General features: G+C 42.2%; 4 protein-coding genes and 1 pseudogene across 16 annotated transcripts in view; 2 read left to right on the plus strand and 3 right to left on the minus strand.

Moving 5' to 3' along the window:
• The first annotated feature begins 3314 nt into the window (after window positions 1-3314).
• On the plus strand, window positions 3315-24510 carry LOC139563601 (ensconsin-like). Of its 6 annotated transcripts, none has more exons than XM_071382416.1 (17): window positions 3315-3921; window positions 5925-6047; window positions 6699-6773; window positions 7217-7375; window positions 7602-7765; window positions 11068-11170; window positions 11644-11763; window positions 12755-13410; window positions 17130-17263; window positions 17483-17781; window positions 18018-18168; window positions 18627-18786; window positions 18927-19031; window positions 19379-19432; window positions 19760-19907; window positions 23335-23387; window positions 23670-24510. In XM_071382416.1, exons 1-16 carry the CDS (start codon window positions 3786-3788, stop codon window positions 23343-23345), a joined length of 2598 nt encoding a protein of 865 aa, XP_071238517.1. In that variant the 5' UTR covers window positions 3315-3785; the 3' UTR covers window positions 23346-23387; window positions 23670-24510. The 6 variants fall into 6 exon arrangements, with proteins under 6 accessions (XP_071238517.1, XP_071238511.1, XP_071238512.1 ...); XM_071382412.1 differs by having other exon boundaries at window positions 3316-3921; window positions 19760-19962; XM_071382410.1 differs by having other exon boundaries at window positions 19760-19962; window positions 23335-24510.
• Window positions 24511-24586: 76 nt separating this feature from the next.
• Window positions 24587-34442, minus strand: LOC139563607 (uncharacterized). The gene is made up of 13 exons (XM_071382438.1): window positions 34029-34442; window positions 33186-33305; window positions 33000-33119; window positions 32086-32208; window positions 31624-31706; window positions 31277-31402; window positions 30939-30984; window positions 30692-30825; window positions 30357-30485; window positions 29919-30033; window positions 29705-29839; window positions 27602-27727; window positions 24587-27370 (listed from the first exon to the last, which is right to left on the minus strand). The coding sequence occupies exons 1-13, from the start codon at window positions 34246-34248 to the stop codon at window positions 27249-27251; spliced, it is 1599 nt and encodes a 532-aa protein (XP_071238539.1). The 5' UTR covers window positions 34249-34442; the 3' UTR covers window positions 24587-27248.
• Window positions 34388-43398, plus strand: LOC139563505 (uncharacterized; annotated as a pseudogene).
• Window positions 43399-49956: 6558 nt separating this feature from the next.
• Window positions 49957-61980, minus strand: LOC139563609 (MFS-type transporter SLC18B1-like). Its single transcript, XM_071382441.1, has 14 exons — window positions 61510-61980; window positions 61061-61203; window positions 57204-57299; window positions 55288-55361; window positions 54921-55068; window positions 54411-54567; window positions 54034-54170; window positions 53735-53836; window positions 51327-51418; window positions 51140-51235; window positions 50921-50995; window positions 50722-50815; window positions 50299-50348; window positions 49957-50160 (listed from the first exon to the last, which is right to left on the minus strand). The coding sequence occupies exons 1-14, from the start codon at window positions 61550-61552 to the stop codon at window positions 50103-50105; spliced, it is 1365 nt and encodes a 454-aa protein (XP_071238542.1). The 5' UTR covers window positions 61553-61980; the 3' UTR covers window positions 49957-50102.
• Window positions 61981-62139: 159 nt separating this feature from the next.
• Window positions 62140-71403, minus strand: part of tulp4b (TUB like protein 4b) — a 20023-nt gene continuing 10759 nt past the window's right edge. For 2 of the 8 annotated variants that reach the window (XM_071382392.1, XM_071382391.1), the window contains exons 6-16: window positions 70943-71123; window positions 70545-70652; window positions 70219-70382; window positions 69664-69888; window positions 69157-69412; window positions 68857-69002; window positions 68471-68620; window positions 68150-68243; window positions 67842-67985; window positions 64054-67706; window positions 62140-63825 (exon numbers count right to left, since the gene is read on the minus strand). In XM_071382392.1, the coding sequence (XP_071238493.1) occupies window positions 63685-63825; window positions 64054-67706; window positions 67842-67985; window positions 68150-68243; window positions 68471-68620; window positions 68857-69002; window positions 69157-69412; window positions 69664-69888; window positions 70219-70382; window positions 70545-70652; window positions 70943-71123 (5262 nt within the window). In that variant the 3' untranslated portion in view covers window positions 62140-63684. The remainder of the gene's footprint in view (window positions 63826-64053; window positions 67707-67841; window positions 67986-68149; window positions 68244-68470; window positions 68621-68856; window positions 69003-69156; window positions 69413-69663; window positions 69889-70218; window positions 70383-70544; window positions 70653-70942; window positions 71124-71403) is intronic. The other 6 variants (XM_071382397.1, XM_071382394.1, XM_071382393.1 and 3 more) reach the window with 6 other exon arrangements.

Consider the following 71403-nt stretch of genomic DNA (forward strand, 5'->3'; position numbering starts at 1 on the left):
AACATTCCCTGGATGTAAGGAGGCTGAAAGCTAAGTTACTGTCCTAGAAGATGAAAGCTAAGTTACTGTCCTAGAAGATGAAAGCTAAGTTACTGTCCTAGAAGATGAAAGCTAAGTTACTGTCCTAGAAGATGAAAGCTAAGTTACTCTCCTAGAAGATGAAAGCTAAGTTACTCTCCTAGGAGATGAAAGCTAAGTTACTGTCCTAGAAGATGAAAGCTAAGTTACTGTCCTAGAAGATGAAAGCTAAGTTACTGTCCTAGAAGATGAAAGCTAAGTTCCTGTCCTAGAAGATGAAAGCTGAAGATGAAAGCTAAGCTACTGTCCTAGAAGATGAAAGCTAAGCTACTGTCCTAGAAGATGAAAGCTAAGCTACTGTCCTAGAGGCTCAAAGCTAAGCTACTGTCCTAGAAGATGAAAGCTAAGTTACTCTCCTAGAAGATGAAAGCTAAGTTACTCTCCTAGGAGATGAAAGCTAAGTTACTCCCCTAGAAGATGAAAGCTAAGTTACTCTCCTAGGAGATGAAAGCTAAGTTACTGTCCTAGAAGATGAAAGCTAAGTTACTGTACTAGAAGATGAAAGCTAAGTTACTGTCCTAGAAGATGAAAGCTGAAGATAAAAGCTAAGCTACTGTCCTAGAAGATGAAAGCTAAGCTACTGTCCTAGAAGATGAAAGCTAAGCTACTGTCCTAGAGGCTCAAAGCTAACCTACTGTCCTTTTATGGATTTTGTCTTGTTGCTATTTTGTGCTATGTTGCTCTGTCTGCATGCTATGTCTTGCTTGTCCAATGATGCTCTGCGTGTACTCACTGCTCATTGATTGTCTTTATTGTAATTGTTTTTAATAACCTGCCCTGGGACTGCGGTTGAAAATTAGCCGGCTGGCTAAAACTGTCACTTTTACTGAAATGTTGATTAATGTGCACTGTCCCTGTAAAAATAAAATAAACTCAAACTCACTCAATAAGATGAAAGCAAAGCTACTATCCTAGAGGCTCAAAGCTAAGACATTATAGGCGAAATGCTAAGCTACTGTCCTAGAGGCTAAATGCTAAGCTACTGTCCTAGAGGCTGAACACTAAGCTAATGTAAACTCACCATATTCCGTACAAATGTGCACAACTGCGACATTCAAACGAGGCTGCAAAGAAAACTAATGGGACTGTAGCGACTGTGTTGACTTCAAAATCTGGGGTGTGAACTACGTTTCTATTCAAGCATTGATCAACATGGTAATGGCTCTATAGTATTGGAGAAAAGTTGAAAAAACGGACCCTCCGTTACATCGTGACGTGTCATGCCGTAACGTACAGCACACATAAAGCAACTATTTCTGTCTTACAAACTCTCTCCACCAGGTGTAGCACTTCTCTCATCGTTTAAAACAAGAAATGGACAGTGACGGGGGTAAGGGGGGATACCTAGTCATTTTTTGCGTCATCACTGTAAGCGATCATGACTCTCAAAGCCGCTGTTTACTTCTGAAGATCACTTTAACACCGCCCTAAAAACCCGATTGAAATTCGACACAAACCTTCAAATAGGTATGTAATGACACATTATATAGGAGATAAGGTGATAAGTTGGACAGATCGAGTGAAAAGTTTTCCCACACATCTCCTCTCCTTCTCACTACCACGCATTAGTTTGGCTTCCCCACCCGCCATTTTTAAAAAGACCAGACGGAGCTCATTGCCTTCTTGAATTATGCAGAAAGGGCTGCTTGGAGGTGTAAGGAATTGTAATAGATACTGGTAACTTGTTTTAACAACTTCTCAACACTAGCTATACTTGACACAACATGCACCCATCCCCCACTATACCCCCACACTTCGTACCCTTATAATAACCACAGACCCACACACACTCCCCTCCCCCATGAACAGGCCCCTGTTAAAACAAACGCACATGCATTCTGCTCGAGGTGGAGACTCTAAGACAAAGAACTGTGTTAAGAGCCAATGGAACATCGACATCAGGCCCGGACAGGACTACCCACGACCCAGATCGACCAATCGGAAGGCCAGACTACAAGATCAACCTACTTTACTTGTTGCATAAATAATCAGCACAAATTGTTTAGAGGTCTCTTTTCCGACGATTCCATACGAGTCAGACAGAAGGGTCCGTGCTGCACGATTACTAAGATATTTTTACCTGTGAATAAACTGCCTTATTATACAAATATCCACCTCGTCCTATGTCTCAACTTGATCTCCTGTCTCCAGTAAACGTTTTATCAACAGAGGTCATGTCATTAATTTTGTTGGAAAGGGGAGAAATTGTGCTTTACAATGGTATTGACATTACAGTTGATCTGGAAGTATTACGTTTTTGGGGCGCAAAAAATAAGGTCAATTGTACGGACCAAGGCGATGTACAAAAGTGAGTGAGTTTACGTTACTGTCCTAGAGGCTAAATGCTAAGCTACTTTCCTAGCGGCTAAATGCTAAGCTACTGTCCTAGATGCTGACTCGCTGGCTGCCAGTCATCTCACTCACTATTCTTCTCTAGAATTGCTGTGTTTGAGGCTAGCCCATCACTAGCCAATAAGGAAAGACCTCCATCTAGTGGCTGATGATGTCGGTGACTCACCGAGATTAAAGTGAAGCATTGTGGGATTGCAGGGTATAAATATCCCTCCATCCCTTGTGTCAGATTCATACCGAAGACAGGGTGAGTTAATGTCCACCATGTCATTCTGTTGTATAGGCTACGTCCCAAATGGGACCCTATTACCTATGCAATGCACTACTTTTGACCAGAGCCCTACGGGTGAGCCCAGAGACCTACAGTGCACTGTATAGGGAATAGGATGCCCCGAAGGCATACAGTACAGTGGTGCACCACTGTTGTCCCGGCAACCATTCACAGAACAAGGCCAGACAGATTAATTTGCCTGCCAGTGACTGTCTTTGCCTCCCTCTTTCCCTCCGTCCCCTAATTCTCCTGCACTGAGTATTTCTTATTCATTTAGCTGGCTCTGGTTCAGTCCCAAAAGGCACCCTAGTCCCTGTATAGTGCACGCACTAGTGTTGATCAGAGTCCTATAGGCCCTGGTCAAAAGTAGTGCACTACATAGGGAATTGGGTGCCATTTGGGACTCAGACTGGCTGCTTGCATTCAGCAGTGTGTAGTGTGGTGGTGGGTGGGTTGAATTAAAGTGACACAACTGCAGTACGTGCCAGTCAGTAGCTAAAGAGAGCAGAGCAGCACTCCAGGGTCTGTGAGCTGTGAGAGACATTTAAAAGGGAAGTAACCGTTTCAGTAGAGCAACGAGCCACAGAGAGAGAGAGAGAGAGAGAGAGAGAGAGAGAGAGAGAGAGGAGGATAGAGCTTCTCACCATGCTGTAGAGCATCCATGTCTCTAATCTAGTTTATAAAGGATCCTGATAGGAACTGGGAGAGAGAAATGTGTTTTATATTCTCACAGATTTAACTCAGTGTGTTATTTTGGATTATGCATATCTGTGTTTTCCACTGCACTGGATCTGGATGCAGGATCTAGCCAGCCCAGAACTGCAGCAAGTCAGCTGGTTTTATCCATTTACCCCATATGGCTTTTTCCTCCCTTTTTCTCTTCTATTTGTTTGAATAGCGAAGATGAGCAAGAGGCAGTCGGTCAGCTGCACAGTGAGCACAGGGGAGCAGGAGGACACACAGAACAGTACAGGCATTTTGAAATAGAAATATAAAAGGAGGAGAGGAAGAGGAGGAGGAAGAGGAGAGTCTGTGTTGTGTGGCAGAGTTGTGGTGTGTTCCCTGCTCAGTGCCTAGCAGTAACATGGCTGTGATACAGAAGAAGGAACCCAGGGAGACCCCCAGCAAGAAGACAGCACCCCAAGAAGACAGAAAGGGTCTTTCTACCAGAGATACTCTAGACAAGCAGAAAAAGGAGAGCAGAGCCGGGAGACGGGGAGGTGGGTACTGTAGCGTTGATATGGCTGTTTTTTTACTGCAGGGGGGTACAGGGTGGTGGGTAACTGTAGCTTTGCTATGGTGAGGATGATAGCTTCGCTGTGGGCTGTTCACTGTGTTTATAGAATGACATGGAGGTCATTGACATGAGGTTGGTATTGTAGCTTTGCTTTTCCGTTTACTGTGTTTATATACAGGACAGGCTGTCTGAAGCAGAATCAGTCAGAATCAGCCTCTCTCTTCCAGTTTATCATCAGTGAGGATATGTTCCATCATGTATCTAGGCCACATAATAAAGTAATTATCTTATTTTAGATTTATTATCTGGCATTTATTCCTGACATGTACCAATGGATCAGATGATCTGATATTGCCTCATATCTGTAGATAGACGTTCATCCTATTAGCTACTGCCATTTTGTTTTGTAAACAGTGAGGTAATGAAGTAGCTTATTGAATCACCCTCTATCTCTGCTGTGGTAAACATCAACACGTATCATAGGCCTGATTCAGTAGGATGCATTGATGCCCATTATTATAACACCCACTACTATAACACCCATTATTATAATATCCATTATTATACTATCCATTATTATAATATCCATTATTATACTATCCATTATTATAACACCCACTATTATAACACCCATTATTATAATATCCATTATTATAATATCCATTATTATACTATTCAGTATTATAATATCCATTATTACATCACCCATTATTATAATATCCAGTATTATGACATCCATTATAATAATATCCATTATTATAACACCCATTATTATAATATCCATTATTATACTATCCATTATTATACTATCCATTAATATAATATCCATTATTATACTATCCATTATTATACTATCCATTATTATAATATCCATTATTATACTATCCATTATTATACTATCCATTATTATAACATCCATTATTATACTATCCATTAATATAACACCCATTATTATAACATCCATCATTATAATATCCATTATTATACTACCCATTATAATAATATCCATCATTATACTATCCATTATTATATCCATTATTATATCACCCATTATCACAACATCCATTATTATAATATCCATTATTATACCATGGAGTGTGAAGGAAGATAATTTTTGTGTGTCTCTCTCATGCACAAGAAAGATACTTTCTTATGTACGTCTCTTGCACCAACATGTTGAGAAGGCACTACTTATCACCGGTCTGTTATCGTAAATACTCCTTTGTACCAAATATCACTATTGATCACCCTCTTGTGAAGTATGTCTTTGTTCTTATCCTCTTCAGTCTTTATTTGTTTGTTTAATCTCCATGAGGTCAGGCGATGGCATTTGTTTATCCCTGCAAGGCACAACAGGATCAGGCACATTATAATCAAATTATCATTTGGTGTGTGCTTATATTTGTCCTGTTTCACACATGTACTAATGTGTACTATACACGTGTGAAATGGAAATGTTTTTGTTGTTGTTGCATATCCCAAGTCCCCCTGAGACACCCTCAGAGAGTGGGGTCACGGCCAGGGTCAGCCATTATCAATAGCAACCCTGGAGCAATTAAGGTTAAGTGCTTTGCTCAAGGGCACATCCATAGATTTTTTCACCTTGTCGGCTCAGGGATTCGAACTAGCACAACTGGCCCAACGCTCTAACCGCTAGGCTACCTGCCACTCTTTTATTAACAGCTTAAACCTGTCATGGTTTAAGGCCTGTACTAAGTACAACCAGTAGATTTTCTAGAAACTGGAATGATATGACCTATCTGGAATTAAACATCTTATACTAAGATTCTAAGACATATTTTTCTAAGGTAGTGTCTCAGACTTTGCTAGCAGGTATAAACCATAATGATGCTGTTATAATGTAAAACCTGTTATGAACTGGAAGACCACCTCATAATGATCCTGACTAAATAATTCATTTTGAGTCAGCTGAATGTCAGAGAGGCCTGAACATGATGTTCTCTTTTATTCTTTCTTTGGTATCAGAAAAAGGCAATGAAGACATAAAGCCCAATAAATCAGAGAAGAGGAGAGCAGTCATCTGTGTCCCTGCCTCCATCAAATCAGCTGTGATCAGTAACAACACAACCAGTCCTGTAAACGCAGCAGGTCTTACACCAGTGCTCTCCCTCCCCCTCTCTCTATCTCTACACTCTTAGAAAACAATTGTTCCATAAGGGTTCCAGGTAGAACCCTTTTGGGTTCCATGTAGAACCCTCTGTGGAAAGGATTCTAGATGGAATCCAAAAGGGTTCTACCTGGAACCATAAAGGGTTCTTCAATGTGTTCTCCTATGGGGACAGCTGAAGAACCCTTTTAGTTTCTAGATAGCACCTTTTTTTCTAAGAGTGTTTTTCTATCTCTATCTCGCTCTCTCTGTGCCTGGAGTATTGCTTGTTCTTTGTGTGTCAGTCGTCATGAGTTCTCTTCCTCTGAAGCTCACCACTGTTATCAAAACATGAATTTCACGCTGTTATTGAAGGACAATTTGAGTATAAGCTGTCATTGCATCTTCATACAAACCTTTCCAATGTTATTTATTGTCTTATCTCTTTATTGAAACGTTAAAAAAAATTTCCCTCAATTGTTAACCTACTGTTATTCTGTCCAGAAGAATATAATTGTGTCTATGGAGCAGCTAGCTACAGTCAACCCATCTTAAATCCACTCATCATTACTGATGTTGATCACTGATGTCACCAACCCATACTCTATGCACCGTGACGTAGAGTGAATGTCACATCTTTTCTAATATTCCAGGGCCACAGGCGCTGAAGGTTGATGACAGGCTGAGACTAGCGAAGGAGCGGAGGGAGGAGCATGAGAATCAGCTTGGTATGTGTAGCCACACATGATGACGACGGTACATGTAAAACACCTATGAGACCACTCAATTGTCAGTCACTTATTTTAGTCATTCCTTTCAGGTATTTTCCTAGCCTGGTCCCAGATCATTCCTCTCAGGTATTTTCCTAGCCTGGTCCTAGATCATTCCTCTCAGGTATTTTCCTAGCCTGGTCCCAGATCATTCCTCTCAGGTATTTTCCTAGCCTGGTGCCAGATCATTCCTTTCAGGTATTTTCCTAGCCTGGTCCCAGATCATTCCTTTCAGGTATTTTCCTAGTCTGGTCCCAGATCTATTTGTGCTGTCTTCTTCTTGCCAGCTCCCATGGTCACTGTCATGCTAAATTAGTTTATTAGTAGTTATCTACACAGCACAAAGATCTGGTACCAGGGTAGTATTTTGGTGGCTAGTAAGTCCCACAATGTGTTTGCAGTGTCCAGAGAGCTGGGCTGGTTGGCTCGAGTGGAGCGGGCCAGGCGCCTTTATGAGCAGCAGCTGGAGGTGAGGAAGAGGAGGCTACAGGAGCAGAGAGAGAAGGAGGAGAAGCGAAGGACAGCTCTTGAGCGGAGGGAGGAGCTTAAGAAACAGCTTGGTATGTAGCCACCACCCATGATGATGGTGGACCTCAACCTGAGGTACCCCTTGGGGGTACCTGGCCTATACCCAGGTGGTAATTCGGAAGACTCATAAGAACATAGGCATAATGATTTAAAAAAAAAATGATTTAGGGCTCTGTAACGAAAGGAGGTTGAGAACCACTGACCGATGATTTAGTAAAATAAATAAACTAAACTAAACTCCACTAAATGTGTATGTAGTGTCCAGAGAGCTGGGCCGGTTGGCTCGAGAGGAGCGGGCCAGGCGTCTCCATGAACAGCACCTGGAGGAGAGGAAGAGGAGGCTGCAGGAGCAGAGAGAGAAGGAGGAGAAGAGGCGCACTGCTGTGGAGGAGAAGAGGAGGCAGAGGATGAAGGAGGAGACAGTGAGTTGTTGTGTCTGAGGGGTCAGATGGAGCAGTAGTTACTTCTGATTAGGTGTCTATTGTGGGCATCAGTGTTGCTTTACAGCTTTTTCCAGAAAATAAAATGTACTAGTTTAAGTTGAGGGTCGTTAGTACAGGTGGATGGATGGTTTCTGTAGGAGCAAGGACTGGATGGAGGCGGATAACTATTTAGCAGCTTTATTGAACAAGCCACATTGAACATCATCAGCTACCGGAACTAGAACTGTCTGTTAGTGATGGGTTGTTCGCGAACGAGTCGGCTCTAAGAGCCGGCTCTTGTAGGTGAATGTTGGGAGCCGGCTCGCATATCAGAAGAGACTCATCTATTTATACAAATATAAAAAAATTAACATATGAATAATCAAAAGATTTAAATAAATAGAATTAACTAATTCAAAGAACGAAAAAATATTAATAATATAGGCCTAAATGCTCAAGCGCACACATTAGTTCTGACTGTCTGCTCAGACTAACAGCCTCACCTGTTGTTCCTGTCAATCAGACACGCAGTGTCCGAGCCAACTCACTCACACACTTAGCAGCCGAGGAGAGAAAGGAAGGACAGCTGTGAAAACAAGCTGAAAAACATCTGAAAAATTAGTCGGAAGCACAGCAGCATTTGGATGCATTTTAACAATGCAGACAATTTTAGAGCACAGTGTAGAATTTGCCAAGACAAAATCTCATATAAAGCCAGTTCTACGCACAACCTACACCGGCAGATGCGAACTGTGCACCCAACTGTGAAACTTGCTGCAGCGGAGCATCGAGAAACTAGTGGGCCTGCTAGTGATAGTGGTGGAGCCAGCATCTCGTATCCACTCAGTCAAGAAGGCGACCCACAGCAACCACAGTCTTCTATGGACCAGTTTATGCCAAAGTCTATGTCTGTAGCAAAACAAGGCCAAATTGATATTGCATTGGCTAAAATGATTGCCACAGATTTCCAGCCATTTTTGATCATGGAGGACAGAGGTTTAAGAAATTATAGCAATAGTCTAAATTCAATGTACACAATTCCAAGCAGGAAAACCCTTTTAAAATCACTTATTCCACAACTGTACGAGAGCACACAGGCTTCAGTGCGGGAAAGAGTCCAAAAAGCTACTGCAGTTTGCCTTACCACTGACTGCTGGACATCAAGGGTAACCACTTCTAACATGTCGGTTACATGCCACTTCATTGAAACTTTTTGGATGTCTAGCTGTCTTCTGGACACACCTCAGAGAACTTGGCTGAGAAACTGTTGAGAGTGGCCAGAGAATGGCAAGTAGATGGAAAAGTGGTCTGTTGTGTTAGCAACAATGCAGCTAACATAACCAAAGCCATGAAAATGTTTTAATGGACCAGTCATCCATGTCTTGCCCACACAATCAACCTGATTGTAAGAGATGCTCTGAAGGTGATGAAGCCCACTGTGGACAAAGTGAAAGCAGCTGTGGAATACTTCCACAGGAGCACAGTAGGTGCTGAAAAACTAAAGTGTACACAACGCCAGATGGGGATGCCTGAGCTGAGGCCTAAACAAGACTGCACTACAAGGTGGAATTCAACATTTTATATGTTGAAGCGGTTTCTTGAGTAAAAAGGATGCCATCATCTTTACCCTGGCCATTGTCAATCCACCTGTTGATGCTCTGACCCAAGAGGAATGGGAGGTGGCAGAGGAGGTGTAGAGTCCTGGAACCCTTTGAGCAGGTCACTGTGGAGATCAGTGGAGAGAGGTACAGTAAGCAGTTATTACTACATCATTATTTAATCCAGTATTATATATGTATATGAGCATTAGATGAGAATGTAGTATCAGTAGACAAAACATGAACCTGAACTAATAAGTTACTGTTCTCTTTTCAACTATGTGACAGCCTCAGAAATGATACTCCTGTGTAAGGGTCTGCAGCGAATCACAGCCAGCCACCAGAGAGAAGCAAATGTAACCACAGGACATGTGACAGAGTTGATGGACACCCTATGTTCATCAATGGACAGAAAGTTCCACAGATTAGAATGTAATCACTATCAGAAACCGCTGCACTTGACCCCAGGTTTAAGAAGTTAGCCTTCAGTGATGCCAGAGTGATTGATGAGGCTCTTCAAAGAATAACCTCAGCAGCAGGGAGGGACAGCCCCAGCAGTCAGCTGGCTCAGGCACCAAGGCAACAGGAAGAAGAGGGATCAGATGGAGCAGAAGCACCAGCAGTAGTGCCACAAACGTCTGCTGTTTGGATGCTGTTTGAGGAGGGAGCAACTGGGGATGCAGCACGAAGGAATCCCTCAGCAGATGCCATAATGGAGGTCCGATCCTATTTGGAGGACAGGGAGACTCTGCATGGTGGCCACATCCGTTCCCTCTGAGAGTCTTCTCGAAAACGGGACAAATAATTACTGAGAGAAGAAACCGCATCAGCCCCTCAAAAGTGAGGCAGCTTGCATTTCTGAATGCAAATCTCTCATAAAAGCAAAATATGGTCAGCATTGCGGTGTGCTGCTGGTTATAACATGGCGATAAAGAAGAGAGAGAAAAGAGGGACCAGTTTAATGTTTTAAGTGGGATGCTGCAGTTGTGAAAATGATTTATTTGTCTTTGATATGGTGCAATATTCTATTTTACTGTTCAGAATGTATTCGTTTTGAATGGTTAGATTTATATGCACTTTGTTTATATACATTCAAAAGTTATAGTTTAAATGCAAATGTTTAATAGCATTCTTTTTCATAACAAACCAATGGATTTTTAAATACATTGTGCTTAAGGTAGAGTAGAGATTTAATTTAATAATTTAATTAGAATTGTTTTAACACCAATCATAGTCAAACTATCGCAAACTGATTGACTTGAAAAAATACAAAACATATATTTTTGAAATATCCGTTTGGGAGCCAAAAGAGCCGGAATGCCCATCACTGCTGTCTGTCACTTCCTGTATCAATAAAGCATAACCCCACACAATTAAAGAATTGGCCAATAGGAAAATAAATATTTAGTTACCAGGTAAAGAAATAGGTAAACAGTTATTTCCTGTAACACAGATTCACAACATATGAGCAACGTCTATAACTGCCAAATAAATTAAATTATTACTCAGGAAATAATCCAGAAAACAGATACTGTTTTCAACGTTTTGTGTACATATCTGAAGCTAAGCGGTTTTAAGGCTCAATACGATGTAATGGATCTTGGACCAAGTCACTGAATTGCGTGTCTTGCTCGCCAAACTCATACAATGGATGTGAGAAGAGACTACTGTCTCACTGACACTGAGATTTGTTGTTGTCTGAAGGAGCGCTATGAGTCTGTGGTGAAGAAGACCTTAGAGAAGTGCCAGAGGGCCAAACAGAGACTGAGCCAGGGCTCTCGAGGAAGGAAGACCAACAACAAGAGCGGTAAATGAATAAAGGCTATTTCCTATATAGTGCACTACTTTTGAGTGTCTGTACGACTTTGTTTCATCTTCTTAACCCTTCAGCTACCGAGCTTATTCTTTCACCCTGTAACATCTTTTGACCTTAACTTTCCTCTGATTTCCTACCCTTTCTTACTTGTATTGTCTATCTATCTCTGTCTTGTATTGTCTATCTATCTCTGTCTTGTATTGTCTATCTCTGTCTTGTATTGTCTATCTATCTCTGTCTTGTATTGTCTATCTATCTCTGTCTTGTATTGTCTATCTCTGTCTTGTATTGTCTATCTATCTCTGTCTTGTATTGTCTATCTCTGTCTTGTATTGTCTATCTATCTCTGTCTTGTATTGTCTATCTCTGTCTTGTATTGTCTATCTCTGTCTTGTATTTTCTATGCTATTTTTTCTCTGTCCTTGTGCGTTGTCTTTTCTCCACTGTGCTTGGCTCTGCTGTAGCTCCTCGCAGCTCTCCCCTGACTGCCTGGGAGAGGGCTCTGGTCTGTCGCCTCCTCACCCCAACATGCTCCTACCTAGCCAGGAGAAGGAGTCATAGTTGTCAGTCAAGAGAAGAGGAAGGTACTTCCAAAAGCCTGTAGAATAACAGTTATACACTGAGTGTTCAAAATATTAGGAACACCTGCTCTTTCCATGACATAGACTGACCCTTATTGATGTCACTTGTTGAAACCACTTCAATCAGTGTAGATGAAGGGGAGGAGACAGGTTAAGTAAGGATTTTTAAGCCTTAAGACAATTGAGACATGGATTGTGTATGTGTGCCATTCAGAGGGTGAATGGGCAAGACAAAAGATCTAAGTGCCTTTGAACAGGGTATGATAGTAGGTGCCAGGTGCACCGGTTTGTGTCAAGAACTGCAACACTGCTGGGTTTTCCACGCTCAACAGTTTCCCGTTTGTATTAATAATGGTCCACCACCCAAAAGACATCCAGCCAACTTGATACAACTGTGGGAAGCTTTGGAGTCAACATGGGCCAGCATGTTGGACGCTTTCAACACCATGTAGAGTCCATGCTCCCACAACGAATTGAGGCTGTTCTGAGGGCAAAAAGGGGGGTGCAACTCAATATTAGGAAGGTGTTCCTAATGTTTGGTATACTCAGTGTATATAGACATGTATAAAGACCAAATCAAAATCAAATGTATTTATAAAGCCCTTCGTACATCAGCTGATATCTCAAAGTGCTGTACAGAAACCCAGCCTGAAACCCCAAACAGCAAGCAATGCAGGTGTAGAAGACCAGATCTCAATCCAAGAAAAAGGACATAGCATCAATAAAGTGTATTTGGTTAAATGAATTGATTTTAGGGGAATTTACATTCCAATATGGATTTGGACAATGCTTACTTAATTACTTATTTACATGACCAGATTTCCCATCAAAATGAAAAGCTCAGTATCGCTATTAGCAAGCAAATGAACTACTGACTCTCTGCTTCCTTTCCTCTCCTTTTTTCAACCATTTCTGGGCACACTCACATTCTTTCACTGTATCACTTGCTAACCGTCACCCCATTGCTCCACAACAATGAAACAAACTGGTTCAGTTGTCCATGTTTGTCCCCGTTCAGCTTCATGCCACTCCATACCTGCCACTGCCACCAACTGTCATAAATCACCACACCGCTCTGGCACACCTGACCACCACCGGGTGCAGGCAGGCCTCCAGGCAGACTACCGCTCTGGCACACCTGACCACCACCGGGTGCAGGCAGGCCTCCAGGCAGACTACCGCTCTGGCACACCTGACCACCACCGGGTGCAGGCAGGCCTCCAGGCAGACTACCGCTCTGGCACACCTGACCACCACCGGGTGCAGGCAGGCCTCCAGGCAGATTACCGCTCTGGCACACCTGACCACCACCAGGTACAGGCAGGCCTCCAGGCAGACTACCACTCTGGCACACCTGACCACCACCGGGTGCAGGCAGGCCTTCAGGCAGACTACCACTCTGGCACACCTGACCACCACCGGGTGCAGGCAGGCCTCCAGGCAGACTACCGCTCTGGCACACCTGACCACCACCGGGTGCAGGCAGGCCTCCAGGCAGATTACCGCTCTGGCACACCTGACCACCACCAGGTACAGGCAGGCCTCCAGGCAGACTACCACTCTGGCACACCTGACCACCACCGGGTGCAGGCAGACTTCCAGGCAAATCTCCGGGCAGACTACCGGTCCAACATCTGGGCAAACTACCAGGTAGCCACCTCCCTCAGTCCCAGCCTCACACTCTTAGAAAAAAGGGTTCCAAAAGGGTTCTTCAGCTGTCCCCATAGGAGAACCCTATTTGGTTCCAGGCAGAACCCTTTTGGGTTCGATGTAGAACCCTCTGTAGAAAGGGTTCTACCTGGAACCGAAAAGGGTTCTTCTAATAGTTCTCCTATGGGGACAGCCAAAGAACCCTTTTAGGTTCTGGATAGAACCTTTTTTTCTAAGAGTGTAGCAGCAACTGATCCATCATCATGGCACAGGTAATATTACATCACAGGTAATATTACATCACAGGTAATATTACATCACAGGTAATATTACATCAGAGGTTATATTACATCACAGGTAATATTACATCACAGGTAATATTACATCACAGGTTATATTACATCACAGGTTATATTACATCACAGGTAATATTACATCACAGGTAATATTACATCACAGGTAATATTACATCACAGGTTATATAACATCACAGGTAATACCTGCTGGAAATGTAATTGTAAACATAGAGATAGATAGTTTAATCTCTTTGACTGTTATATGTCTGGGTCGACTGGGTTGGTGGGATGGTGTTGTTATTTTGTCTCCATGTAATGCACGAACTTGAGGGAAATTATTTCATTGGAGGAAGACAATAAACTCTATATTCTTTTCATTCATTTTCTATTCTATTCATTCATCATGTATACTGGATTATTGGACGATATTCATTGTCATACTCTAACAGAGAGGCACACATTTCTATACATTTTTGAAGATACAACATATATTGGTTATAAGCCTAAATTACTTTGATGTCTTTCTGCCGTCCCAAAATGACCGCAATAAAAGGAGCTTGTAACATGGCTCCATTCCTTCTGTCTCGTGTTTCTATAATATACAGTGGGGAGAACAAGTATTTGATACACTGACGATTTTGCAGGTTTTCCTACTTACAAAGCATGTAGAGGTCTGTCATTTTTATCATAGGTACACTTCAACTGTGAGAGAAGGAATCTAAAACAAAAATCCAGAAAATCACATTGTATGATTTTTAAGTAATTAATTGGCATTTTATTGCATGACATAAGTATTTGATACATCAGAAAAGCAGAACTTAATATTTGGTACAGAAACCTTAGTTTGCAATTACAGAGATCATACGTTTCCTGTAGTTCTTGACCAGGTTTGCACACACTGCAGCAGGGATTTTGGCCCACTCCTCCATACAGACCTTCTCCAGATCCTTCAGGTTTCGGGGCTGTCGCTGGGCAATACGGACTTTCGGCTCCCTCCAAAGATTTTCTATTGGGTTCAGGTCTGGAGACTGGCTAGGCCACTCCAGGACCTTGAGATGCTTCTTACGGAGCCACTCCTTAGTTGCCCTGGCTGTGTGTTTCGGGTCGTTGTCATGCTGGAAGACCCAGCCACGACCCATCTTCAATGCTCTTACTGAGGGAAGGAGGTTGTTGGTCAAGATCTCGCGATACATGGCCCCATCCATCCTCTCCTCAATACGGTGCAGTTGTCCTGTCCCCTTTGCAGAAAAGCATCCCCAAAGAATGATGTTTCCACCTCCATGCTTCACGGTTGGGATGGTGTTCTTGGGGTTGTACTCATCCTTCTTCTTCCTCCAAACACGGCGAGTGGAGTTTAGACCAAAAAGCTCTATTTTTGTCTCATCAGACCACATGACCTTCTCCCATTCCTCCTCTGGATCATCCAGATGGTCATTGGCAAACTTCAGACGGGCCTGGACATGCGCTGGCTTGAGCAGGGGGACCTTGCGTGCGCTGCAGGATTTTAATCCATGACGGCGTAGTGTGTTACTAATGGTTTTCTTTGAGACTGTGGTCCCAGCTCTCTTCAGGTCATTGACCAGGTCCTGCCGTGTAGTTCTGGGCTGATCCCTCACATTCCTCATGATCATTGATGCCCCACGAGGTGAGATCTTGCATGGAGCCCCAGACCGAGGGTGATTGACCGTCATCTTGAACTTCTTCCATTTTCTAATAATTGTGCCAACAGTTGTTGCCTTCTCACCAAGCTGCTTGCCTATTGTCCTGTAGCCCATCCCAGCCTTGTACAGGTCTACAATTTATCCCTGATGTCCTTACACAGCTCTCTGGTCTTGGCCATTGTGGAGAGGTTGGAGTCTGTTTGATTGAGTGTGTGGACAGGTGTCTTTTATACAGGTAACGAGTTCAAACAGGTGCAGTTAATACAGGTAATGAGTGGAGAACAGGAGGGCTTCTTAAAGAAAAACTAACAGGTCTGTGAGAGCCGGAATTCTTACTGGTTGGTAGGTGATCAAATACTTATGTCATGCAATAAAATGCAAATTAATTACTTAAAAATCATACAATGTGATTTTCTGGATTTTTGTTTTAGATTCCGTCTCTCACAGTTGAAGTGTACCTATGATAAAAATGACAGACCTCTACATGCTTTGTAAGTAGGAAAACCTGCAAAATCGTCAGTGTATCAAATACTTGTTCTCCCCACTGTATATGCTGTATTGTTAGGTCGATCATATATAATATATATGCTGTATTGTTAGGTCGATCATATATAATATATATGCTGTATTGTTAGGTCGATCATATATAATATATATGCTGTATTGTTAGGTCGATCATATATAATATATATGCTGTATTGTTAGGTCGATCATATATAATATATATGCTGTATTGTTAGGTCGATCATATATAATATATATGCTGTATTGTTAGGTCGATCATATATAATATATATGCTGTATTGTTAGGTCGATCATATATAATATATATGCTGTATTGTTAGGTCGATCATATATAATATATATGCTGTATTGTTAGGTCGATCATATATAATATATATGCTGTATTGTTAGGTCGATCATATATAATATATATGCTGTATTGTTAGGTCGATCATATATAACATATATGCTGTATTGTTAGGTCGATCATATATAATATATATGCTGTATTGTTAGGTCGATCATATATAATATATATGCTGTATTGTTAGGTCGATCATATATAATATATATGCTGTATTGTTAGGTCGATCATATATAATATATATGCTGTATTGTTAGGTCGATCATATATAATATATATGCTGTATTGTTAGGTCGATCATATTAACTGTCATAATCTACAGAAGACACACTTTTGAAAGCTAAAAGACAAATGTCCCTTTTCTGGAAGCATGTTTATTAATAATAAGCCTCAATAATGATCTATTGATTTGGTATGAAGTTAACAGACTGCAGTAAAATGATCTGTTGATTTGGTATGAAGTTAACAGACTGCAGTAAAATGATCTGTTGATTTGGTATGAAGTTAACAGACTGCAGTAAAATGATCTGTTGATTTGGTATGAAGTTAATAGACTGCAGTAAAACGATCTGTTGATTTGGTATGAAGTTAACAGACTGCAGTAAAATGATCTGTTGATTTGGTATGAAGTTAACAGACTGCAGTAAAACGATCTGTTGATTTGGTATGAAGTTAACAGACTGCAGTAAAATGATCTGTTGATTTGGTATGAAGTTAACAGACTGCAGTAAAATTATCTGTTGATTTGGTATGAAGTTAACAGACTGCAGTAAAATTATCTGTTGATTTACTATGAAGTTAACAGACTGCAGTAAAATGATCTGTTGATTTGGTATGAAGTTAACAGACTGCAGTAAAACGATCTTGTAACATGTCTGTTGATTTATTATGAAGTTAAAAGCAGCACAGCAGAAGGAGAGTGAGAGGACGTTCAGGAGGAATAGACAGCAGCCTCACATACCCAATGCTCCCGTGAAAATGTTACCCACAAACATACAGAGCAGAGATGCAGTGCCCTCTCCAGAACGGTATGTGATTGTCCGTCTGCTACGATGTCTGGATGTTGTATCACACAAACTACTTATCATGTACCTCATTTTTTTCATACAGTGAGAGCACTCTGTTGAGAATTGTTGTGTATAATTTAACCAACCACACGTCTTGTAGAATACGTCTAACCTGTCCAGTAAATTGGTGTTGTTTGCTTATTTATCTCAACAAAAGTATTCTCCTCTTCTTTTTTTCAGTAAACCTGTGATCAGACACAAACCTGTGATCAGACAGCCTCCATCACAGCAGGTTGGGCTGGAACTGTACCCTGTTCCGGAGGAGGATGGTCCTCCAGTCTCCAACCAAACCCTGTCCCCTGGGAACTCACGGCCCAGCCGGACCATCTCTCCTTGGGCTCCAGTCCCCAATCACACCCTCTCCCCCGGGAACTCACAACCAATCAGAATCTCAGCAGCAGCATGGGACCAGGTCCAACCATTCGTAGGCTCAGCAGAACCTCAGACAGTCCCCACACCTAGAACTGAGGGCGATACAGGTGAGAATGAGCATCTAAAAATGCAAGGCACTGCACCATCAACTACTATTTATTTCTAGAATTCCCTAGATACATTTCAGATATTGTAATGTACAGTGTAGGGTTGTGGTCAATTCCATTTTAGTTCAGTCAATGCAGGAAGTCCAGTTCTACTCATTGAAAAACAATCAGGAAATGTGGTTCAATGTGCATTTGGACTCTTATGGGTGACTCTTATGACATGTCCACCTCCTCAGGCCCCCTTCCTGGAGCCCCCTCCTGCTCCAGGCCGTCTGCTGGCACCATGGATCCAGAGGAGGCCTCATGTCTTCTGGCCGAGAAGAGAAGAGAGGCCCGTCTGAGGAGAGAGAGAGAGGAGGAAAGCCTGCGCAGGGAGGAGGTAGAGAGGTACGGACAGAGAGCCACCTTACATCTTCCCATCTCTCTTCTACTGACCCAACATTCATCTTCCCAGTAGGAAAAAAAACCTGAGTAATCATTTCCCCTAAAAGACAAAAATCTGGTTGTGAATAAAAAAAATTACGACTGACCTTCGGAGGTAGTCTAACGCAGGGTTTACAAAAAATGGTCCTGCCCCCCCCCCCAGGTGCATGTTTTGGTTTTGTCCTAGCATTACACAGCTGTTTCAAATAACCAACTCATCAGCAAGCTTTGATTATCTGAATCAGCTGTGTAGTGCTCGGGCAAAAACCAAAACGTGCACCCAGGGGGGACCCTGGGACCGAGTTTGGGAAAACCTGGTCTAGGGGAGCGTTTCACATGTTCAGAGGATAGATTCATTTGTATGGTGATGTGCTGTGCTGTTATGCACATGTTACGTAATGTCATGTCATGTGGCATCACAGCAGAGAGGAGCTGGAGCGCAGGAGGGCAGAGGAGCGAGTACGGCTCGAGGCTGAGGCCCAGTGGCTGGTAGAGGAGAGGAGGGAGGAAGAGGAGCGGAGACATGCAGAGGAGGAGAGAGCCATCTGGGCCACACAGGAAGCTGCTCTCCTCCAGAAACAGGTGAGGGATGTGGTCTATTAATACACTTTTAGTAGAAGCCCAACTTCGTCCATTTATGTACGGTATATAAAGTTTACATCAGTGTTAATAATGTAGCATCTGGTTCCGTAATGGCTTTGGTTCTCTATGTCCTGTCCCAGAGAGAGGAGGAGGAGGCCCAGGTCAGGGACAAGGCAGAGCAGCAGAGGCTGCAGAGAGAGAAGCACTTCCAGAAGGAGGAGGAACAACGGCAGGAGAGGAAAAAGGTGACAATGGAAGGAAGACGTGAACTCTAGGCAGTTACGAGAAATACCAGGGTTGTTATGTGCCATATTCTTATCATTCTGAAATTCTTCATAGGATATTCTAGCGGATCCAGATAGTGTAAAATTGACTACAAGAGAGCACCCAGGATCTTTATATATTGGCGCTCAACTTCAATACATGGGGTGGAGGGATGTTAGGGGTAATTGTTGTTGTGTTTCACACAAAAAATAACATTATTTTTATAAGGGGGAAATGTTATGTTATTAAACATTAGTTTTGATAAGGGTGTTATGAAAGTCTAAATGAAAGCGTTCAAGACTTTTCACAGACTTCTTTTTGTTTTCAGCGACTGGAGTTGATCATGAGGAGGACTAGGAAGACCTCAACTGAAGACAAAAAAGTAAGTACACCAGCCTAGTTCAGAGGAACAGTACATTGCCCTGAATCACTCAGGTTTTCTGCCACAAGTACCAAAGTTGACTTTTTTTGCTTAAGAGGTTAATTACCACCGTTTTTAAAAAACAAACTTGTCCTTGACCAAACTGCTAAAGTTGCTTTCATGCAGAAATCCATCTCAAAGGTAGTGGCTTTAGCTTAAAACTAAACAAAAAGCACGTGTACTTTCCTGCCCCAGATACCATCCTTGTTAACCATATTTTACTTTTTAAAAAAACAAACAGAACTTGCCCTTGCCTTGAAAAAAAATGACATGATTGTTTTCATGCAGACGCCTGTCCTGAATGGGAAGACAAACAGAAACCCCTCTCCAGAGGAAGCCCAACCAAAAAAGAACACTGAGCCTGTGAAGAACGGCAACGGCACTTTAGAAGAGGTCAACCTAGGGGTCGGGACGGGGACCAAGCCGACCAATCTAGGTCTGAGTGGCGTGGAAGACAACATGGTTCCTGTCGTGGCCTTCAAAGAACGCAGGTATACACACTCCCGTTCAAAAGTTTGGGGTCACTTAGAAATGTCCTTGTTTTTGTAAGAAAAGCACATTTTTTTGTCCATTAAAATAACTTCAAACCTCCAAAACACCAGTCTCAATGTCAACAGTGAAGAGGCGACTCCAGGATGCTGGCCTACTAGGCAGATTTGCAAAGAAAAAGTCATATCTCAGACTGGCCAATAAAAAGAAAAGATTAAGATGGGCAAAAGAACACAGACACTGGACAGAGGAGCTCTGCCTAGAAGGCCAGCATCCCGGAACCGCCTCTTCACTGTTGACGTTGAGACTGGTGTTTTACAGGTATTCTTTAATGAAGCTGCCAGTTGAGGACTTGTGAGGCGTCTGTTTCTCAAACTAGACACTCTAATGTACTTGTCCTCTTGCTCAGTTGTGCACCGGGGCCTCCCACTCCTCTTTCTATTCTGTTTAGAGACAGCTTGCGCTGTTCTGTGTAGGGAGTAGTGCACAGATATTCAATTAAAAATCAGCCGTTTCCAGCTACAATAGTCATTTACAACATTAACAATGTCTACACTGTATTTCTGATAAATGTTATTTATTTATTAAACCTTTATTTAACCAGGAAGGGCTCATTGAGATTTGAAATCTCTTTTTCATGAGTGCCCTGGCCAAGATAGGCAGAACCAAGTCATTACACAATTACAGACAGACAACATGAAAAACTACAAGTAATCTAGTAAAAACATAGAATTCACAAGAGTATAACAAAATCATAAAACAGCAAATTAGAAACATTGACAGGTCAGGGAATCAGCCTCAAAATCCTTCATCAGTGATTTACATTTTTTTATTTTAATGGACAAAAAAATTGCTTTTCTTTCAAAAACAAGGACATTTCTAACTGACTCCAAACTTTTGAACGGTAGTGTATATACAGTTGAAGTCGGAAGTTTACGTACACTTAGGTTGAAGTCATTAAAACTTGTTTTTCAACCACTCCACAAATTTCTTGTTAACAAACTATAGTTTTGGCAAGCCTGTTAGGACATCTACTTTGTGCATGACACAAGTAATTTTTCCAACAATTGTTTACAGACATATTATTTCACTTATAATTCACTGTATCACAATTCCAGTGGGTCAGAAATTTACAAACACTACGTTGACTGTGCCTTTTAACAGCTTGGAAAATTCCAGAAAATTATTTCATGGCTTTAGAAGCTTCTGATAGGCTAATTGACATCATTTGAGTCAATTGGAGGTGTACCTGTGGATGTATTTCAAGGTATGCATTTCAATTTTTACTAGGATTAAATGTCAGGAATTGTGAAAAACTGAGTTTAAATGTATTTGGCTAAGGTGTATGTAAACTTCCGACTTCAACTACAGTGGGGAGAACAAGTATTTGATACACTGCCGATTTTGCAGGTTTTCCTACTTACAAAGCATGTAGAGGTCTGTAATTTTTATCATAGGTACACTTCAACTGTGAGAGACGGAATCTAAAACAAAAATCCCGAAAATCACATTGTATGATTTTTAAGTAATTAATTAGCATTTTATTGCAAGACATAAGTATTTGATACATCAGAAAAGCAGAACTTAATATTTGGTACTGAATCCTTTGTTTGCAATTACAGAGATCATACGTTTCCTGTAGTTCTTGACCAGGTTTGCACACACTGCAGCAGGGATTTTGGCCCACTCCTCCATACAGACCTTCTCCAGATCCTTCAGGTTTCGGGGCTGTCGCTGGGCAATACGGACTTTCAGCTCCCTCCAAAGATTTTTTATTGGGTTCAGGTCTGGAGACTGGCTAGGCCACTCCAGGACCTTGAGATACTTCTTACGGAGCCACTCCTTAGTTGCCCTGGCTGTGTGTTTCGGGTCGTTGTCATGCTGGAAGACCCAGCCACGACCCATCATCAATGCTCTTACTGAGGGAAGGAGGTTGTTGGCTAAGATCTCGCAATACATGGCCCCATCCATCCTCCCCTCAATACGGTGCAGTCGTCCTGTCCCCTTTGCAGAAAAGCATCCCCAAAGAATGATGTTTCCACCTCCATGCTTCACGGTTGGGATGGTGTTCTTGGGGTTGTACTCATCCTTCTTCTTCCTCCAAACACGGCGAGTGGAGTTTAGACCAAAAAGCTCTATTTTTGAATCATCAGACCACATGACCTTCTCCCATTCCTCCTCTGGATCATCCAGATGGTCATTGACAAACTTCAGACGGGCCTGGACATGCGCCTGCTTGAGCAGGGGGACCTTGTGTGCGCTGCAGGATTTTAATCCATGACGGCGTAGTGTGTTACTAATGGTTTTCTTTGAGACTGTGGTCCCAGCTCTCTTCAGGTCATTGACCAGGTCCTGCCGTGTAGTTCTGGGCTGATCCCTCACCTTCCTCATGATCATTGATGCCCCACGAGGTGAGATCTTGCATGGAGCCCCAGACCGAGGGTGATTGACCATCATCTTGAACTTCTTCTATTTTCTTCTATTTTCTAATAATTGCGCCAACAGTTGTTGCCTTCTCACCAAGCTGCTTGCCTATTGTCCTGTAGCCCATCCCAGCCTTGTGCAGGTCTACAATTTTATCCTTGATGTCCTTACACAGCTCTCTGGTCTTGGCCATTGTGGAGAGGTTGGAGTCTGTTTGATTGAGTGTGTGGACAGGTGTCTTTTATACAGGTAACGAGTTCAAACAGGTGCAGTTAATACAGGTAATGAGTGGAGAACAGGAGGGCTTCTTAAAGAAAAACTAACAGGTCTGTGAGAGCCGGAATTCTTACTGGTTGGTAGGTGATCAAATACTTATGTCATGCAATAAAATGCAAATGAATTACTTAAAAATCATACAATGTGATTTTCTGGATTTTTGTTTTAGATTCCGTCTCTCACAGTTGAAGTGTACCTATGATAAAAATTACAGACCTCTACATGCTTTGTAAGTAGGAAAACCTGCAAAATCGGCAGTGTATCAAATACTTGTTCTCCCCACTGTATATATATATATATATATATAATACAACCCAAACCCTATATATATATATTTTAAATGTAACCTTATTTATTTAACTAGGCAAGTCAGTTAACGGCCTAGGAACAGTGGGTTAACTGCCTTGTTCAGGGGCAGAACAACAGACCTTTACCTTGTCAGCTCAGGGATTCGATCCAGCAACCTTTCGGTTACTGGCCCAACACTCTAACCACAAGGCTCTAACCACTAGACTACCTGCTGCCCCTAAACAGTATATTTATGTCTGTTTGATCATGTCTTATGATGTATGTTCTGTGATATGATATATAATGTTATCTGAAGTGATGTATTGTATGTTGCCAAGTAAATTTTCTTATGGAACATTAATGTATTAATTAATTTGTTCATTCAGGTCCCTGCTAACTCTGACCGGCATGGAGGAGATCCAGGCCCATCAGAGGGCAGGTGAGAGCTCATCACCACATCCTCCGTCAGCTCTTCTATACTCTCTATGCTATGTAGATATTACACTAGAGTATTGAACACTAGAGCCCCCTCAAAAGTCCAAGATTTCTACCGCCAAGAGGTTATGGGCTCTCAATATTCAATGTGTGATTCGAACCCGGAAGCAGATTACATAGTTAAGGTCTCTCAATCATTTCTTTGTATGTGTCTCTAAGTCTAAAGATACTAATGTGAATCAACTGATTTTATGTTATTAACCCATTTCTATCACATACTCCTTAGAAGTTATCTGAGTATCGTACAGATCAGAGGGGAGACAACCCATCCACGAATATTTCCACAGCTGTGGCGTTTTTTTCCTTTTTTTGACAAAGAAAGGAATAACTGCAGCCTTTTTCCTGCCCTGCACTTTTAGAGAGAGTATGTGACGAGAAACAAACATTTCTCTGGAGGACTTTCTGATCTCGAAGGAGCACACCACCATTTGGTCACACTTCTCTTTAATCCAAAATGGCACGAGCTGCATTTGTCATCACCATCTACAACACCAGACAGGGGAGCTTGTTTGTCATTGGAACAACTCTGAACAATGTTTTATCTAGTCTGTAAATGAGGGTCCATGCCTCATAGCTGCAGATTTAAACTGATTAAATGAGTAGTTGGATATAATGGGCGTTAGATACACAATTTATTAACAAAAATATGTATTCTGTCAATACATTTTTAACTGTATTGGCACTGAATGTCTCCCAATCATGACTGATGTTTTTAGCCATGTGCTTTAGCTTTTCCTAACTGTGCTGCTATTTGAGCACTTTGCCTTCCAGTTAGTAGGATAGTGGTGTGCTAGTTTCAGAGCAAAAGCTTTTGTTTTGAGTTCAAATAAAGGCCACTTTCTGACTATAATCTAATAATATTTCTCAAAGCTGCTATGGAACTTGTGTGGTTTGTCGTTTTAGAGAACTATACTCACTTGAGGGTTGCCCACTTCCAAAGTATTTTGGCAGTTCCTTACCTGGAAATTGTGCAATCATTTTAGAACACAAATAAGAGTCTGAAGTGTAAAATGTAAGTCTGTCTTTTAAAGTGTAAAAACAAATAAAGCAATGCACTGATAAAACTATGTGATCTGGTATGAGTAGGTTGTCACTTGTTTCATACTCTGCACTCCTGTCCACATACAGCGCATTCTGAAAGCATTCAGACCCCTTGACTTTTTCAAAATTTTGCTACGTTACAGCCTTATTCTAAATTACAATCTACACAATCTACACACAATACCCCATAATGACAAAGCGAAAACAGTGTTGTATACATTTTTCTACATGTATTACAAATTTTAAAAAACAACTTATTTACATAAGTATTCAGACCCTTTGCTATGAGACTCAAAATTGACCTCAGGTGCATCCTGTTTACATTGATCATCCTTGAGATGTTTCTACAACTTGATTGGAGTCCACCTGTGGTAAATCCAATTGATTGGACATGATTTGGAAAGGCACACATCTGTCTACATAAGGTTCCACAGTTGACAGTGAATGTCAGAGGAAAAACCAAGCCATGAGACTGAAGGACAGCTCTGAGACAGGATTGTGTTTCGAGGCACAGATCTGGGGAAGGGTACCAAAAAATGTCTGCAACATTGAAGGTCCCCAGGAACACAGTGGTCTGAATCATTCTTAAATGGAAGAAGTTTAAATGGAAGAACCACCAAGACTCTTCCTAGAGCTGGCCGCCCAGCAAAACTGAGCAATCGGGAAAAAGGCCTTGGTCAGTGAGGTGACCAAGAACCCGATGGTGACTCTAACAGAGCGCCTGAGTTCCTCTGTAAAAATGGGAGAACCTTCCAGAAGGACAACCATCTTTGCAGCACTCCACCAATTAGGCCTTTATGGTAGAGTGGCACGACAGCCTGCTTTGAGTTTGTCTGAGAGTCTTTAGGTACCTTTTGGCAATGAGAAACAAGATTTTCTGGTCTGATGAAACCAAGATTGAACTCTTTGGCCTGAACGCCAAGCGTCACATCTGGAAGAAACCTGGCACCATCCCTACGGTGAAGCATGGTGGTGGCAGCATCATGCTGTGGGGATGTTGTTCAGGGCAGGGACTAGGAGATTAGTCAGGATCGAGGGAAAGATGAATGGAGCAAAGTACAGAGAGATACTTGATGAAAAGCGCTCTGGAGCAGGTTAGGACCTCAGACTGGGGAGAAGGTTCACATCCAACAGGACAATGACCCTAAGCACACAGCCAAGACAACCAGGATTGGCTTCGGGACAAGTCTCTGAATGTCTGGGAGTGGCCCAGCCAGAGCCCGGACTTGAACCCGATCAAACAACTCTGGAGAGACTTGAAAATAGCTGTGCAGCGACACTCCCCATCCAACCTGACAGAGCTTGAGAAGATCTGCAGAGAATAGGAGAAACTCCACAAACACAGGTGTGCCAAGCTTGTAGCGTCATACCCAAGAAGACTAGAGGCTGTAATCGCTGCCAAAGGTACTTCAACAAAGTACTGAGTAAAGGGTCTGAATACTTACGTAAATGTGATATTTTTTTCATACTATTGTGTGTAGATTGAGGATCTTTTTTTTTTTTATTACCCATTTTAGCATAAGGCTGTAACGTAACAAAATGTGAAGAAGTCAATGGGTCTGAATACTTTCCAAACACGCTGTATAAATGCCTCGTTCACGTGCTAGGAAACTGAAATGTTCGACTTGCTAACTGCTTGAACACGGCACGTTCAGTTAGGAAGCTACAACCAGTTAGGAAGTCTGAAATGTAAAGTTTCCTAGTTCCGACTAGCACCTGAACGCGGCATTAAATAATGGTTTGTCAACTGTAAAAGCATTGAATCTGTATAAAAATGAAAATATAATAGACCTCTTTTCCCCCTGTTCACAAGTGCAATATGGATGTAAATGCTTAGAACACAACAATGTAATCACTCAGAAAATAAAATGCCTCATCAACATCATTAAACATATAATCACGACACAATAATCATTGTCAGGGTCAAAGGTAATGGCAAGTCAGTTCAAACAGTGATATGTCCCACATCTCAGTCCGTGTCCTGAAGCAGAGAGGTGTCAGCCCGTGTCCTGAAGCAGGGAGGTGTCAGCCCGTGTCCTGAAGCAGAGAGGTGTCAGCCCGTGTCCTGAAGCAGGGAGGTGTCAGCCCGTGTCCTGAAGCAGAGGTGTCAGCCCGTGTCCTGAAGCAGAGAGGTGTCAGCCCGTGTCCTGAAGCAGAGAGGTGTCAGCCCGTGTCCTGAAGCAGAGAGGTGTCAGCCCGTGTCCTGAAGCAGAGAGGTGTCAGCCCGTGTCCTAAAGCAGAGAGGTGTCAGCCCGTGTCCTAAAGCAGAGAGGTGTCAGCCCGTGTCCTGAAGCAGAGAGGTGTCAGCCCGTGTCCTGAAGCAGAGAGGTGTCAGCCCGTGTCCTAAAGCAGAGAGGTGTCAGCCCGTGTCCTGAAGCAGGGAGGTGTCAGCCCGTGTCCTGAAGCAGAGAGGTGTCAGCCCGTGTCCTGAAGCAGAGAGGTGTCAGCCCGTGTCCTGAAGCAGAGAGGTGTCAGCCCGTGTCCTGAGGCAGGGAGGTGTCAGCCCGTGTCCTGAAGCAGAGAGGTGTCAGCCCGTGTCCTGAAGCAGAGAGGTGTCAGCCCGTGTCCTGAAGCAGAGAGGTGTCAGCCCGTGTCCTGAAGCAGAGAGGTGTCAGCCCGTGTCCTGAAGCGGAGAGGTGTCAGCCCGTGTCCTGAAGCGGAGAGGTGTCAGCCCGTGTCCTGAAGCAGAGAGGTGTCAGCCCGTGTCCTGAAGCGGAGAGGTGTCAGCCCGTGTCCTGAAGCAGAGACAGCTCCAGTGGACAGGTCAGGAGGATGGAGGCATCTGAATCGCCTGCAGTAACTGCCTGGTCTGCTCCGTCTGTGCATGCACCCGTTTTAGCTGCTTCTCCAGCACACTACCACTCATCAGCACTGAAAACTCTCCGTCTGGAGAACAACATGACATAGCATAGCAGAGCAGGGCATTACATAGTATAACACAACAACAAGCCATTGACTATAACTGCATGTACCTGCCCTTATGTTAATGCACTTCAGTTTATGTTTCTCAGGATAACTGACTAGAAAGTAGTGCTATTGACATTAAGCACAGAAATGTGGTATTTTAGGCATAGACAGCATGACTGGTTAAAGTGTTGTTACAAAACCATGACGAACCATTCTTGAGGTTGCATAGAGTAACAATACTCAGCTGTTGGAATCGCACTTCCTGGTTCTTGAGGTACATCAGGAGATATTCAGAGATGGCAGCGTAGTGTGGCGTCAGTAGTTGAATGACATGTTCTGTATGATATATGAGCAACAAGAAAAAAAATCCATGTACAGATCTAGGATCTTAATTTGTCCTCCAGTACCAGTCAAAAGTTTGGACACACCTACTCATTCAAGGGTTTTTCTTAATTTTTACTATATTATACATTGTAGAATAATAGTGAAGACATCAAAACTATGAAATAACACATATGGAATCATGTAGTAACCCCCCAAAAAAGTGTTAAATCAAAATATATTCTATATTTGAGATTCTTCAAAGTAGCCACCCTTTGCCTTGATGACAGCTTTGCACACACTTGGCATTCTCTCAACCAGCTTCATGAGGTAGTCATGAGGAATGCATTTCAATTAAGAGGTGTACCTTGTTAAAAGTTAACTTGTGGAATTTATTTCCTTCTTAATGCGTCTGAGCCAAACAGTTGTGTTGTGACAAGGTAGGGGGTATACAAAAGATAGCCCTATTTGGTTAAATACCAAGTCCATATTATGGCAGCTCAAATAAGCAAAGAGAAACGACAGACCATCATTACTTTAAGACATGAAGGTCAGTCAATGCAGACATTTTCAAGAACTTTTAAAGTTTCTTCAATTGCTATCGCAAAAACCATCAAGCGCTATGATGAAACTGGCTCTCATGAGCAACGCCACAGGAAAGGAAGACCCAGAGTTACCTCTGCTGCAAAGGATACGTTCAAATAAATGCTTCACAGAGTTCAAGTAACAGACACATCAACTGTTCAGGGGAGACTACGTGAAATCAGGCTTTCATTGTCGAATTACTGCAAAGAAACAACTACTAAAAGGACACCAATAAGAAGAGACTTGCTTGGTCTAAGAAACATGAGCAATGGACATCAGACCAGTGGAAATCTGTCCTTTGTTCTGATGAGTCCAAATTTGAGGTTTTTGATTCTAACCGTCGTGTCTTTGTGAGACGCAGAGTAGGTGAACGGATGATCTCTGCATGTGTGGTTCCCACCGTGAAGCATGGAAGAGGACATGTGATGGTGCTTTGCTGGTGACACTGTCAGTGATTTATTTAGAATTCAAGGCACACTTAACCAGCATGGCTACCACAGCATTCTTCAGCGATACGCCATCCCATCTGCTTTGCACTTAGTGGAACTGTCATTTGTTTTTCAACAGGACAATGACCCAACACACCTCCAGGCTGTGCAAGGGCTATTTGACCAAGAGGGAGAGTGATGGAGTGCTGCATCAGTTGACCTGGCTTCCACAATCACCCGACCTCAACCCAATTGAGATGGTTTGGGATGAGTTGGACCGCAGAGTGAAGGAAAAGCAGCCAACAAGTGTTCAGCATATGTGGGAACACCTTCAAGACTGTTGGAAAAGCATTCCAGGTGAAGCTGGTTGAGAGGAGACCGAGCAAGAGAGACACAGAGCGAGAAAGACAGAGCGAGAGAGACACAGAGCGAGAGAGTGTGCAAAGCTGTCATGGCAAAGGGTGGCTACTTTGAAGAATTTCAAATATATTTTGATTTGTTTAACACTTTTTGGGTTACTACATGATTCCATATGTGTTATTTCATAGTTTTGATTTCTTCACTATTATTCTACAATGTAGGAAATAGTAAAAAATAAAGAAAAATCCTTGAATGAGTAGGTGTGTCTAAACGTTTGTCTGGTACTGTATATTGTAAGAGCAAAATAATCCTGCAGCAACAGGATTTGAACATTTAGTCCATAATGTTGCTTGATCGGTGGTACGGCTTTTAGCTGGCCAAAAGTAGGCAACATGAAAAGTGCAATACTGTTAATATAACCGTGTGTGGGTTTTCAGTGAATGTATGTACATCACATAGCCCATCTGTATGAGCACACATGGGACAATCTTGCTGATACAGACAGTATAGCATTTAAGAGAAAATATATTTATTATTGCAAGTATTACACTATCAATCATTGTGCTAGTCACAGATAAAATAAAGGGACTAGACAACAAACAAAATACATGCATATTACCGTTCATCTTTAGTTTGCTGATGATGGAAGCAGACCTATAGGACAGCTCTAGATTGTCCATTTGTGCAGAGAACTTCACCAGACTTGAAACATGTTCAGGAGTAATTTTTGTGGCCAAATGAGACTGAAGTAAGTCTGAAAAGGAAAGAGAAAAGTTGTAATAGAGGTGAGGTGACATAAATTAAACTGGTTTAGGAATTGCTTGTATTCTCACCCCAGCTTGTCAGGTGATGTAAACAGGAAGTGACACATAGAACGGTCTCCTCTGAGGTCACACTGGACACAAGGGCCTTGAGAAGTCCCGTTACACACTCACTGTCCATAACAGCCTGTAGACAACACAAGGCTTGATCATCCCATGTCCACATAAATGAAAATGCATTTAAAATGGCTTCCAATGATCACTGCATTCATATGACATCACCAGGTCAGTGTCTCTATATTCATCTTAAAGGACCATTCTTGGTTTGATAAAAGTTAACATGTGACTGAACATATAGATGGAAACCACATCTCCATTCCAATGTCCATACTAGCAGACCAGTAAGAATGAAGCAATGTTATGGGCATGCGTTCTACGTCATATGGTAGTGTGGACATTGGAACAACGCCTCATATTCTAGTGAGTGAACGACATGGCAGCCGTTATTACCTGCTGTCCCTCGCTGGTGCTGCTGAGGTTGGTGATGGTAACAACACTGTGGTTGATGATGGAGCTGGATCTGTGACAGAGGAGCAGCTGGCCTATCACCTGTACCAGGCCCTCATTCACCAGGCCCTCCTAGAGGGAAACACAATGAATGCGGATTGCTAACATCGGTACAAATAACATAGATTGTAATCACCAGCATCATTATATAATAGATAGAATCCTGTCAGATATGTCAAACCTGGGATTCGAACCAACAACCCTCCATATACTAGCCCACCTCTCTAACCTTTAAGCTACAGCTGCGCCCATCAACATCTAGTTTAAAAAAATCTCACTCTATTGGGTTGGTGTGTGGCTAGCTCAGCCAGTAGTGCTATAGCAGACTCAGTCAGCGGGGGAGTAGCAGAGCACAGCAGGGCCTTCAGAGGCAACACACAGTTCAGGTACATCAGCTGCTCCTGGGTCACAACTACAAAACAAAGCACAACACGGCATCCAATCCACAAGGCTCTGTACAATCTGTGTTGAATATGTGCCTAAAACAATAACAGAGTGTGTTCTGTGGTTAAACGTTAGAATTACCATTCCCTGAAAGGATTTGGAGGCATCTGCAAGCTTGGGATGCATTCTAGAAATAAAATACAAACATTTGGCCTAAGGTTGAGTAGGAAAACATTTCATGACAGAATACATTTCAGTGTGAAAGTGTAACATCTGTTGGACATACTAGTAGATATTCATAGACTTCCAGGCATTGCGTTAACTCCAGTTAGCATTGGCTGGTGAAACTACCTCTAACTTCATTCATACTGGACACAGAGACATAAAAATGGTATCCACGACTTCATCTGACTCTGTGTAAGTAGATACGGGGCCTGAATGCCAAAATCTCAAAGTATCCCTTTAAGACCAACCATTACCTTCGGCACTGATGAGGACATGAGTGTCAGCAGAGACTTCAACAAAAAACGGTCTCCAATGCCCAACATTTTGGGATGATGGCCCGGGACAGTGGCTATATTGCTCAGGGCAGAGCAGCTGTAGAACTAAAATACAGACAGAATATCAGTTCAGTTCAGAGCACAAAAGAAGTTCAGGCTGAAGACCACTGGGATAAAATAAGCACACGCTTGGTCATCATGCTATAACCGTACTATTGTTTTAAACAAATAACCACAAAAAACTGCAGCACATAGATACTTTGATGTGGTTATAAAACAGCAATATTTGGCTTGAGGGCAAGAGACAGTGACAGTGGATGTTTTACCTGGACCTCATAGTTGGAGGACTGCAACAGAAGTGCCAGTACAGGAATGGCTCCTTCTTGACATAACACTCCCATCGTCCTCTCTAGAAAGAAGAGCAGCAATGAAGGCTAATGTAATGCAAGATTAATGGAAAGGTAAAAGGCAGACACAATAATGGTCAGATATGGAAACTTACAGTATGTATAGAAATTAGTTATGAGGGTTATGTTGGGACCACATTAATAAACCCATCCATCTATCTATTCTTGATTGATCTCTATGGTTAAGTGACACGCGTCACTTGTTTTGAAATGTCAGCAAACAATTAGATCACAGCCAACTAATGTGTCATTTGAACTCCACCCACTGTGGTCATATCAATACAGCAACAACCCAGAATGTGGCAGCAACCTGAGATGTGTGCATAGTACAGGGTGTACAGTACATTATGTATTGGTGGACATAGTTCTGTGCAGACCTACCAGACTGTGTGAGGTTTAAAAGGGCCCAGACTGCATTCTGTTGGACTTGGGGATCATAAGACTTGGCTAAAACCAGTAGTGGAATCACCCCTTCAGCTGACACGATAGCTTCCCGGTTTGAGTCTAAATAAATGTGAGGCAATAACAACAACAAAAAAATACTGATTAAATGTCATGTCTAGTTTGGACAACAGAGTCATGTTGAGTTAGAATGGAAGGTTGAGTTAGAATGGAAGGTTGAGTTAGAATGGAAGGTTGAGTTAGAATGGAAGGTTGAGTTAGAATAGAATGTTGGGTTAGAATAGAATGTTGGGTTAGAATAGAATGTTGGGTTAGAATAGAATGTTGAGTTAGAATAGAATGTTGGGTTAGAATAGAATGTTGGGTTAGAATAGAATGTTGAGTTAGAATAGAATGTTGGGTTAGAATAGAATGTTAGGTTAGAATAGAATGTTGGGTTAGAATAGAATGTTGGGTTAGAATAGAATGTTGGGTTAGAATACATGGAACACGACGTCCCACATGTGCCATGCCTTTCACCTTTCATTAACCAGCAAGAAGCCGTGTACATCTTTCAGCAGGGATATCATACATGTTGTGCTTAGCTTCTTATCTGAGAGTAAATCAGTTTGTGGGGAAAGCAAATGTCGAGAAACCTGATCCTATCGATTGTAAACAAGAAATTCATTGACAATAGCACCAGCACTTTGTTGCACTAATGTTGTAATGTGTCTGTCGTCGTGTGTAGTGGTGGTGTTATGTCTCAGCCAGCAATATCTAGTCACTGGCTGGGGATCAATAAAGTGTGTATGTCGTCATGTGTAGTGATGTTGTCATGTCTCAGCCAGTGACATCTCATTTTCTGTCTGGGGATCAATATAATTCAAATCAAAAGTAAACACTAGTCCACCAACCTGAGGAGGCCAGTGAGGCAATACATTGGCAGGAGTTACACTGGACAGTGGTGTCCCCAGACTGGAGCATCTCTAGCAGGGGCATCAGCATCCCTGTCTCAATCACCTGCTCCTTACTCACTGGAAGACAATAGTACAGTGTTCAACCTTGAGACAGTGCATGTGTGTGTGTCTGTGTGTACATACCTTTGTTCTTCACTAGCAGATGAACCAGGGACAGAGTGGTGATCCTCTGTACCTCCATGTCATTAGAGAGCAGTAGGGCTGTGTATGGCTCCAGGAGAGCAACAGGTAGAGGATAATCCACTGCAACAAGACAGGATGAGAGGCAATCATGTCACCAATCATGTTCTTTTATTTTCAACTACCTATAGAGAGTTATAGGCTGTACAGGATAGCTTTCTGCCTACAGACCTATTGGCTTCCTCCATGTAACAGGGGGAATCCATTCTTATCTTCCTGCCCTCATGGAAAACATTTGGTCAGACATTTTCATAATACTGGTCACTTCTGTCACAAAGCATATCACTACAATAGAATAGATAAACTGATGGTAGACCTGTACTGCACAGCCACTACAAAACAGTATACTATTACAATGGAATAGAAATCTTTATAATAACAATCTGTCTCAAATATTAACATGATATGCTACTTAAAATGACACTTAAACACAGTACACTGACCGAGGTGTGTTCGACTGACCTGTAATAAATGAATGCTGACCGGTGGAGGCTGCTAAGGGTAGGACGGCTCATAATAATGTCTGGAACGGAGCAAATGGAATGACATCAAACACGGAAATCACGTGTTTGATATATTTTATACCATTCCACCTATTCTGCTCCAGCCATTACCACGAGCCGTCCTCCCTAATTAAAGTGCCACCAACCTCCTGTGATGCTGACCCATGATTCCCAGATGCTCCTATGTATTTAATGCCTGTAGACAATACTGGGTTGAGCAGTGTAGTTAAAACTTTGATTCGACTGGTGTGCACGAGTACACATCCATTTAGAATACCTATACCTGTGTCCAGGTGGTTCAGTAGTGCACGAGCAGCCTGTCTCTCGTGCTGCTCTGAGATATAGGATGCAACAGTTGCTCTCTTCCTCCGCAGACAGCTACATCTTGACAGGTTCTTTATACACTCCGTTATCTTCTGTACAAGTTCAGATGGCAATCTCTTTACATAAGCAACGAAGTCCTTTAGCAGTTGTGCACACTTTTCACATATTCCGGTGGCCATCTCCAAAGCAAAGTGAAATCAACATTCATTCCACTATAGTATAACATATATATTGTTAATATACACGTTATATAGGCTATATGTTACTTATTCGTTGAATTCCAGTAGCAGTGCTCAGGTGGTAGTTTCTTCGCAAGCCATGTATTTGCGTGTCTCTGCTGGAACAAAGAAAGACATGCACCTGCCTGCCAGTCCCAAGGCATTACCTGTAAAGTGCATGGAGAGTTTAAGACGCCACGTGACATAATTGTTCTCGCCCAGTGGACTGCACGTTCCTTTGTTTCATTCTGAGCATGTATATAAAACGAAATATGATTCAACATTCCTTAAAATACAAAATTATGAATACATAAAAGATAAATGCATATACGTTTTGCTATTAATTCATTGCTTTTGAAAGTAGAGTTCTGCAGAGTAGATTCAGAAATGGGTAATAATGGCTGATGAAAACGTGTAATAAATGTTGAAATGTATGTATGTAAATGTTAAATTGTCTATTGTTTTTGTCTATATATGTTTTTGTTTATTGTACAAGAAAAATAAAAACATATGTGTAATGTCTTGGATACATTTTCAAATGTAATCTCCAGGGAAACATTATATCTGAAAAAAAGTGACATTGTACACATTTTTTTATTGTGAAATCAAATCAAAGACCATAACTGAAACGTCATGCACAAGATTTTTTTAATCGCTGTTGTTGTTTTGGAAACCATCGCAACGGAGCCGGTGGTCACAATCACTGTCGTTTACTCACGTATGGTGGTCTATTGTATGTTTTACATGTTGTTGATGTTAGTTTACATGTCCATTCACTTAAATAAACAATATTGCAAGACACTGTAAAGCTTGGCATCATTGTGGTGACCCTTGTAGCTAGCCAGATTCATTTAGCTGATTAGCTAACGTTATCAGCTAGCTAACGTTAACTATACTGTAACGGTCAGCTAGCCAGCCAGTTAGCTACAGCTTTTTGCAAAGAAGATAACTAGCTAGCTATCTATGTTTGTCTTTCATCAGTTCAGTAGGCCTACCCTATGTGGTCAAGATGGACTGGCTAGGCAGATTGCAGGCTGGTCAAATACAAAGTTAGAAAACTTCCGTTGCTTGCAATCAGACCCATAACATTGTATTGTACCCTGTTAGCTAATTTATGAGGATTTTAAGATATACACTGACCTGGCTACATTCAGAGAAGAAGAAGAGTCCAGCTCAGCCAGAGCAGGAGAGTATTGTGGCAAATTGGAATAGGTCAGATCGAGAATGCTTGGGGGCTGAAATCACTTTAAGTTTGATAATGTTGTAGCCTACAATATTTGTTGTGCATGGTACCTGTGAATTAACGTCCATGCACATACATCCTGTTCTCACCTTTGCATCCTCACTCCTATCTTTCAGCTCCAGACTTTGAAACATAACCTTGACCTTGTGAAAAGACACAGAGGACAATGAGACTATCCTCCAGAACACTTATGACCCTGACCAGGGCAGCCCTTGTTTCACCAAGAACAAGCTCAGGGAGAGGGAGGTAGCAGAGAAGGTCAACAACAACAACGGGAACCAGGACTAGGAGAAGGAGCAACCATCCAAAGAAAAGAGGAAGAGTGGAGGGAGCTGCCTCCAGCCTCAGTGCAGCAGGAGGACACTTATAACATTTAGATCGACCAGACTGACAATACTGCTGGAAATGCCAAAACAGCCAAATCCAAGGCCTCCTTGGAGTCGAAAGACCCTGGGAATATACATAGGAGAAAGAATAATAAAGGGAAGAGGAGAGGAGGAGGTGTCTGGGGCCCAGAGTGGGGCTGCGTTAGAACCCTAGGACGAGTTACTCCATGAGTACCAGTAGCAGATGACACAGGAAGAGGAGAGGGCTACCGTGAAGAAGACTGTACACAAGAAGTCAACAACGGACAAGACCAACGCTGCCCCTCAGGAAGCAGTAACATTAAATAATGAAGGTGCAAAGAAGAAGAAGAACAAGCTGAGGTCGTCATTGGATTCTGAGAGGGAGACAAGGTGTGTAGAAGTCTTGCAGGATGAACTTTCATAACTCCAGTGAGGTTTGTATGAACCTGTAAGGAAGCAGTAAGGCAGGTATTCTCAACCTTTTTGGGGACGGGGACAACTTGTGATAGCAAATTCATCAGGGACCCCCTCATAATCAGAACACAACTCGAGTGAGATAAAAATAGCATACACAGAGTTTTACTATGACTTCGGCAGTGCGTGGAACCAAGTCTCAGGCCCTGGGAAGGAAAATGTAGCGATTTTCAAGCTAATTTCCTGTAATTCTACACATTTTGTCATGGGGCAGATAGATTTTTTTGTTGTTGCAGCTTTAACGCTAATATCCTGCAATTCTACAACTTGTTCCATGAGGCAGAGAGAAAACTGCAATTTTAAAGCTTAATATACAATGCATTTATAATAATTGGTACTGTGGATACCAATATCCCTGTGAGCATCCCAGGCCCATGTTGCCCAGGGTTAAGAACATATTAATTGTAAATTAATAATAATAATAATATATTTTATTGTATCACACACTCTAAACTTATTCCACAGATCCATTGACCAAAATGTGTTGAATCTGTTGTTATTAGTAATATTCATAAAAATAAAAAAAAAGTACCACTTTGAGAACTCCTGCTGTAAAAGACCTAGCATAGTCCCAGATATGTTTGTGCTATCTTAGCAAACCTTATGGTCAACCCTTATGGTCATATTTTTGGCATGACAATGTCCATAAGAGTTGACTATACAGCACAAACAGATCTGGGACCAGGCTATAGGCCTAAATGACTGGCTATTGCATTGTTGGGTTTTGAGTTAGCAAGAAAGGCATTTGTGCATGTGACATTAAAACTTGAAAGTTGAAACTAATACCATGGAAAATAAAGATCATCTATTGATCATCTATTCTGTTTCGCTTTACAGTATGGTAGAAGATCTGCAGAGTCGCCAGTCCGAGGACATCACTGAGAGGATGAGGTCCAAGGAGAAGAGCCAAGAGAGCCACGATGAGGAGGACGGAGTAGAATCTTTAAAATCCAAAGGCAAAAAAAATAAGAAAATTAAACAAGGTGGATGAAAAGAGAAAACATTCACCGGGTTATACAACCTGCATTATGAACCGTTAGGAATAATGTAGCTACTCTGTAAACATTCACCGGGTCATACAACCTGCATTATCTGTTTCTACACCACCGTTCCCTGCAGCTTGTGGGTACTAACTGAGTGCGGCATGTCGACAGTAAACTGCATCCACAGCTGTTCTGTTCTCCTCCCCGGAGCAAGAGACGAGACCATGGAGGTGGTAGACTGCTGGAGGAGGAGATACCCCCGTAACAGATACACATCCACCCTTTACATCACTGCAAAAGGCCTTAAACTACCCGATCATGTACATATCTGCTTTAACAAAACTACCATTACTATGACGTGATAATGCTAGTAGTAGTAGTAGTAGTAGTAGTAGTAGTAGTAGTAGTAGTTACAACTTTAACCACTCATCAGATCTCTCTCTAACCCTCACCCTCCTCTACTGCATGCTGTATTTAGATAGATGTGCCAATCTACTTTACTTCTTGTGATCTGAAGCCGAATTGACCACCTGCAAAACCTGCCCTCCTTAGTTAATGCTGCGATATCCGTCAAGTGTTTTGCTGCAAAGTGCATTTTCCCATTGAAGGGCTGATGATGAGTTTTTTCTCAGTGTATGAGATTCCTTCAGAAATGGTGTTGGCTGCCTTCAACGGCTACCTCAGTATTGTGTATGATCTCTGCTGGTCCAGAGACGAACGGAGTCTGCTGTCTACCTCCTGACGGCACCTCAAATACACCCTGCCTGGGAAAGAGAGGTGTGGAACCTTGATTACGCTGATGCGTAGGATATTTACATTTTAGGGTATTTGTGTATGTGTTGTCACTATATAATGGCTTGATGTCATATCCACATACCTCCTCTAGGGGGTGTTAGTGCACTGTGCAAATAAAATAAAAGGTTTTTGTCACCTGCTTCGTAGACAACAGGTGTAGATTAACAGTGAAATGCTTACTTACGGGTCCTTTTCCAACAACACAGAGATGTAAAATAAAAAATGACGAGGAATAAATATACAGTGAATAATGGATAAAAATAAAGCCCAAATAGGGCTATCTTCTGTATACCTTGTCACAACACAACTGATTGGCTCAAACGCATTAAGACATTCCACAAATTAGCTTTTAACAAGGCACACCTGTTAATTGAAATGCATTCCAGGTGACTACATCATGAAGCTGGTTGAGAGAATGCCAAGAGTGTGCAAAGCTGTCATCAATGCAAAGGGTGGGTACTTTGAAGAATATAAAATATATTTTGATTTGTTTAACACTTTTTTGGTTACTACATGATTCCAACACTACCGTTCAAATGTTTGAGATCACTTAGAAATGTCCTTGTTTTTGAACGGAAAGCAAAAAAAAATAATCCATCAAAATAGCATCAAATTGATCAGAAATACAGTGTACACATTGTTAATGTTGTAAATGACTATTGTAGCTGGAAACGGATGATTTTTTAATGAAATATCTACATACAGTGGGGAGAACAAGTTTTTGATAACCTGCAAAATCGTCAGTGTTTCCTACTTACAAAGCATGTAGAGGTCTGTAATTTTTTATCATAGGTACACTTCAACTGTGAGACAGAATCTAAAACAAAAATCCAGAAAATCACATTGTATGATTTTTAAGTAATTAATTAGCATTTTATTGCATGACATACGTATTTGATCACCTACCAACCAGTAAGAATTCCGGCTCTCACAGACCTGTTAGTTTTTCTTTAAGAAGCCCTCCTGTTCTCCACTCATTACCTGCATTAACTGCACCTGTTTGAACTCGTTACCTGTGTAAAAGACACCTGTCCACACACTCAATCAAACAGACTCCAACCTCTCCACAATGGCCAAGACCAGAGAGCTGTGTAAGGACATCAGGGATAAAATTGTAGACCTGCACAAGGCTGGGATGGGCTACAGGACAATAGGCAAGCAGCTTGGTGAGAAGGCAACAACTGTTGGCGCAATTATTAGAAAATGGAAGAAGTTCAAGATGACGGTCAATCACCCTCGGTCTGGGGCTCCATGCAAGATCTCACCTCGTGGGGCATCAATGATCATGAGGAAGGTGAGGGATCAGCCCAGAACTACACAGCAGGACCTGGTCAATGACCTGAAGAGAGCTGGGACCACAGTCTCAAAGAAAATCATTAGTAACACACTATGCCGTCATGGATTAAAATCCTGCAGCGCACGCAAGGTCTCCCTGCTCAAGCCAGCGCATGTCCAGGCCCGTCTGAAGTTTGCCAATGACCATCTGGATGATCCAGAGGAGGAATGGGAGAAGGTCATGTGGTCTGATGAGACAAAAATAGAGCTTTTTGGTCTAAACTCCACTCGCCGTGTTTGGAGGAAGAAGAAGGATGAGTACAACCCCAAGAACACCATCCCAACCGTGAAGCATGGAGGTGGAAACATCATTCTTTGGGGATGCTTTTCTGCAAAGGGGACAGGATGACTGCACCGTATTGAGGGGAGGATGGATGGGGCCATGTATCGCGAGATCTTGGCCAACAACCTCCTTCCCTCAGTAAGAGCATTGAAGATGGGTCGTGGCTGGGTCTTCCAGCATGACAACGACCCGAAACACACAGCCAGGGCAACTAAGGAGTGGCTCCGTAAGAAGCATCTCAAGGTCCTGGAGTAGCCTAGCCAGTCTCCAGACCTGAACCCAATAGAACATCTTTGGAGGGTGCTGAAAGTCCGTGTTGCCCAGCGACAGCCCCGAAACCTGAAGGATCTGGAGAAGGTCTGTATGGAGGAGTGGGCCAAAATCCCTGCTGCAGTGTGTGCAAACCTGGTCAAGAACTACAGGAAACGTATGATCTTTGTAATTGCAAACAAAGGTTTCTGTACCAAATATTAAGTTCTGCTTTTCTGATGTATCAAATACTTATGTCATGCAATAAAATGCAAATTAATTAAAAATCATACAATGTGATTTTCTGGATTTTTGTTTTAGATTCCGTCTCGCACAGTTGAAGTGTACCTATGATAAAAAATTACAGACCTCTACATGCTTTGTAAGTAGGAAAACCTGCAAAATCGGCAGTGTATCAAATACTTGTTCTCCCCACTGTAGGTGTACAGAGGCCCATTATCAGCAACCATCACTCCTGTGTTCCAATGGCACGTTGTGTTAGCTAATCCATGTCTGGTTCCCTTGGAGTTCAGTTCATCCCCCAGTCAACCCTCACCTCCCAGAGCCGTGAGCGGCTCCAGACAGGCCCTTTCTCTAAAAAGATCTGTCCACTCCTCACGTCCTGGCCTCTATTGCACTGATCCTTGATCTGAAAGTACTGAACAGGTGGAAGCCAGCCTAAAGAGGAGCTTCCACAATATTGTTTTCAACTGTCAAGTGTTTCCATGTCAATGCAGATGAAGCGGAAGAGACAGATTGTACTGCTACAGGTCTATGAATCTAAGCAGCTCTGTGAACTACTGTGTCGTCAATAATTTGTGACAATTGGGGTCAGTTTAACCGAATGAGCTTAAGACTAATTCTTGCAGAATGTGAGCTTTGGCCAGACATTCCAACAACAAGGGGAAGAATGAACAAAACGGAACATTTCCAGACTCACTAGAGCTGTTAAGGACCTTACAGAGCAGCATGTACACTGTACATAAAGACCTAGATGGGCCTCTCCTTGTCTTCACCTGTGTCTGTAGCCGTAGGTGTTCACACCTCTACCATTTATGTATGCTTTGAGTTTTATCTAAGATTTAATATATTAATATGGCATAACTTTTTTCACTTTTTCTTCTCTGTTTGCAGCTGGTTTCAGCCCAGTGGGAGAGCGTCTAAGAAGAGCTCCATCTCGCAGGCTACAGACAGTAAGGCATTATTATAATGTTATATTTGGCAGCCATTCATGCTTTTCTCTTTGCTTCCTTTCATGTGTATTTTATTGGGTAACTTCATTGTAGTCTTATGGACTGAATATTTATCTTTTTGAAAGAGACAGTAATGCATGAAGTTTAATATGTAATTGAAGTCTATAAAAGCTCCCTTTCTTCCTTCAGAGCTTATCTGATCATCTGTCTACAGCCATTAGAGTAGAAGCAGATTCTTTGGTACCAGTTCATCAAACGGTAAGTTGATGTTTTTATTACAAGAACACACTGTGCCCAAAAATCAAATATGACAAATTAAACATAATCAGTTATTTTACCACCATGGTCAATAATTCTTAAATCCTTTTAAATTATTCTCTCTCTGTCAGGTTGTCTCTTTGTATGACTACAGTGCCCACCGGTCAGATGAGTTAACTGTACCGTGTGGTGACGCCATCCGTGTGCTCTACAAAGACAACAGGTGGTTTGGCCTGCTGGCTAACAGACAGCATGGATACCTCGCAGCTACCTATGTTGTGGAAGAGCGTAAGTAGAGTGTTATATCTGTTCTACATTTTTTTAAAGTATATGCACTCAGCAGACACTTTTTATCTCACACTCCCAGGGAATTACAAGGAGGAGCTGTCTCATGCCCTAGAGGCACAGTCTGCCCTGTCTGAACGGACTGACCTATCAGATGAGAGGTTGACACCTACCAAGGTAAGGAGACAGTGGGTTCTGTTTCAGCAATCGTTGTGTGATGTAGCTAAAGGGTCTCCTGGTTGTGATGTAGCAAGGTGATTATTTTTTTACAGACATCCCCTCCACCAATACAGTCCTCACTTCTGTGTGTTGTCTCGTTCCTCTCCATCGGGTAACAAAGGTTATATGAATTACTGGACTAATCATTTCCTTGTCCCCTCTCTTCTTATTTTCTATCCCTCCACTCACAGGTGTCTGCTACTGTTGTCTCTGGGGAACTCAAGTTCATTTCTGAGCTGGACACAGACCCTGAGCAGTCTGCTGCCACCAAGTAAGTCCTCTTCCTCACAGCAACAGTCCTCTTCCGCACAGCCCTCTTCCTCACAGCAACAGTCCTCATAAGTCACAGCAACAGTCCTCTTCCTCACAGCAACAGTCCCCCTCTTCCTCACAGCAACAGTCCTCATAACAGTCCTCATAAGTCACAGCAACAGACCTCTTCCTCACAGCAACAGTCCTCTTCCTCACAGCAACAGTCCCCCTCTTCCTCACAGCAACAGTCCTCATAACAGTCCTCATAAGTCACAGCAACAGACCTCTTCCTCACAGCAACAGTCCTCTTCCTCACAGCAACAGCCCCCCTCTTCCTCACAGCAACAGTCCTCGTAAGTCACTGCAACAGACCTCTTCCTCACAGCAACAGTCCCTCTTCCTCACAGCAACAGTCCTCATAGGTCACAGCAGTCCTTCTGATATCACCCTGTTGTTTAAATGTATTGTGTACACATCTTCTAACCACATAGTGAGAAAATGGGAAGAAAATGTACTTACTAGATATGTTATAGCTTAGTATGTTACACTAGATACATAATAGCTTATACGTTATTCTAGATAATTAAGGTTAAATACATAGTGTAAATGGTTTTAGTAATTGTTCAATCACTTTCAACATTTTGGGCTGTTTTCTGTGTATCTAAAAGAGGGAAGAAAACAAAAAAGTTAGTGAAGAAGTTCAAAGCTCCGTCATCCCCACCACCAGCCACATCCTCTGACCCCGATGTCCCAGAATCATCATCTACCAAGAGGAAAACCAAGGCTGCAGACAGCAAACCACTGACGCCCAGCCCCAGGAGAGGGCAGTCCAATAGCGCCTTCGAGCCTGATACCTAGACCCACTTCATCTATGGTTAATAGTACAGTAATTTAACGCTAAATTCCTCTTTGAACAGAAGATAACAAGTATGTTTATAAAGGAAACTATCCTGTAAAGCTTAAACATATTGCTTTTTTCACTAATAATATATTTAAATTACTTCTGCATACAGTGCCTTCGGAAAGTATTCAGACCCCTTGACTTTTTGCACATTTTGTTACTTTACAGCCTTATTCTAAAATGTATTAAATCGTTTTTTCCCCCTCATCAATCTATACATGATACCCCATAATGACAAAGCAAAAACAGGTTTTTAAAAGTGTTTGCTAATTTATAAAAAATAATAAACTGAAATATCACATTTACATAAGTATTCAGACCCTTTACTCAATACTTTGTTGAATCACCTTTGGCAGTGATTACATCCTCGAGTCTTCTTGGGTGTGATGCTACAAGCACTTCTCTGCGGATCCTCTCAAACTCTGTCAGGTTGGATGGGGAGCGTTGCTGCACAGCTATTTTCAGGTCTCCAGAGATGTTCGACCGGGTTCAAGTTCGAGCTCTGGCTGGGCCACTCAAGGACATTCAGAGATTTGTCCCGAAGCCACTCCTGCATTGATTTGGCTGTGTGCTTAGGGTCATTGTCCTGTTGGAAGGTGAACCGGGACAAGTCTCTCTATGGCAAGACATTTTCAAGTCTTGCCATAGATTTTCAAGCCATTTAAGACAAAACTGTAACTAGGTCACTCAGAAACATTCAATGTCATCTAGGTAAGCAACTCCAGTGTATATTTGGCATTGTGTTTTAGGTTATTGTCCTGCTGAAAGGTACATTTGTCTCCCAGTGCCTGTTAGAAAGCAGACTGAACTTGTTTTAAAGTCACCATTGGCCTCATGGTGAAATCCCTGTAGTGACTGGGTATATTGATTTTATTTTTATTTAACTAGGCAAGTCAGTTAAAAACAAATTCTTATTTACAATGACAGCCTAGGAACAGTGGGTTAACTGCCTTGTTCAGTGGCAGAATTACAGTTTTACCTTGTCAGCTCAGTGATTCAAACTAGCAACATTTCAGTTACTGGCCCAACGCTCTAACCACTAGGCTACCTGCCGCCCCCCACTTTGGATACGCCATCCAAAGTGTAATTAATAACTTCACCATGCTCAAAGGAATATATTTTTACCCATCTACCAATAAGTGCCAAAAATTCCCCAAATAATGCTTGTTTTACCCCATTGTTTGTAAACAATGTAATCGTAAACAAACATTGTATATGGACGATCAGTCCTTGCATCCATAGATCTGTGTATGAATTTGAGTGTTTACATTTATCCAGGCCCATCCATCAGCGTTTTACCAAAACAGAGGTGGGGTGCCGCATTGTTTTTGTTTCAATAAAGGACTTTTTGTTACAGAGCTTAAGGATCCGCCCCTTTTTTTCAATTTTCGCCTAAAATGACATACCCACATCTAACTGCTTGTAGCTCAGGACCTGAAGCAAGGATATGCATATTCTTGGTACCATTTGAAAGGAAACACTTTGAAGTTTGTGTAAATGTGAAAGGAATGTAGGATAATATAACACAATAGATCTGGTAAAAGATAATACAAAGAAAAAACCAACCATTCTTTTGTATTTTTTTTGTACCATCATCTTTGACATGCAAGAGAAAGGCCATCATGTATTATTCCAGCCCAGCTGCAATTTAGATTTTGGCCACTTGATGTGTGCAAAGTTTTAGACTGATCCAATGAACCATTGCATTTCTGTTCAAAATTTTGTATGAAGACTGCCCAAATGTGCCTAATTTGTTTATTAATAACTTTTCATGTTCAAAACTGTGCACTCTCCTCAAACAATAGCATGGTATTATTTCACTGTAATAGCTACTGTAAATTGGACAGTGCAGTTAGATTAACAAGAATTTAAGCTTTCTGCCAATATAAGATATGTCTATGTCCTGAAAAATTTTCTTGTTACTTACAACCTCATGCTAATCGCATTAGCCTACATTAGCTCAACTGTCCCGTGGATGGGGCACAGAGTTCTTGTTCTTGAGCATTTCTGTTTTGAACTTATGCAATAAAAACTCAAGTTTGAATTGAGCCGCTGTACCTTGAAACCCCTCCTAGCTTTTGTCCGTGGTAGTGGCCTCTCCTAGGCTCTGCTACACAGGGCTATTCAACTATATTCTTATGGGGGGGGGGCATTTTTTTTGTCACACCCCCTTCTAATGAGTCTTAGCTTTCTTGGGAATGGGGTCATAATAGCTTAAAGCCCAAACGGTTCAAATGCTAGAGCCAAATTGAACATGCCACATTAGCTTCAGAAAACCGCCAGAAACTGCTCCATTGGTGCCTCCATTGTAGCTTCTGTTTACCACAGAGAGTTTGATTCTATCTGTTCTCCTCTACCTTTCCTGCCTGGCAAAGTACCAGCATTTTGTTTTGAATCTGAATTTAAAGCACTGAATTTGAAAACAGAATCTGAATGCACCTGAGAAGTTAAATATGTGAAACTTTGGTAAACTTGAAATTATGAGGGGCCTCCCGTGCTAGAGGCGTCACTACACACCCGGGTTTGATCCCAGGCTGTCGCAGCCGGCCGCTACCGGAAGACCCATGAGGCGGCGCACAATTGGCCCGTCTGGGTTGGTGCGGCTGGGTTCCGGGTTAAGCAAGCGGGTGTTAAGAAGCGCGGATATCCTTGTCCCATTGCACTCTAGCGACTTATTGTGGCAGACCGGGCGCATGCACGCTGACTTCGGTCGCCAGTTGTACGGACCCCGTACAACTGCAGCTGTCTTCCGGGTTAAGCGAGCAGTGCATCAAGAATCAGTGCGGCTTGGCAGGGTCGTGTTTTGGAGGACGCATGTGTCACGCCCTGACCTTAGAGATCCTTTTTATGTCCCTATTTTGGTTTGTGAGTTGGGGTGGGCATTCTATGTTTTGTGTTCTATGTTTTCTATTTCTGTGTGTTTGGCCGGGTGTGGTTCTCAATCAGAGGCAGCTGTCTATCGTTGTCTCTGATTGAGAACCATACTTAGGTAGCCTTTTCCCACCTGTGTTTTGTGGGTAGATGTTTTCTGTCTTTGTGTCTGTACCAGACAGGACTGTTTCGTTTCATTCTCTTTGTTATTTTGTTTAGTGTTCTGTTTTAATAAATTAACATGAACACTTACCACGCTGCGCTTTGGTCCGATGATTCCTCATCTTCAGACGCCGAACGTTACAGCATGGCTCTCAACCTTCGCCTCCCCAAGTCCGTACGGGAGTTGCAGCGATGGGACAAGACTGTAACTACCAATTGGATATCACGAAAAAGGGGTAAAAGGTACACCAACAAAAACACTTGCAATTATGGTTTGTAAACTGAATACAGACAATGAATGCAATTGAAACTGAATATATAAATGTCATTTTAAAACTGAATGCAATATTCATTCAATTCAGTTTCAAATAATTAAATACAAGTTAAATTTGGCACAGATTCCGACCTGAATTAATTACGTGTAAAGGGAACTTTATTCCCTTCTTATGCATCTCTCCCTATGCATATTCTGACCTTGAATTTAATCACGAGAATAGCATGTTATTCACCCTCTATTCGTTCAGGTGGAGATCTAAGAAATGAAGGAGTGGCGGAGGTAATAACCTCATCATTCCACCACCTTTATGTACAAGGAAACCATGAATAAGGTCAAGCGAACCTGGAAAGTGGAAAAAATTATCTCAGTGAATTTTTGGGAAATAGCAGCATTCTCCATGTGCGGCTAGGGATGCCGTCTGGGCCAGCAGCCTTGCGAGGGTTAACACGCTTAAATGTCTTACTCACGTTTGCTTCTCCGTGGCCGACCTGAGTAAGATATTTAAGTGTTAACCCTCGCAAGGCAGCTGGCTCAGATGTCATCCATAGTGGGGACCGGCTGGCTGGAGTGTTTACTGAGACATTCAATCTCTCCCTATCCCAGTCTGCTGTCCCCACTTGCTTCAAGATGTCCACCATTGTTCCTGTACCCAAGAAAGCAAAGGTATCGCCCAGTAGAACTCACTTCTGTCATCATGAAGTGCTTTGAGAGGCTAGTTAAGGATCATATCACCTCTACCTTACTTGACACCCTAGACCCACTTCAGTTGGCTTACCGCCCCAATAGATCCACAGACAATGCAATCGCCATCGCACTGCACACTGCCCTATCCCATTTGGACAAGAGGAATACCTATGTAAGAATGCTGTTCATTGACTATACTGTAGCTGAGCATTCAACACCATAGTACCCTCCAAGCTCATTATTAAGCTCGGGGCCTTGGGTCTGAACCCCGCCCTGTGCAACTGGGTCCTGGAGTTCCTGACGGGCCACCCCCCAGGTGGTGAAGGTAGGAAACAACAACTCCACTTCGCTTAATCTTCTTCTTCTTTAGAATGTTTCAATTCTAGCCTATGCCCAGGCTTTTCTCAGGTTTTATTTTACAATTTGTATCATGTTAAATATTAGCCACTATCGAGAGCCACGGTCAGTAAGACCCATATATATTTTAAACTGTCACTTTAGTGTTAGTTTTCTTCAAATTTGAAGCTTACCTTTTTCATCATTCCAGTTACCTTTCGTTCCTCTGTCACATCCGTGTCGTTGTTCCTGAGGGTCACTAGTGGATTATATTAGGCTAACGTTGTGTAGTAATTTAGGACATGTAGCCCATTTTGGATCAGTATGGAACTCAGACCACCACATAGCAGGTTAAACCTGGAACCTGGCTAACGGTTCACAACAACTGGAGCGTTGCCATACAGGTCCATGATTGGTGAGAATTAGGGGAGATTTATAGGACTATTGTTCAACCCCTATTGAACACTTTTCTCTCCACCTTCCAATATTATATGGATTGTATCAAACCACTTTTTATTAATCAATATATTTCGTGCATAAAGGCTCTCCAAACATATTTTTTTATGATTCATGCTTACTTTCCTAACCCTAACATTTTCCTAAATAATCTACAAGATCAGAGCATCACTCCATCAGGCCTTTATGGTAAAGTGGCCAGACGGAAGCCACTCCTCAGCAAAAAGCATGACAGCCCGCTTGGAGTTTGCCAAAAGGCACCTAAAGGACTCTCAGACCATGAGAAACAAGATTCTCTGGTCTGATGAAACCAAGATTGAACTCTTTGGCCTGAATGTCAAGCATCATGTCTGGAGGAAATCTGGCACCATCCCTATGGTGAAGCATGGTGGTGGCAGCATCATGCTGTGGGGATGTTTTTCAGCGGCAGGGACTGTTAGACTAGTCAGGATTGAGGGAAAGATGAATGGAGCAAAGTACAGAGATCCTTGATGAAAACCTGCTCCAGGCTGCTCAGGACCACAGACTGGGGTGAAGGTTCACCTTCCAACAGGACAATGACCCTAAGCACACAGCCAAAGCAATGCAGGAGTGGCTTCGGGACAAGTCTCTGAATGTCCTTGAGTGGCCCAGCCAGAGCCCGGACTTGAACCTGATCGAACATCTCTGGAGAGACCTGTAAATAGCTGTGCAGCGACGCTCCCCATCCAACCTCACAGAGCTTGACAGGATCTGCAGAGAAGAATGGGAGAAACTCCCCAAATACAGATGTTGTTCCAAGCTTGTAGCGTCATACCCAAGAAGACTCAAAGCTGTAATTGCTGCCAAAGGTTCTTCAACAAAGTGCTGAGTAAAGCTTCTGAATACTTGTGTAAATGTTATTTCAGTTTTGTATTTTTGTGTTTTTGCTTTGTCATTATGGGGTATAGATGAGGGGGTAAAAAAATGATTGAATCAATTTTAGAATAAGGCTGTAACGTAAAATGTGGAAGTAGGGGTCTGAATGCACTGTAGATGGCATTCTTTCATTGATCCATGTACTCTATAGTCTGTCCACAAAATTCTAATTAAAAAAAAGGTACACCATATTTAAATGGAAGGCTTAAGATAAATGTACTTAAAACCCTATTGAATGTAAATTCCACCAAAAATCTGTTGGCCAGCAAGTGGGAAGTTTGTTAGCGGTTGAATTACATTTATTCAGCACACTCAAGGGAACCACTCCTGCAAAGCCTTTTACCATCTTCATGAAGTAAGCCTGAATATCAACTACTGAGAAGTGCATTTGAAAGGCGTAATATCGTAAATCAGGCCCTTTATGAATGATTACATTTGTGCATTACAAATGAAAAAATATTGAATATGTTAATTCAAAAATAATTTGTTGGCACTCCATGTATGGAGTTCTGACCCCACTGTTCAGACATCATCCATGTCGTAGAGATTGGCAAATGAAAGGCATTTACATAGTACTGCATTTCAATATCGGTACATATTTACATAACAGATACTGTTAAAACACCTTTTGAGTTGTCAAGTAAAAATTATTTTGTGAAACATTCTTCCGAAAGCAATGGTTTGGAAATAGTTGGCATGTAACTACAACAAAGGACTAGGCTTATATTAGTTACATATTCAAATATTAGTGTCCTTGAATGAACTTAATTTTATATCACTTAATAAATGGACATACAATACTTGCTTGATTGGTCCATTTGAAAATATATATTTTTTTCTTGCCGTCACCGATATGGTCAATCTACATAACCTACTTTATGGCTAACTGTTCAAACATATGTCAGGTGCTGTGAAGATTGGAGAATGAGAGGCATATTTAACATAGCCAACATCATTTTGTGAAACATTCACCTGTTCCGAAGTACATGGTGTTTTAAAATAGTTTGTTAAAAGCTAATTCAAATCGTTCCAAAGCTTTACCACGGCTTTTTGAGGTCCTTGACAGTTCAAGTAATTATATACACAGGTCTTATATGGTATTGGCATAATGCAAATGGAACTGCTTCTGTTATGATTGCTAATGCTATGACAACAAATGATAACTTGTGTAGTATCATCCTCTTAGGTTGTATATTTTAATCCAAGTTACATTCCACGTTTAGCACCTATGTACATATACAGGTGTAGGATCTTAATTTGGCCAGTTTCTCACAGCAGAACATATAAATGATTGTTCCTGGTAGATGCTCGTTGTTCAGGTCAGAAGATGGGTAGCTTCATCGGAAGGTCTTTCCGTCTGGATTTGAGGAGCCCTTCAGATCCCAACAAATAAAAGCAAATTCAGGCACAAATACCAACTTCTCCGAACCTGTTACTCTTTTCAAATGGCTCTCTCAACAAATGTTTTACTTGTTTATGTAAATAAACTAAATCTATTATGGAATCATTACCTTTCTTGTCGTGTTCTTTGACAGAGAAAATATACACCAAGAAAAAAAGCCTGAGGAAACATTAGTCATATTCAGAAAGCACATTGAAGAAAATCCATATGACCTCAATCTTACTAACTAGCAGAAATAATGTGTTGATGTCCAAGTGAGCAATTTAGCAAAGACATTTGAGTTCCCCGTTTCTAAGGGTCAGGAGACAGCAGTCAGGAGTGTTCGGGGCAGGACTGACAGTATTGAAGTGTGCCTAATAGGATTCATAAATGTCCAATCTGCCCTGCTGAACTGCCTCAACCATTCATCTGAAGCTGTGGGAGACCATGGGCCAAGAACTGCCAGAACCAAATGTCTGATTTGTTTTTTTAAAGTGTCAGATTCTTGTTGTAATGAAAAGCACTATATAAAATACATTATTATAATACATACGGCTAGAAAGGCCAAGCCTCCTTGAACAGAAGCAGCCCACTCAAAGCTCAGCTGTTGTGTGATGAAGCCACCGAGCGTTGGACCACAAAACATCCTGAACAAATAAAACACACCTTTGTTAAGAATTCATATCTCCGACCTCCAACTCTCTCAAATTGTGCCTCAGGGACTTAATATAACAAAGACTGCAAGTACACACCCAAAGGACCACACTGCTCCAAACAATCCAGACACCAGTCCAAGAGTGCTCAGACCCTCCTCAAATCCATTTTCACTGCCATTGGAAAATTATCAATATTATTTTGGATTCTGTATCTCGTGCATGATATCTGTTTTTCTAAGTGAAAATTGACATTGTAAATAGAGTATATTTGTATATGTGCGCAAATGCCATGGTGTATGTAAATGGTCAACTCACTATGCACAGTCGAGTATTTCAGGGAAGGTAGGGATGGCAGTCATGCTAAGAGAGAATCCTATGATACCCAGCATGAAAACCACCAGCCACAGCTGACTAGAGACAAAAAAAAGTATCATATTGGCTTCTAGTTAGCAATAATAGCAGGACAAGTAGTACATTCACACTGATAATAACAGATGCTGACCTCTTTATTTGCAGAATGGGGACAGGACCTAAGAACCAGAAGCCAGTCGCTGTAAACAAGCTTCCTAGCACCATGAACCACGGCCTCGTGGACTGCAAACACAACCAGAAGGTAAAATCACATTATTGTATATGTATAAAAGAGAAGTCGTGACTACAATACACCACTGGTATTGGTTGGTGTTGAATATAGTATATTATACAACAGGTGGGTCTAATCCTGAATGCCGACTGGTTAAAACCACATTCCAGCCAGTGTCTATTCCACAAGTTACCACTGGCTAAATCTATTATGTTAAAATGCCTATTTACTTTGTTCCATCTGACTGCGCAATCCAGTGTCTCATCAGCCCAGCCAGGCAATTTATAAACTTGATCTCAACTATAAAAAGCATCTAGACATTCTCACATTTCTTTTAGACTAACATTTAGTTTAACAGGAGATTTGTATAAACCTTGCTGTCTGTCTCTCCAACATTGTTTCAATATTCAAATTTGATCTCCAGCTGTACCATAGTAATTAACGTGTCGGGACGAGACAGGCAGGCAGTGTTTCTCAGCCAGTCGAAATCATGAATCAGCTAGCCTCAAGAAATGTCAATTGAAAAAAAAGGTAAAACCAAACGAAGTGCAGCTAGTTTGCAGTCTTTCTATCTTCAGTTTGAAGGGATTGTGTTAGCTGTGTTGTTGGATAGCTCCTCTGAACAACAGTGCCCTGATGAGAGAGCACATTTTCTATGCCAGGCGAAATCGCACCTCATTAGGTCATTATTATGGATGATTCCAAATAAATGTCACTAGAAAACAGCTTAAACAAATGCAAATGCAGCTACTTTGCTGTTATTCTGACTGCAGTGTTTGACGTGACTAAGTTAGCCGTAGTTGGCAAGCTAGCAAGCAAGGGATAAGAACGTTGCCAGCCAGTATGGCAATGTAACATTTAGAATGAAAGTTCTGTCCATAGATACAGAACAAAAAGACTGAAAGACTGGGTCGGGTCTCTGGCAACCGAACCGATAGAACGAATGACCAGCCAGCTTGGGTAGCAACCCTAGATTTGTGTCGGGATGAATAAATTCATCAAAATAACATTTCATGAAAATATGTCAATCACTATTTGAATATGCTGGTAACCAGTTGAATAAAAGTGATAATGCCATTGAAGTCGGTGTTGAGGATATGTTGGCACGGTTTCCCGGCACTGGACTTCTCGGGCCAAACAACACCTGTGCCAATATATCCCCCAAATACCGGCTTCTCGGGCATTATCACTTAAGTGTAGTATTGTGTAGTCTAGTATTGGGGTTTATAGTATTGTAGTGTATTTTGTTGTGGAGTGTTGTATAGTGTTTCATATTATAGTATTGTATAGTGCATAGTATGTTGTATAGTGTGTTGTGTAGTGGTGTATAGTATAGCACAGTCTTGTAGTGTTGTATACTACTGTAGTATACTGTAGTCTAGTCTGGTGTTGTGTAGTATAGTGCGGTATAGTGTTGTATAGTATAATGTAGCATGGTGTTGTATAGTATAGAGTAGGGTTGTATAGTGTAATATAGTATAATGGTGTATAATGTAGATAATGTACATAGTGTTGTATAGTGTAATGTAGTATAGTATAATGTAGCATAGTGTTGTTTAGTATAACGTAGCATTGTATAGTAGTGTTGTATAGTGTATAGTTGTATAGTATAATATAGTGTTGTATACTATAATGCATACTATAGTATACTATAATGTAACAAAGTGTTGTATAGTATAATGTAGTATAGTGTTTTTTAGCACAGTGTTGTAATATATTAAGACGCATTGTGTTATAGCATAGTGTTGTATAATGTAGTATAGTGTTTTATAGCGTATAGTTATACAGTATAATGTAGCATAGAGTTGTACAGTATAATGTAGCGTAGTAGTTGTACAGTATAATGTAGCACATTGTTGTATAATGTAGCATAGTGGTGTATAGTATAATGTTGTATAGTGTAGTATGGTATAATGTAGTATAGTGTAGTATAATGTAGCATATTGTTGTATATTATAATGTAGTGTAGTGATGTATAGTATAATGTAGCATATTATAATGTAGTGTAGTGATGTATAGTATAATGTAGCATAGTGTAGCGTTGTATAGTGTAATGTGTATAGTGTAGTGTTGTTTAGTGTAGTATAGTATAATGTATCATAGTGTAGCATTGTATAGTATAATGTAGTATAGTGTTGATTAGTATAATGTTGTATAGAGTAATGTAGTATAATGTTGTATAGTGTAAATCAAATCAAATTGTATTTGTCACATGTGCTGAAAACAGGAATGCTTACTTACACTACATTGTTGGTTAAGGGCTTGTATTATAGTATATATAATTATAGTAGTGTTGTATGGTGTAGTGTTGGGTTAACTGTACTCACAGGAAACCTGTCACAGATGATACCAAGCAGAGGTGAGGCTAGACAGTAAGGCAACGACAGACCAAGCAAGAGAAGACCCACATAACCTGGAGACAGGTCAAACTACATGGAAACAAAAACAGAAACATGAAATTACCGAGATCCATCCTACTGGACATAATCGTATTTTGAAACGTGACAAATACATTCTCAAATATGAGACTTTCAAGTATACCAGGGTTGGGGTATTTCAGTTCAGTCAATTTAGGAAGTAAACTGAAATGGAATTCACCTCAACCCTTGTGTATGCTTTGCTTTACCGTATCAATGGCATATATGGACAAGGTCGCATCTAGAAAGCCAAGTCCACAACTCAGGGTGAATGTGGCAAAGCATATGAGGACTATCTTCAGACGCGTGAACAGCCTGAAGAAGGAGTCCTTGCTAGGATCAGCAGCTGAACAAGCAGAATAATATAACAGGAAATATCATCACAGGAATCATTTCATAATGACAAAGAGAAAACATTTGGTCTCAACACGTATCTTTTAGACTCAGATAACTTAAACATTTAGGTAAAACTTTACACAAGTTAACACTTTTCTTTAAAAAAAGTGGGGGACATAAGGTATTTAGAAATATATTACAGACGGCTAACTATTAGTTAAAAGTTCATAAACCAGAAATAAACCGTTACCAAAGCTTGGTAAGATGTACATGTTGAAGGGGACCATGAGAAATAGGAAGCATCCCAGAGCCATGAAAGGAACATTGTATCCAAACGACTGATACAGCCATCCACCTATTGGTGGTCCCAGTATAAGACCCAGCCCTGTAAAGATCTCCAGACTACCCTAAGAAGACAACACAATATTCAACTAAGTAAATGTGCACATTCAGTTTTAACTCGTAACCACAGGCTTATATTTACAAAGTGGAAGGATCTGCCTTAAAATGTTGTTTGTATCGGTTCCAGTTCCAAATAGAATAGAATCCAATTGAATCACCATCATATTATTATGACCAAATAGAGGAACTAATTACAATGCTCATTGCTAAGGATGCTTTCAGACAGACGAATGGTGCCAAACTCTTGGGATACAAAACATTTTAACCTCAACCATAATGCTTTTTTGAATGAACATGGTATTTAATTCCACCACATAACATACAGACTCTTACACAAGGGTTGGCTGACTAAACTCACCAGAACAGTTGCTATACTGTTTGGGAAAACTTTTGTTGAAACGGCAAAAGAAGAGGTCATTGCAGCACTGAAGCCCACAGCGTCAACAGACCTTATGATAAAGCACAGGATAATAAAAGTAGCTCCGTCAGGAACTTTGTCGAGTAAGCTGTAAAACAAGAACAGGAAAATAATTAGATGAAAATATGTATTTGTCCATGTTGGGTAAAAATTGTAGGAGGGCACTTAAAAAAATGGAAATAAAGTGTTCATGAGAACTTTGCCTGGAATCTGTGGATGGATAACTAACTTATTTAAGTAGTCATCTGCCATTAAATCACAATAGACAGTATGAGGTGCTTGCAGAACACTATCAAATCTCACTCACCCAAAGAGAATGGTGCACACTGACGACACAAATAAGCCTGAAATTAGCATGAACTTTGCCCCGATCTGAACAATCTGAAAGGAGAGAGAAGCATGTGTTGTGTGTGTGAAAAGTCATATTGCAAGCAGAGTAGTCTGATGACTAAACGTAGTATGCATCCCGAATGCCACCCTGTTCCCTATGAAGTGCATTACTTTTGACCAGAGCCCTATGGTAACTAATCAGAAGTACATAGGGAACAGGGTGAAAGTATTCACACCCCTTGACTTATTCCACATTTTGTTGTGTTACAGCCCGAATTTAAAATGGATTAAAATTGAGAATGTGTCTCACTGGCCTAAACACAATACCCCATAACGTCAAAGTGGAAATTGACAAATTATTTTTAAATGAAAAGCTGAAATGTCTTGAGTCAATAAGTATTCAGCCCCTTTGTTATGGCAAACCTAAATAAGTTCAGCAGAAAGAAATGTGTGCAATAAGTGTTTAACATGATTTGTGAATGACTACCTCATCTGTACCCCGCACATACAATTATCTGTGAAGTCCCGCAGTCGAGCAGTGAATTTCAAGCACAGGTTCAATCACAAAGACCAGGGAGGTTTTCTAATGCCTCGCAAAGATGGGCTTATTTGAGCATGGTGAAGTTTTTGTGGTTTGTATATTACCCCCCTTTTTCTCCCCAATTGTGATCTTGTCTCATCGCTGCAACTCCCCAACGGGCTCCGAAACATGACCCGCCAAACAGCGCTTCTTAACACCCACCCGTTTAACCCGGAACCCAGCCGTACCAATGTGAGCTTGATAAGCCAAGTAAAACCCTCCGGCTAAACCCTCCCCTAACCCAGATGACGCTGGGCCAATTGTGTGCCGCCCTATGGGACTCCCGGTCACAGCTTGAGATCAAACCCGGGTCTGTAGTGACGCCTCAAGCACTGTGATGCAGTGCCTTAGACCGCTGCACCACTCAAGAGGCCATGGTGAAGTTATTAATTACACTTTGGATGGTGTATCAATACACCCAGTTACTACAAAGATACAGGCGTCCTTCCTAACTCAGTTGCCGGAGAGGAAGGAAACCGCTCAGGGGTTTCACCATGAGGCCAATGGTAACTTTAAACCAGTTACAAAGTTTAATGACTGTGATAAGAGAAAAGGATGGATCGACATTGTAGTTACTCCACAATACTAACCTAAATGACAGAGTGAAAAGAATGAAGCCTGTACAGAAACAAAAATATTCCAAAACATGCAACCTGATAGCAATAAGGCACTAAAGTAAAACTGCAAAAAATACTTAATGTCCTGAATACAGTGTTATGTTTGGGGAAAATATATTTTATAATATCAAGATTTTTTAAATTGTGATTTATCAGGGATCCTGGGAGGAAAATTCTTCTTTCAGCAGGGCAATAACCTAAAACACAAAACCAAATATATACACTGGAGTTGCTTACCAAGATCACATTGAATGTTCCTGAGTGGCCTAGTTACAGTTGACTTAAATCAACTTGAAAATCTATGGCAAGACTTGAAAATGACTGTTTAACAATTATCAACAACCAACTTGACAGAGATTGAAGAATTTAAAAATGAACAATTTGCAAATATTGTACAATCCAGGTGCACAAAGATCTTATTAGACTTACCCAGAAAGCCTCACAGCTGTAATCACTGCTAAAGGTGATTCTAACATGTATTGACTCAGGGGTGTGAATGCTTATTTAAATGAGATATATGCTAACATTTCTAAAAACATGTTTTCACTTTGTCATTATGGGGGTAATGTGTGTAGATGGGTGAGAGTAAAACATTGAATCTATTTTGAATTCAGGCTGTAACAACAAAATGTGGAAGAAGTCAAGAGGTATGCATACTTTCTGAAGCCTAGTAGCCTAGTTATTCCAAATACTTACATATTTACCCAGTACTACGGAGCCCACCAGATTACACAGAGCATAGCAGCCAAATATAAGGCCAATGACAGTCTGACTGGCTCCTTTTTTCACGGCCTGTATAGAGACAACATACATACAGTAAAGCTCCTGTATCTATCAATAAATTACTATATCAAACATACAGATACTGCAAAACACCAAAAAGCTTGGTGAAAAAGCTTCAGGTATGATTGTGTACAAGATATTGTTTTCCTTTTGGAAAGAGAAAGCATGTGCTTCACAAAATACTTTGGAAAACAGTCACAACAGTTAACTTTATAACAGTCTTGACTCAGTGTTTGTTTAGGTCAGCAACGTTCACTCATCTATAGGTTGAGTTTCCCAAAAGCATAAAGATCATCTTTAGAAATGATATCAACTATCATCCTAAAAGTGCAATTCCACCAATTGTCAAGCTCATATTCATTATCTCCAGTCTACATATGTGAAAACAGCACATTTCTATGATCTGTGGTTAAAAAGATAAAGGGCCTAAAAAAAGGCTTCTGTGACATCACAGGGTAAGATATATATTTTTAAACAGTACAAAAAACAAACAAAAAAGATTTTCAAAACCTGCAAGGAGCTTCTAGCCAGAGGGTGGGTATTAAGATGGTCTTTGAAGAGGTAGGATTTCAGATGTTTTTGGAAAAGATGGGCAGGGACTCTGCTGTCCTAGCATCAGGGGGAAGCTCATTCCACCATTGGGGTGCCAGGACAGAAAAGAGCTTTGACTGGGCTGAGTGGGAGTTGACCTCCCGTAGGGTTGGGAGTACCAAGAGACCAGAGGTGGCAGAACAGAGAGCTCAGGTTGGGGTGTAGGCTTTGAGCATAGCCTGAAGGTAGTTCCTCTTGCTACTCCATAGCAAGCACCATAGTCTTGTAGTGGCTACGAACTTCGACTGGAAGCCAGTGGAGTGTGCGGAGGAGTGGGGTGACTTAGGAAGATTGAACACCAGGCGGGCTGCAGCGTTCTGGATAAATTGCAGGGGTTTGATGGCACAAGCAGGGAGCCCAGCCAACAGAGATCTGCAGTAGTCCAGACAGGAGAAGTGCCTGGATTAGGACCTGGGCCACTTTCTGTTATACTCTGTTGTAGAGCAGGGCTTTCCAACCCTGTTCCTGGAGAGCTACCGTCCTGTAGGTTCACTCCAACCCTAATCTAGCGCACCTGATTCTAATAATTAGCTGAATAAGGTTAGTTACAATTGGGGTTGGAGCAAAAACCTACAGGAGGGTTAGCTCTCCAGGAACAGGGTTGGAGAGCCCTGTCATAGAGCATGAACCTGCAGGAGTGAGTTTCTGCTTTGATGTTTGCATGAGTTGATGTGTGACTGAGTATCCATTGTATGCGTTGGTGCTTTCTCGTTTCCAACACATTATACAAATACAACCACTTGTCAGTCATGACATCTAGTCTGAACTGGTATCTTACATCCAACCAATACAATTAAGTGTACTTTACTATGGTACTGCTAAACATTATCTTAGTAATATTTAATTTCTAGAATCTGAATAAAGAAATCATGATTCTGCATAATAATTCCGCATTAACTCACAGTTTAGTATATTGTTCTCCAGCAAGAAAACCATATATCACTCAAACAGAAGGGGGAACTAACAAAGAGTCGCTGACAACCAAAACAAAACAGGTAGGGGTTTTAGGAGGGGTTCTGAAAGACACTCATGGGGGTGTCCACTGCAAGTTGCCTAGCAGAAACAACTGGAACCTAAAAGACACCCACCATTAACACTAAATCTGCTCAAGAAGAGGCAAACAAAAGAAAAACCCCACACAACGTAAAGACAGGAAGCAAACCAAAACAGTGGCACAAAATGAAATCAAATAGGGAGCGCCAACTAAAGGTGTTGACCCTCCACATCTCTCAAGACAACTGATGATCGTGGACTTCAGGAAACAGCAGAGGGAGCACCCCCCCTATCCACATTGACAGGACAGCAGTGGAGAAGGTGGAAAGTTGTAAGTTCCTCGGCGTACAGATCACTGACAAACTGAAATGGTCCACCCACACAGACAGTGTGGTGAAGGCGGCGCAACAGCGCCTCTTCAACCTCAGGAGGCTTAAGAAGTGGCTCGTCACCTCAAACACTCAAACTTTTACAGATGCACAATTGAGAGCATCTTGTCGGGCTGTATCATCGCCTGGTACGGCAATTGCACCACCCCAGTGCTCTTCAGACAGTCGTGCAGTCTGCCCAATGCATCACCGGAGGCAAATAACCTGTGCTCCAGGACACCTACAGCACCCGATGTCACAGGAAGGCCCAAACGATCATCAAGGACAACAACCACCCGAGCCACTGCCGCTATCATCCAGAACGCGAGATCAGTACAGGTGCATCAAAGCTGGGACTGAAAACAGCTATCTCAAGGCCATCAGACTGTTAAACAGCCATCACTAGTACAGAGAGGCTGCTACCTACATACAGACGTGAAATCATTGGCCATTTAATTGAATATATATTATTTAACCTTTATTTAACTAGGCAAGTCAGTTAAGAACAAATTCTTATTTAAATGACAGCCTAGGGCCACTGGGTTAACTGCCTTGTTCAGGGGCAGAACAGATTTTTACCTTGTCAGCTTGGTGATTCGATCTAGCAACCTTCACGGTTACTGGCCCAACACTCTAACCACTAGGTTACCTGCCTCCATTAATAAATGTTATACTAGTCAATTTATTAATGCCACTTTAATAATGTTTACATATCTTGCATTACTGATCTCATGTGTATACTGTATTCTACACTATCTATTGCATCTTGCCTATGCCGCTCTGACATTGCTCATCCAATGACACATTCCATTTGTTGTGGAATTGTTAGATATTGCTGCACTGTCGGAAACTAGAAGCACAAGCATTCCACTACACTCGCTATAACATCTGCTAACCATGTGTATGTGACCAATAACATTTGATTGGACTTGATTTGTGTGAAGGATGGTATTGTTCTCTTTTTAACAAAAATATATGCCTTATAGAAATAGGACATGTTAATCACAAAACATAGCGTGACTGCAGAAAAGCTGTTGTTAATCTAGGGTGTCGACTGTGCAAACCACACGGTTGAGACAAGATGGGAAAATGCTGAATGACAAGAAAACAGGAACTGAGGAATGAGTAGAAACCAACAAATCAGTTCAATCTTCACAAACAACATTACGGACATTTGAATCCTGAGTGCTGTGTCTGGACACCACCGATAGGCTAGCAAGTTTAAACCACGCTAAGCCTCTACTGTGACAGGCCAACTCTGAAGTTGGAACTACCACTGAAACAGTATAAAAGAAGATGTCTGTACTATTTCAGTCAGTTCCCTGCGTGGTGATACAGTGAATCCGTATATACGAAAATTGCATTTACCATTCTGAGTTTATGTTAAATAAAAATACTTAAAGTATATTCGGTGACTTTGAATCACATTTTATCCTGATACCAGATTTGATTGACGCAACCTTTCACATTTGACAACAGGTGCACTGGGCCAGCCACTCGTAAACAGCACCTGGGCCAGCACAGGTGAAACGACTTCCCACTAACGAGATGGCAACCAGCACAGGTGTAACACATACTGACTAACGAGGTGACACCAATCGGTAATCCTCTTTCCGTCTCGCATAGTAGGTGGCCGATGCACAGTAAATTGTGCGATATCCGATATACCATAGAAGACACCAATCGGTGCGCCCTACGTGCTAACGAGCTATAAGGCTAAAGTCCAACCTCAAAACTTAAATCTGAAAAAACAAAACCTGTAACAATATTTCATACGCAATGAGGAAGTAAAACTGTTGGTAGGCTATTGCACAATACCTCTTTGGGGAAGAATGGTCCCAGTATAGAGTAACAAATCATCGAGCTGAAGTTGACAGATGCGATTGATATCAATGTGAGGATCTGATGTCTTGTCATCCTTTGATTAGGAATATTTGTTGATTCTTCTACTGTGCTGTCATCTACAGAAATAATACAAATAAAACAAACAGAGAATACAATTTGGGCATTAAAAAACAAGGAATCGTTTAATTAGAACATGACATACTTGCTGTCTGAGTAAGACTGTAACAACGTTTAGGCAACCAACAAGTGCATTCCTTAAATGTAGCTCATTTATAACATCTGTAGTGGTAGGACTTTCATTCGTTGAATTCGCCTACAAACTTTGAAGACATTTTAAAATAGACACTTGAGATGAACTGAGAAACAATGTTTTATTAGATTACATAGAAAAACGGCAATTTATATAATTTAATTTCACCGACCTGTTTGTTGAACTTCATGAGAATCCATATTGTTGTCATTCATAGATTATCCTACTAATCCGGATTGCTATTCAAATCACAAATGCCGATACTGAAATGTCTGTTACACGAATAACGTTAGATACTGCTTCATAAAGTTAGGGAAACCAAATGTGTCACAATGTGGCCTGTTAAATACGTAAATGACTCTTCGGCGCCAGCGGACATCTCAGAAATATCGTGCCCTTGACTAAGGACTGGAGAAAGAGCACTATATTCGAGAATTCGCCAAAAACGCAAGTCTGGAGGAGGCCTGGGTTTTATTTATTACAACTATTCTGTTGATAAACGTTTCTTAAAAGGAACGAAACGTGTAGAGACCTAGCTGAATTTGTCCAATAGAAACTGTCGTTTTAGTTGCAAAACGAAACGTTTTGTAACTGTTTGGACTAATGCTTACACCCCTGACAAATCGATAGTTGTGAAACTAACATTTTGAGTAGGGGTGGCTTGGTGACGTTTGATAAATCCCCCCCTACACACACACTGTGAATAGACTGGTGACGTTTGATAAATCCCGCCCCCGCCCCCGCCCCCTCACACACACACACACACACACACACACACACAGAAGAGACATAGATATGTGTCTTCAATGTTATACATTTTATTAAGTGTTTGGAAATCAGTTAGACCTATCTTTAATGATATATCTTCTGATATATATTCTGGACAAAAATCATTGTATACAATTGAAAAAAATTTAAGAAAAATCCATCTAGGCAATACAATAATATTAATTTAGGTGGTGATGACAATAACACAATGACCACACCACACACACTGTCTGTATTGTATAATATGCATTGAAGTCTTGCTGTATGACACAGTAGAGTAACAATGCTAAGCATTGAATAGTTGAATCATCACATAACTTGTCTACAATACCTTTTCAAATAAACCTGCAGATATACTTTTAAAAAAAAGCAGCACCAGACATGTTAATTACTGAACAACATGTTCACAAATTAATCAGTCAATCAAAAATAAATTAAAATCTGAAAATATAAAAATGATAACTTCGATGTCTTCAATACCATGTGACACTATTAGCACTAATGCGGACAATCTCTATCAAAAAGCAGCAGCAACTCCAAGGAGGCAAAGCACTTCACATTCAAATGCAATGTTCAAGTAGCATCTTTAAACACCACCAGTGACTTTTTAAAACACCGAGCCAACCAAGTTTATACACCATAATGTTACATTAATTCAGAGGTTAGCTTGTCTTTTTGTTGTTGTATGATTTAACATGAGTTGACCGATCTGGCAGCAGGTGGGATTTCTACTGTATAAACTTTGTCCCAGATAACCTGATCCATGCATTTGATTTACACATGCGTTAAATTGTTGTTTTTCATAGGGTCTACTAAAAGAGATGATTGGCAGAAAGTTAGGTCTAACATTGATAATATACAGGTGTTACAATTTATTTATGAATGTGTTCCAATTAATGTTGTAGGGGAGTATGTGGTCATACAATAACATTTACATAATGGCTTGTCAATAATGGCACAACTTAGGGAAATGTGGATATTCCTATAGGATCACTTCATAGAAGTGATGTTATAAATAACTTCTAAATAAACTCTAATACCTCTAATTCCTTCAAACTCATCTTGTTGTCTTTCCACAATCAATATGGTCTCCTTTCTCACAATACATCATTTCAACACTTTTGTCCAGCACTGCACTTTTTCTTTAATCAGGTCTTTTAAAATTGCACTTCTCCACAGGGCAGTTTTTAAATCCGAAGCATAGATACAGTAAGTAAGAGCAACTTACCTTCTAAAATGTTTTTATATTAGGCCTACTAAAGTGTATTTCATAGCCAGTGATGTAGTTGTAAAAAACAAATCGGTGGGTAAACGCTGAAGCACCCTATACTTTCAATGCATATTTCCGCTCGTGCAAAAGAAAGAAGGTGTGTAAACGGTGTTTACGTGCGTTTACCCTCCACTACACCACTGTTCATAGCCCCATAAACCGTGTTGTGGTTGCAAAGCACTAAATTGACAGTCCCATGTTACAGGACCCAGGAACATCATCTCTGATTATGTTGTCATTATGCACCAGTATAGGTTGGAAAAGATACATATGTATGACACATATGTGGCACTGGGTGAGAGCAGTCTCTCACTTCAGCCTTTGAGTAACATTGGCTAAGGCCACAGCAAAGGCCTGCACTGCTGAGAAAGGATACTGGAAATCCAGGATATAGGCGTTCCCATCGATTCTGCCAAACTGCATCACCTGTAGAAAGACAGGGGGAAAAATCTGGGAAACAGATATAACGCTTTGAGGAAGGCCTGTTTTCATCGCTCAATGTCTACCTGGAGCTCGATGGGTACTGACTCAGCTAAGCCATAAAGAGGTCAATGTGACAGTTGGTATTTTAAGCAACCACAATACTACACTGATTTTAGAATTCTAACTTATATACAACTGCCGTTATTAACGTTATTAACATCCAGGTTTCTGTAAATAATAAAAGCAACATCTTACCTGTCTGCCATCCAACTCGATCTGAAAGTTCTTAGCAGACTCCTGAGTGACCCGTCCTCCGAAGTCCAGCTGGTAGACTTGTGTTGCCTCGTTCCAGAGTGGCTGCTTATTGGCCATGACGTAGACGAATCCCTGGCTGCCCAACCCGCGGTCCTCTCTCTCATTGGCCTTCCTGCACTTGATCTCTTCCAGTTCACTGGCCATCCTCAGGCTCCTCTTACTCTTCCAGCCCTTCTTGGAGCTCTGGCTCTGGTTCATCAGTTCGTCTCCACTGATGAAGAGCTCGGGCTCACTCTCAGAACTATCCTGGAACTCGTTGGTGGTACTTGTCCTGTTGAGCTTCTTGGTTTTGTTCAGCTGCTCCCTCTGGCCTTTGGGTTTCTTCTTCTCCCTGCCTCCCAGCCTGGGGCTGGAGATGAGGGAGTTGAAGTCGGAGAGGGCGCGCCCTTCCTTTTTGGATTTTCCCTCTGAGACGGTGGTCATGTTTGCCTCCTCAGCTCGGCTGTCCAGACGTTTACGGCTCTTCTTGCTGAACCTGTCAGTCCCCTGCCGGTCTGGAACAGGGCTTTCATTTAGAGAAGACGGCTCCTGGAAGCTACTGGCAGATTCCGTCAGCTCCTCTGTAGGGCTTTTGGGTTTTGGCAGCATGGTTGGTGGAGGAGGAGGAGGAAGTGAAGGAGGTGGGGGAGGAGGAACCGTAGGAGGAGATGGGGAGAGGACTGGCTTCTCTAACAGTTGATGAGACTTGCTGGGCAGGGTGGCAGAGCCTGAGGGGTCCTGCATGGGTAGGCTGTAGGGGTTCCAGGGGTGCAGGCTAACAGGTTGCAGCTGAAGCCCGGCACAGGAGCTAGCTCCTGGGTACATCGGTGGCAGAGGGCAGCAAGCCAGGTTGGCAAGGTTGGGAGGGTATCCAGGTGGCAAGACCAGGTTGGGGTCCTGCTGGGTGAACTGGGGAACTGGGGCAACTACTTCGTTGGGAGGGCAGGGTGGTGGAGGGCTCTGCATTGACTGGAGTGGGGGTCCACCCTGACCTCCCCCTGGAGGGAAAGGTGACAGGGACATCTGGTAACCCAATGGGAAAGTAACAGTGCTTGGGCTGCTGGGGGGTTTTGTTGAGAGTAGGAAAGGCAGCCGCGTCATGTCCAGGTGCTGAGCATTGCTGAAGATGAGTGGGGGTGGGGGCTTGTGCGTTGGTGGTGGAGGGGGAGCTACGATAGTCTGTTCTTGAGGTATCCAGAACTCCTCTGCGGTGTTTGGGTCCCACTGGTATGGCGGAGGACGTTTCAGAGTCAAACTAACCTCCCCAAGAGTCAAGTGACGACACTGCTGACTTAATGCCTCGTCTTCGGTAAAGGCAGAGTTCACATACACAGTCCTATCCCTGCTGTTATCAACAGGACTCAGCAGATTGTACGATGACTGAGAAGCAAGAGGTGAAGTGCTTTTGGAGTGGACAATGATGGTGCTGTGATGAGCACCTTTTCCTGGTGGGAAATCCTGCCGCACCACAGTGCCTCCTGCTATGCCACTGCTGCTACTACCACCCCCGCTAACACTGACACTGGTGCTGCTGCTGTTGCTGCTGCACTGAGTGCAGGTATATAGAGCTGTTGGCACCCTCTGCTGGTAAGAGAGCGCTAGTGCAGCACTGTTGATCTTAGACTTGGACGGTAGAGTCCTTGAAGCATCAACCATCTGGGACACCTTCAAGCGGGATTCCCCATCTCGCCTGTCACGTCGCAAGGTAGCGTGAATCATGTGACTACTGTCCATGCGTTGGGGAGGGGGAAGTGTTGTCGTGTTAATGTTAACCTGATTGGCTGGATCTGGGTAGGGGGGCGGGTCTCCGCTGGGTATGGAGTATCGTGGCACCGAGAGGCGGCTTAGAGTCGCTGAGCTGTAAGGAAGATGGACTTTCTTACTGTCAGACGATGAGGTGACTTTAAGTGTGGCCGAACCTCCCATGCCTTGAACAGCGTAGGCGTTCTGGTTGCGTATGAGTCTTCTGCGAGGGCGACACACCTCCTCTACATTCCCACTGCTGTCAAAGGTCGTGATCCTCTCGTATCCCATCTGGTACTGGAGACCAACTGGGTGGAGTGAGAACTCGTCTTTCTTCAGACAAGGGTCTGCTGTGACCAGTATGTTGGGGTTGTCACAGTTGGTGATGAGGGTCTGAGGAGCGGTGGAGGTTGTGGCGGTGGCTGCAGACACGACGGTTCCTGGGTAGGGCGGGGGAGCGTTCACCTTCCTCATCTGGATCTCAAGGGAAGTCTCTGCATCGAGGAAGGAAGGAGGTCTAGACCGTAGTGTGTCTGTGTCTATGAATGAAAGAGTTCTAGATCGGGAGGAGTCCGCATCGAGGAAAGACGGGGGTCTAGATCGCAATGTACCGGTATCTACATCAATGAAAGAAGGAGGTCTAGTCCGTATTGTGTCTATGTCGATGAATGACGGCGGCCTAGATCTTGATGTGTCTGCTTCGAGGAAGGAAGGAGGTCTAGACCGTAGGCTGTCTACATCAATGAATGATGGAGGCCTGGATCGCGGTAGACTTGGCCTGCCCAGAGTATGGCTCTGAGTATGGCCCTGCTGTCCTCTTTCTGGTCCCAACTCTGGACTGGGGTGGGGTACCTGAAACTGCTGCAAAGAGATGGTGGGGTAGCCAGTAGGCGGAGGGGGCAAGGTGATCTGCAGCTTCAGTTGCTGCTGCATTTGTTGGTGCTGCCTCTGCATCTGTTGGTGTTGCTGTTGTATCTGCTGATGCTGCTGCTGCAACTGCTGCTGTTGCTGCCTCATCTCTATAATCTGCTGTCGGATCTGCTGTTGTTGTTGCTGCATTTGTTGCTGCTGCTGATGCATTTGCTCGTGCTGCAGTTGCATCTGTTGGTGCTGCTGAGCGATTTGCTGCTGTTGCAAGTGTTGGTGCTGCTGTTGGATCTGCTGTTGTTGCTGTTGCAGTGCCGCCTGTTGTTGTTGGTACTGTTGTTGCAGTGCTTGGTGCTGCTGAGTCTGTTGCTGCTGCTGCTGTTGGATCTGCTGTATGTGAAGCTGTTGTAGGTGTTGATGATGTTGTGGAATCTGTGGTTGTTGGTGCTGTAGTTGTTGATGTTGCATCCTCTGTTGTTGCTGCTGCTGCTGCTGCTGCTGCTGCTGCTGCTGCTGTTGCTGTTGCGTTTGTATCTGCTGTGGTTGTTTGGACTGCTGTTGTTGGTGCGTCTGTTGTGACTGAGGACGTTGTTGGTGAGGTTGTTGAGGGAGGTTATGTGGAGGCGGAGGTGGAGGTAACGTTCCAGCCAGGAGGGGACCCATCTCTAGCCCATTAAATATCACCTGTCCTGGGTTGGAGTACCTTCCTAGAGTCCCACTGTAATGTACTGCCACAGCATCCTGACCATGATCAGACCCCAGAACAGAGGCTGAGGCTGCTGCTGCTGCTGCTGCTGCTGCTGCTGCTGCTGCTGCTGCTGCTGAAGCCGTAGCTGTGGGATTGGTCAGGACATCCAGCTGAATGTTCTGATTGGCCAGCAGGGACTGGACCAGACCAATGCTCTGAGTGGGGGACATGGCCTGGGCGGGGCTGTGGATGGGCGCGATGGGGATGTTGACCGTACATGGAGGGTTGTCACCTGTCACTCCAGATGGTCCCGTTACTGAAACACAAGTCAGGGACTCTTATGAATTACATCAACATACACATTGATCCACACAAATTTCAAATTCTGAAAATCCTGTATTTAATCATCCTGAAAAATCCAGTGAAATCCAATTCTTTCCTTCATTCATACCTGGCAAGTCATCCTCATCCTCACTGAAGACGTTGGGGTTAAAGACCGGCAGGCTCATGAAGTCAAGTGATATTCTCCGCACCTCTGGAAGGTAGATTGTCATCTGCCTTGGTTGTAGATGGAGCAAACTGGTCTTATAGATAACTGAAATGGAGAGAAACATGTCTTTGGTCAAATTTGACAGAAAAATGACAGAAAGGAAATAGCAGTCAAAATAAAGTAAAAACGTAAAAAGTTAAACACATTAAATTGGGCAATGTGTGATTTAATGTGTACATTTTGTTCTTCTCACATTGTAGTGATCTTACCTGCACCCAGATTAGCAGGTAAGAAAGAAGCAAGTCCCACAATTTTGAACTTAGTCCCCCAAATATTGGACGTGACTTGAGCCAGGTAATTATGCTGTGAAACCAGGCAAATAAAAAGGCAGATGGATTATTTGGTGATTTTTTTTTTAACCAAATGAAAGATGATCTCAGAACCCAGAACCAAGTATCGTATGTGCTAGCTAGCTAGCTACCTGATTTACTTCCGGCTGTGGAAGTGGCAAAATAGAAACAAGCGAAAACAGCAGTTTCAGCCAATAGAATCACTATGAACTTTCCACATAACACATATTCAGATAATACCTCAGAGATTCCATCCATGGACATCTCTCGACGTGTCAGACTGGGAGAACGAATCAGAGGCTTCTTCGTTGGTAACCTTGGTGATCGAAGCCCTTCCTGACTAGTCCTAGACGTCTTGGGAGATTTTCTTGATTCAATGTTCCTTCTACGCCAGAAAACAACAAAACCAATGACAAATAAGAGCAAAATAGACTAATTTTAAATAATAAACACTGTCGTTACAACAAGTTAGAACAAATCAAATGATAAATATGACATTTAGGAAACTTGAGCTATTGAATTAGATGGATCAGCGACAGGCAATGTTTAGGATTAAAGTTGAATATGGTAAATAGAAATCTTATAATGTCATTCCTACAGAATCTAGACCACTGTAATGAAAGATACCTGGAATGCTTGGGAGACCTGTTTCCTCTGGATAGTTTAGGCGACTTCTTCCCGACCCACTCATCACTCAACTCAATGTCGCTGGAGTCGGAACAGTTACAGCTGTCAGTCATGTAGGAGATCATAGCATTCACACACACCTCGTCTGAAATAAACAAACAAACATACAAACAACAAATAAAAAAGGATCTATGACTCGACCTAAACAGGTCAGAACTGTAGAACTTCTGAAAAACAATAGTAGGGGTAGCTGTTTGTGTCTGACATACTATCTATTTTTTAAAAGCTCATTATAATACCTTTTCCTGTGCCAAGCCCACCTGCTTTGCTGTCTGTTTTGGGGTCCATGATGATGAACTCTGGGCGTAGCTTGCTGATGCGTCTGCCTTTGAGGATAGGCACCAGCCCCCCTAGGTGTTCCAGGTATAGGGTGTAACAGGGTCCCCCTGCCTCTGGGTTGTCCTCCGCTCGCTTCATGGTGCAGTGCAACCTTTCGTTGCCAGCCGTGGGGTAGCTGACAAAGTCCCGGATGTTGTTGGGATCAGGAATGGGAGGCTAGAGAAACAAGAGAAGAGCATTAACAGTTGGTTCCCAATTCGCACCCTACCCCTTCCCTTGGCCCCTTAGCCCTTTAGAGCTTTAGAGTCTGGATAGTTATAATCAGGGTATTGATGGAGCTTCCAGCACAGTTACAGATCTACAAACATTAAAGGGTTACGACCAAGGGGTGATGTGATTTTGAAATGAACAAGTCTTTGAGCTGAGATAATAGCCTACAGTAGCCGACTGAATAAATCTCCTTCTACCTTGATGGTGGGTATGAAGGCGGTGGTGACATAGGAGCAGAGTAAGGAAGGCATGTTGAGTTTGCCCACGTCCCTCTCCTCCCTCAGGGCGCTGGCGATGCCCTGTTGGCACAGCAGCTGCAGGCTGGCCACCCGGTGCTCCACTCGCACCACATACAGCGCCGGGCCACATGCCAGAAACAGACGAGAGTCTCTATGGCCCCAGCAGATGGTGGTGATGGGGCGCTGCAAGGCAAAGGTTGACAAGGCAGGTTTCCAGTCAGCCCTGTTGTATTCACATTGTATGGAACCTTGATTTCTGGTTTTCTCCATAGCCGACTGAACTGAACGAGACTTGGAAGTGTGGCAAGACAACATTTCATATTAAGTTTAATTCCTGTTAGCATTGTGGTTATTGGTTGAAGATTTCAGATGACCTATAGACTTTGACTTATATGTGTTAGAGGACCTACCCAGAAGGCAAAACTGGTTGAAATTATGCCATGCAAACAGATTACAACAAGTTTGTAAATATCACCCTAACGTTTCAGAGGATGAAATCAGAGGGGAGCTCACCTGGGCAGGTGTTTCTAATGTGTAGATATGTTCTCCTTGGACGTTGTAGAACTTGACCAGGGCGTTCCTCATGATAGAGCCAGAGGGGACTCCAGGGACACCATGTCTCTCCATCCCAGCTACTGCCAGGAGGTCCCCCTGCGAACACCACTGTACCTCCACATCTGAAAAGGAGAGGCTTCAGTCACATCACGTTCATACTGGAGAGTATCTATATATTACACAGTGGTGGGTTTCCCCAGTACATTATCGCTCTTAATGACAACAAACTACTTCACATTACGAATTTGGTTGGCTCACACACAGAAGATTGATAAAGTCAGTACCTTTGAGTCCTGAGCGGATGACGGTAGGAGCGAGGTCATCGTAGTTGTTCATCAAACTGATGTCTCCTGATATGAAGCTGACTGTCAGAACGGGCTTCAGGTTACGTACTAGGGGAGAGAAAAATATACACATTAGCCTCCTGGCCAATGTACTGTCGCCATCGTAGTGCACAATCATAGTGTTCAAATCAGTGGTAAAAAAAAAAAGTTAGCGGTACATTAGAGAGAGGTATAAAACAGGGATTCCCTTGTTCTTTGTTTTAGCGTTAAAACAATATGTTACCTTGAGGTGGGTTATTGTCATTAGAGTTAGTGTCGATATCGGTGCCCCAAAAAGCAGTGCTTACATTATCTAAATAAGCACACTATCTTACATAATAATTACTACATGATCTTGCCTTGAGGTGTGTTATTGTCATCAGAGTCGGTGTCGCTCTCTGTGCTGTCCTCCACCAGGAAACAGGGACAGTTCCAGGACATGCCGACGATGCCGTCTGACTCATGCAGGAGGACGTGGGCGATCATACGACCATGGCAGTCCATCACTATCACCTGACCATCAGCCGTACCAAACAACACCTGAAGTACAGTGGGCAGGAATCATTTTATGAGAGAAAGCCTATATGGAGCCAGTTTCCTGGACGTAGATTAAGCCTTTGACTAAGAACAAAATATTCTCCATTATAGGGTGTAACAGGGTCCCATATTATTTTTAGTCTAGGACTAGACGTCATCTGTGTCCTGGAAACCAACAGATGATTTAATATATCAGGTGTATTTGTATCTGTATGTAAAAGTGTAATACATGTAACAATGTTTTGTTTAGGTGTGATAAGGGCTTTATTGATACATTTAATGC

This window comes from Salvelinus alpinus, chromosome 34 (assembly GCF_045679555.1).
Source record: "Salvelinus alpinus chromosome 34, SLU_Salpinus.1, whole genome shotgun sequence".
Taxonomy (NCBI): domain Eukaryota; kingdom Metazoa; phylum Chordata; class Actinopteri; order Salmoniformes; family Salmonidae; genus Salvelinus; species Salvelinus alpinus.

Excerpts from the sequence above, each read along its gene's own strand:
- LOC139563607 (XM_071382438.1), bottom strand. The coding sequence starts at position 34,248 with ATGGCCACCGGAATATGTGAAAAGTGTGCACAACTGCTAAAGGACTTC. Across the intron at positions 31,403-31,623 it reads CCTCCAACTATGAGGTCCAG|TTCTACAGCTGCTCTGCCCT; the intron begins GTAAAACATCCA and ends TCTGTATTTTAG. Across the intron at positions 30,985-31,276 it reads TGTCCTCATCAGTGCCGAAG|AATGCATCCCAAGCTTGCAG; the intron begins GTAATGGTTGGT and ends TTTTATTTCTAG.
- LOC139563609 (XM_071382441.1), bottom strand. The coding sequence starts at position 61,552 with ATGAATGACAACAATATGGATTCTCATGAAGTTCAACAAACAG. Across the intron at positions 50,816-50,920 it reads GGAGCAGTGTGGTCCTTTGG|GATGTTTTGTGGTCCAACGC; the intron begins GTGTGTACTTGC and ends TTATTTGTTCAG. Across the intron at positions 50,349-50,721 it reads GAGGCTTGGCCTTTCTAGCC|GCTTTTTTTCTTGGTGTATA; the intron begins GTATGTATTATA and ends ATGTTTCCTCAG.
- LOC139563601 (XM_071382410.1), top strand. The coding sequence starts at position 3,786 with ATGGCTGTGATACAGAAGAAGGAACCCAGGGAGACCCCCAGCAAGAAG. Across the intron at positions 3,922-5,924 it reads CAGAGCCGGGAGACGGGGAG|AAAAAGGCAATGAAGACATA; the intron begins GTGGGTACTGTA and ends CTTTGGTATCAG. Across the intron at positions 6,774-7,216 it reads GGAGCATGAGAATCAGCTTG|TGTCCAGAGAGCTGGGCTGG; the intron begins GTATGTGTAGCC and ends ATGTGTTTGCAG.